This window comes from Neoarius graeffei, chromosome 10 (genome assembly GCF_027579695.1).
Source record: "Neoarius graeffei isolate fNeoGra1 chromosome 10, fNeoGra1.pri, whole genome shotgun sequence".
NCBI lineage: Eukaryota > Metazoa > Chordata > Actinopteri > Siluriformes > Ariidae > Neoarius > Neoarius graeffei.
In genome coordinates this window covers 1,760,680-1,823,237 of record NC_083578.1, presented here as the reverse complement: position 1 = coordinate 1,823,237, position 62,558 = coordinate 1,760,680, and the positions used below count along the sequence as shown (strand labels likewise).

The 62,558-nt window shown below is 44.2% G+C and overlaps 3 protein-coding genes across 6 annotated transcripts in view; 2 read left to right on the top strand and 1 right to left on the bottom strand.

Moving 5' to 3' along the window:
* Positions 1-2,050: 2,050 nt before the first annotated feature.
* Positions 2,051-4,763, top strand: LOC132892681 (uncharacterized). The gene is made up of 2 exons (XM_060930994.1): positions 2,051-2,987; positions 3,682-4,763. Exons 1-2 carry the CDS (start codon positions 2,051-2,053, stop codon positions 4,761-4,763), a joined length of 2,019 nt encoding a protein of 672 aa, XP_060786977.1.
* A 1,299-nt stretch (positions 4,764-6,062) lies between these two features.
* On the top strand, positions 6,063-45,526 carry ggt5a (gamma-glutamyltransferase 5a). Its single transcript, XM_060931072.1, has 12 exons — positions 6,063-6,281; positions 18,284-18,411; positions 23,375-23,458; positions 24,269-24,452; positions 24,675-24,832; positions 24,928-25,074; positions 31,266-31,396; positions 31,628-31,812; positions 36,850-36,941; positions 37,130-37,242; positions 37,751-37,861; positions 44,361-45,526. Exons 1-12 carry the CDS (start codon positions 6,067-6,069, stop codon positions 44,508-44,510), a joined length of 1,698 nt encoding a protein of 565 aa, XP_060787055.1. The 5' UTR covers positions 6,063-6,066; the 3' UTR covers positions 44,511-45,526.
* Positions 45,527-50,780: 5,254 nt separating this feature from the next.
* ggt1a (gamma-glutamyltransferase 1a) overlaps positions 50,781-62,558 on the bottom strand; it is a 13,281-nt gene continuing 1,503 nt past the window's right edge. For 3 of the 4 annotated variants that reach the window (XM_060931068.1, XM_060931069.1, XM_060931070.1), the window contains exons 2-13: positions 62,204-62,359; positions 61,088-61,218; positions 59,126-59,215; positions 58,538-58,730; positions 58,116-58,276; positions 57,750-57,899; positions 56,870-57,006; positions 55,870-56,057; positions 55,660-55,787; positions 55,218-55,330; positions 52,337-52,450; positions 50,781-52,061 (exon numbers count right to left, since the gene is read on the bottom strand). In XM_060931068.1, coding sequence (XP_060787051.1) covers positions 51,918-52,061; positions 52,337-52,450; positions 55,218-55,330; positions 55,660-55,787; positions 55,870-56,057; positions 56,870-57,006; positions 57,750-57,899; positions 58,116-58,276; positions 58,538-58,730; positions 59,126-59,215; positions 61,088-61,218; positions 62,204-62,359 — 1,705 coding nt within the window. In that variant the 3' untranslated portion in view covers positions 50,781-51,917. Of the gene's footprint in view, positions 52,062-52,336; positions 52,451-55,217; positions 55,331-55,659; positions 55,788-55,869; positions 56,058-56,869; positions 57,007-57,749; positions 57,900-58,115; positions 58,277-58,537; positions 58,731-59,125; positions 59,216-61,087; positions 61,219-62,203; positions 62,360-62,447; positions 62,459-62,558 lie in introns of those variants that run through there. The other variant, XM_060931071.1, reaches the window with a different exon arrangement.

Here is a 62,558-nt window from a genome sequence, read left to right as displayed (position 1 = left end):
GTCACCAGTTAACCTAACCTGCATGTCTTTGGACTGTGGGGGAAACCGGAGCACCCGGAGGAAACCCATGCGGACACGGGGAGAACATGCAAACTCCGCACAGAAGGGCCCTCGCCGGCCCCGGGGCTCGAACCCAGGACCTTCTTGCTGTGAGGCGACAGTGCTAACCACTACACCACCGTGCCGCCATATATATATATATATATATATATATAATTTATGTATATATGTGTATATATACAGATTCTACCTGTAATGTGCAATTTTTCTGAGCCTCTCAATAAGGCAATTTTTCTATACTTTTTCATGGTAGATAATGCAAATAGCCCTCTGTATTTAATCCTTTGTTTGTCTAATTTTTATTTCAGTTTTATTTGTCCAGGTTCGAGCCCCGTGGCCGGCGAGGGCCTTTCTGTGCGGAGTTTGCATGTTCTCCCCGTGTCCGCGTGGGTTTCCTCCGGGTGCTCCGGTTTCCCCCACAGTCCAAAGACATGCAGGTTAGGTTAACTGGTGACTCTAAATTGAGCGTAGGTGTGAATGTGAGTGTGAATGGTTGTCTGTGTCTATGTGTCAGCCCTGTGATGACCTGGCGACTTGTCCAGGGTGAACCCCGCCTTTCACCCGTAGTCAGCTGGGATAGGATCCAGCTCACCTGCGACCCTGTAGAACAGGATAAAGCGGCTACAGATAATGAGATGAGATGAGATGAGTTTTATTTGTTATCTGTTTGACATTTTCTTGTTACTGTAACACGTGAATTTCCCCGATGTGGGATGAATAAAGTGAATCTAATCTAATCTAATCTAATCTAATCTAATCTAATCTAATCTAATCTAATCTAATCTAATCTAACACTCATACCATCTACAATCCTATTAATCTATCTGTATTAGTTAATATTTATAATGTACATTAGCTATTTCACTGCACCCACCTCAGCACAATGTTGCACATACAACTGCACCTATCTGCACTTTATTTCTCATACACACTCACCGGCCACTTTAATAGGAACTTGTTGTTGATTCTAAGATCCCTGTTCTTGTCTGCAGGAAGAAGAAAAAGAAGAAGAACTTTATTCATCAAATGCTTGTGAAATTCCTCTCTGCGTTTAACCCATCTGAAGCAGTGAACACACACATGCCCACACATACCCAGAGCAGTGGGCAGCCATGCTAACAGCGCCCGGGGAGCAGTGAGTGGAACCCAATGTGTTCTTCTGCTGTTGCATGCTGAGATGCTTTTCTGCTCACCACAGTTGTAAAGAGTGATTATATGAGTTACTATATCCTTCCTGGCAGCTCGAACCAATCTGTCCATTTCCCTCTGACCCTCTCTCATCAACAAGGCGTTTGTTTCCACCCACAGAACTGTCGCTCACTCACTCAGTGTTTTTTGTTTTCTGCACCATTCTGTGTAAACTCTAGAGACTGTTGTGTGTGAAAACCCCAGGAGATCAGCAGCTTCTGAAATACTCAAACCAGTCCATCTGGATCAAACCAACACCCATACCACAGTGAGAGAAAGAAAGTCACACTGTGAGATCACAATGTTTCCCGTTCTGATGTTTGAACATTGTGAACATTAACTGAAGCTCTTGATTTGTATCTGCGAGATTTGATGCGTCGTGCTGCTGTCGAGGGATCGGCTGATTACAGAACCGCAGAAAACAGCAGGTGGCTGGGTGTTCCTAATAAAGTGGCTGGTGAGTGTAGTTCATACCAGGGTTATCATCGTTAACGAAAACTAACGAAAAAACGAAAACTATTATGGAAAAAAACTTTTCGTTAACGGAAACTAACTGAAACGATCATTAAAATAAAAAAACTATAACTAACTAAAACTAAAATGCGTGTGAACAAAACTAATTGAAACTAACTGAATTTGGAGATAAACTGCCATTCGTTTTAGTCTTTGTATGAAAAAAAAAAACCCACTGTAGCGCGTTTACCACCATTGACAATTCCGGTTCCTTGGGGCTATTGTTTACAGCTGGCTCAAGGGCGCGCCCGCACCTTTCAATCAGGCGGAGCCAGTAGGCTATCAGAGCATGGCGAAACTTAAGAGGAGGAACGCCAGCCCTATATGGGATTTCTTTGAATATTCATGCGAGACGGACAAGAGCGTGTGTATGGTGGTGGAGAATGGAAATGTATGTGGAGCTGCGCTGAAAGGAAAAAATCCCACAAATTTAAAAGTCCACCTGAGAAGTTTCCACAAGGACGCTAACAGTTGCTATATGGCTCAATTAGCTGCTAGCCCTCCTGAAGCACGAGCAGAGACAGACAAACTGAGCACACGGAGTGGGGAAACTCCAAAAATATTCGACTTCCTCAAAGGTCGCCAAGACAGCTGGTCAGTAAATACACATGAACACTGTAAGAGGGAGGAAGCTCTGGTGAATTTGTTTATCCATACAGGAATGTCTACCCGACTCTGTGAGACACCGGCTTTCAAACAATATAGCTATGCACTCGAGCCGAAGTTCAAGGTTCCAGGGGCTGCTCGAGTGAACAACCTGATTGCAGGGCGGATGGGAAATGCCAAAATGAAGTTGAAAGACATACTGAAGGATGCCAGGAAGATAACCCTATGTGTAGATGGATGGACTAAGAAGGGGTTGACTGCATCATTCCTAGGTGTGTCAGCGTGTTTCTATCATCCACCTGGGGGACGGGTATACCACACGCTACTAAGCTTGCATCGTTTGGCCCATCCTCACACTGGGGAATGCATTGCTCGCTGTATTGATGAGACCATGGTGGCATGGGATATTGTTGGAGACAAAGTTCTGCTCGTTGTGACGGACAATGGCTCGAACATCGTAAAAGCAGTGCGGCTGCTTAGTGCAAGACGTCCTGATCAAAGTGAGCAGTCAACACACAGTGCACGGCTTCAACCTGGAGATGGCCTGGATGACGTGATGTGGGATGAACCAGAGTCTGACGAGGAGAATGTGGAGGATCTCAGCGAGAGTGGAGACATTGGTGAGTACAGTTATAGCCTATTTAAAAGTTTTGTGGCATGCTCTAAAATGGCTTGACGTGTGTGTGTGTGTGCGCGCGCGCTACAATCGAAAATTCTCCCTCTGAATACGATGCCATTTCTCTGATGTGACCACTTAGTACTGAACAGTATGCCACGCTACTCCTGGTCACGTTTTTATTGGTTGTTCTTGGCTATAGACGCTTGCTGCCAAAGGGTGGTGGCACGTAGGGTTTTGATAACAAATGTTTAAACAAAGTAGGGAGAGGTTTTTATTTTATTTTTAAAGATGTTTTTATTAGGCATGTCTCTTATCTTGTGTGTGTGTGCGCGCGGGGGCGTGTGTGTTGTTGTTGAGCTGTGTATCACTGAGCATATCTGGAGTCTGGCGAAACACAATTTCAAATCTATGTATGTAAATTATGTAGTAGGTTTCGTTTAAGTATGTACACAGTTTAAGTATGTACACAGGATTCACACAACATTGTTAACTAATGTGTCAAGGAGATAGCATGTAGAAGGTTTTCCATCTGAACTCTTCAATTATACAAATAAAATATTAAATGTATTTAATGTGGAACTCTACTCAGCTCCTGTGAAACAAAACTCTAAAACCACATAAAGGATTCGGATTGATGAAAATGTATTGAAATTTTAATGTTTCAATGTGCTGTCTGTTCTTATGTCTTGGCTTAGAACTTGATCTGCCAGATGACTGCAAATTCCAGAGGATGCCATGCCTGGCCCATACCCTTCAGCTCAGCCTGAAAGATGCCATGAAGCACCCAAGCACAGATCTGCTTTTAACAAGAGCAAGAAAGCTGGTACACTCAGTGAGGAAATCATCGTTGGCAAACGAAGCACTGATCAAAAAGTGTGGTAAAACTCTGGTCCGAGATTGCAGCACACGTTGGAACAGCACTTTCGACATGTTGAGAAGGCTGCTGGAGATCAGAACGGAACTGAACCAGGTACTGGAGGAGCTGGGCATGGACACACTTCTCACAAGTGATTGGTCCAAGATGGAGAACCTGGTCATGTTGCTTGAGCCCTTTGCCGTTCACACAGACCAACTTCAGAGTGACAGCCAGTCACTGTCACAAGTAGTGCCATGCTTGCTCAACCTTGAGGCTCACCTGCAGACCACTACTGTTGCTGCGAAGCCGTTGGCACAAACGCTACTTAAGTCCTTAAGAGAGCGCTTTGCTGGCATTCTGAGCCCTGCTTCCCTACAATTTGATGCAACACCAGCAGCCGCTTGCCTGCTCGATCCAAATGTGTCAGTAATTCTTCAGACACCAGACATGGTGCCACTCAAAATGGCCGCACAGTCTTTCATTCAGAACATGGCAGCTCAGTACAACCAGTACAACCCACCAACAACTCCTCAGGAGGACGTTGGCAATGAAACTGAAACACCTTCGGCTCGTGCTGTCTTCCAGAAGTATCGCTTTCTTGCCACTCGTATGGAAGTCAATGAACTTTTCCAAAATGGCCCCGAGTATGGATCTCTGATGGCAGAACTAAGGAGGTATGAGGATGACGTCAAAAGGGGTGTGTCTGATGAGAAGCCACTGAAATTCTGGCAGTCCAGAGAGGCGGTGTACCCAAAGCTTGCCCCTCTGGCACTAGATCTTGTCAGTGCCCCTGCCTCACAGGCCTTTGTTGAGAGAATCTTCTCAGTGTGTGGACTGTTGTCCTCTGGTCTGAGGAATAGAGCGACTACATCTCTGGAGCAGCGAGTTTTCCTGAAGATAAACAAGGACTTACTCAAGTAAACTCATCTCTCTGACACTTGCATACAGTACGCAATAACACTGGTTCACACATGGTCACACGCACATGCAAGCACATCATGCACACGCAAGCACACACACCCATGCGCATACGAACACACACACACGAGATGGACACAAGACAAAGACAGGTGGATAGATGCACATAAATCAACATTATCTCACACACATACAATACACTGACATGAACACAAACTAACTTTTTTCCTTTTGTTTTACATTCAAAATGAGTGGTTTGTTGTTTACTCATGAATGCCTCTGGTTGAAGACGTTAGGTCTTGATGGCTGTTGGCTCTTAGGATGCTATGTTTCATTGCATCACAGTTTGACAAAGTAAATGTCACAGACATAAACGCATATAATACAGGCCAAAATGTAGCTTCTTTTTGGAATGTCTTTCAGTCGTGTGTTGCAGAAGTACAGTGTGTTTTTTGTTTTTTTTAAACAACTGAGGTTGGTATTTTGATTACGTGTAGCCACAGGTTCTGGTTGTTCTGGAGAAATGGGGAAATTCTTCTGTCCTACATTATTATCCATGGTCTGTATTAAATAAAGCCTTTTAATTTTCATACTTGATCATTTGAATCTTGTACTACACAAATTCACAAGATATGGGAAAACTAAAACGAATACTAAAACTAATAAAAACTAAACTAAAACTAAACATTTTGGACAAAACTAAAACTAACTAAGACTAAAGTAGTTGCTCAAAAAATAACTAAAACTAACTAAAACTAATGAGCTACAAGGCAAAACTAACTAAAACGAAACTATACTGAAAAATCCAAAACTATTATAACCCTGGTTCATACATCTTCTGCCATCTATCTTTTATATGATTCTGTATATGTATAAATTTTTTTCTCCTGCTATGCTCAATAAAGTAAATTGTGTTTGATGTAAATCCTGATTTTTTTTGTCACCAAACCATTATAAAAAGCATTTTACTGCATGTTGTACTGTGTACAGTTGTGTGTTGATATACCTTCTGTCACAGGAAGGATGTAGAGAAACTGATCAGAGATAGATAGATAGATAGATAGATAGATAGATAGATAGATAGATAGATAGATAGATAGATAGATAGAGAGAGAGACGGGGTGTGTGTGGGTGTGCATGTGCGTGTATGGTTTCAGTGTGATGTGGGTGATCAATATCATATGCAAAACACAACAAACAAAAAAAAAAGTTGTTCTACTTGTTCTTGCTCATTTGCATAATCATACAGAAGAGGGTGTGGCTTATTCCCCCTCCCCCAGGGTGCACTTCTGAGCAGCTATGTGGCATGTATGTAAGTGTGTGTCAGATTGCAGGCATGTCTCGCAGGAGGAAGGATCGTCTGCGAAAGACTGTGTGTTTCTCTGTGATCTTCATCTTCCTCATCCTCATCCTTATCCTCATCTGCACAGTCAGGCTCCTGAAGCAGGATGAGTGTGAGGCTGGGATGTTCAGGAAAGCAGCTGTGGCTACAGACTCGCTAACATGCTCCACCATCGGCCGGTGAGTGTGCGTGTGTTTGGGCATGTAGGCAAGGAAGAATGTGTTCAACTTATCTAAAGTGTGTGTGTGGGTGGGTGTGTGTGTGGGTGGGTGGGTGGGGATTTGTGTTTGGGCATATACAGTGCCTTGCAAAAGTATTCATACCCCTTGAACTTTTTCATATTTTTCCACCTTACAACCACGAACTTAAAAGTTTTTTATTGAGATTTTATGTGATAGACCAACACAGAGTAGCGCATAATTGTGAAGTGAAACGAAAATGATAAATGGTCTTCAAAATTTGAAACAAATAAAAATCTGAAAAATGTGGTGTGCATTAGTATTCAGCCCCCTGTACTCTGATACCTCTAAATACAATCCAGTGCAATCAACTGCCTTCAGAAGTCGTCTAATTAGTTAATAGAGTCCTACTGCGTGTAATTTACTCTCAGCATAAATACACTTGTTCTGTGAAGGCCTCAGTGGTTTGTTAGAGAACACTGAAGAACAAACAGCATCATGAAGACCAAAGAACTCACCAGACAGGTCAGGGATAAAGTTCTGGAGAAGTTTAAAGCAGGGTTAGGTTATAAAAAAATATCCCAAGCTCTGAACATCTCAAGAAGCACTGTTCAATCCATCATTCAAAAATGGAAAAAGTATGGCACAACTGCAAACCTACCGAGACATGGCCGTCCACCTAAACTGACAGAGCGAGCAAGGAGAGCACTGGTCAGAGAAGCAGCCAAGAGGCCCATGATCACTCTGGAGGAGCTGCAGAAATCCACAGCTCAGGTGGGAGAATCTGTGCACAGGACAACTATAAGTCGTACACTCCACAAATCTGGCCTTTTTGGAAGAGTGGCAAGAAGAAAGCCATTGTTGAAAGACAGGCATAAGAAGCCATGTAGGGGACACAGCAAACATGTGGAAGAAGGTGCTTTGGTCAGATGAGACCAAAGTTGAACTTTTTGGCCTAAATGCAAAGCGCTATGTGTGGCGGAAAACTAACACTGCTCATCACCCTGCACACACCATCCCCACTGTGAAACATGGTGGTGGCAGCATCATGCTATGGGGATGCTTTTCTTCAGCAGGGACAGGGAAGCTGGTCAGAGTTGATGGGAAGATGGATGGAGCTAAATACAGGGCAATCCTGGAAGAAAACCTGTTGGAGGCTGCAAAAGACTTGAGACTGGGAAGGAGATTCACCTTCCAGCAAGACAATGACCCTAAACATACAGCCAGAGCTACAATGGAACGGTTTAGATCAAAGAATATTCATGTGTTAGAATGGCCCAGTCAAAGTCCAGACCTAAATCCCATTGTGGTGGCAAGACTTGAAAATTGCTGTTCACAGACGCTCTCCATCCAATCTGGCTGAGCTTGAGCTATTTTGCAAAGAAGAATGGGCAAAAATTTCAGTGTCTAGATGTGCAAAGCTGGTAGAGACATACCACAAAAGACTTGCAGCTGTAATTGCAGCAAAAGGTGGCTCTACAAAGTATTGACGCAGGGGGGCTGAATACGAAAGCACATCACATTTTTCAGATTTTTATTTGTTTAAAATTTTGAAGACCATTTATCATTTTTGTTTCACTTCACAATTATGTGCTACTCTGTGTTGGTCTATCACATAAAATCTCAATAAAAACTTTTAAGTTCATGGTTGTAAGGTGGGAAAAATGTGAAAAAGTTCAAGGCGTATGAATACTTTTTCAAGGCACTGTATCTGCAAGGATAATGCATTAGATCTTGTATTGATTGAATGGAGTTCCTTTGTATAACTGAAACCTTGGGCCAAAAAATTTGGGGCAGAACCATTTAGAATTTTGAAAACAAGATTAAGCTTCAAACTGGGCAATGCGCATACTCACTGGTAACATATTGGCCTGCTTAAATTCCTCAGCACCAATATGACTTCTGGCTGGTGCATTCAAAATATACCAAATTAATTTATTCTGGGATATATGTAGTCTATTTTGGAACTTTTTCGATAACCCAGAATACCATGAAGTACTGGCACAGTCATAGTGACTTTGAATAAGGGTCGATACGAGCAATTTCTTTGTTTCTCGGGTCACATGATTTACTTGCCGATAGAGAAATTTTAGTTTAGCATTGGATTTTTTAACTATATTATCCACAATGCTTTCTCCATTCAGATTGGTCTAAAGTTAAGCTCAGATACTTGACATGTGAGCAGCATGCAAGTTTGTTGCCAGTACATTGCACCTGAATGGAATTTATTTTGTCGAGTTTTCTCTTTGAAGCAAAGAGAATTGTCTCGGTTTTGCCAAGATGTAGGGAGAGCCTATTGTCAATCAGCCATTCTCTGATTGATTCTGTTTCCCTTGAGAGTCTATGTTGGATAGCCTCTGGACTCTTGTCTGCCACAATAAGGGCTGAGTCATCTGCATATAGGAGCAATTTACATGTAGCAGCTGAGGCAATATCATTTACATAGACTAAGAACAGCAGCGGACCAAGAAGATATCCTTGGGGTACACCACAGGTAATATTTGCTGGTTCAGATAATGTGTTCCCCAGTTCAACATGTTGCTGTCTGTTCTGTAAGTATGAGGCAAACCAGTCTATAGCTGATTTGTGAAGCCCTATTGCTTCCAGTTTCATAAGTAGAATACTGTGGTCCACGATATCAAAGGCTTTCTGGAGGTCCAGCAATACTATCCCTATGTAATTGCCTTTGTCTTTTTCCAATCTTATATAAGGTAGACCAAGCAGGTTTTGGTTGAGAAAGATGATCGAAAACCTGACTGAAACTCATATAGGAGTTTCTGATTAGAGAGATAATGGTACAGTTGGTCATACACCACTCTCTCAAATAATTTGGAAATGTTGGAGAGGATTGACACAGGTTGATAGTTACCAGGATCCGTTTTACTGTTTTTCTTATGTAGTGGAATAACTCTTGCCATCTTTAAATCTTCCGGGATTTGACCTGAAGAAAGAGATCAATTTAGAATATGGGCAAGGGGTTCAGAGATGAGCTTGGCACCATCTTTAACAAATTTGGGAGATAACTGGTCCAAACTGGTAGCCTTGCTCGAATTTAGATTAGACAAGATCTTGCAAACATTCTCTGTAGATACCTGGGAAAGACAAAAACCATTTACCACATTGTTAATATATAGATTTAGACACTGCCTAAAAGCGGAGCTCCCATCTGTTTCTGGGTTGTAGAATTTTCTTATATCATAGCCAGTCTCTTTTGTTTTATTTCTTTACTGGCTAACACTGGCCACGAGGTGGTGTGTATGACTGGTAATTACTAACACTGACCACTAGGCGGTGTGTCTCATCTCATCTCATCATCTCTAGCCGCTTTATCCTTCTACAGGGTCGCAGGCAAGCTGGAGCCTATCCCAGCTGACTATGGGCGAAAAGCGGGGTACACCCTGGACAAGTCGCCAGGTCATCACAGGGCTGACACATAGACACAGACAACCATTCACACTCACATTCACACCTACGCTCAATTTAGAGTCACCAGTTAGCCTAACCTGCATGTCTTTGGACTGTGGGGGAAACCGGAGCACCCGGAGGAAACCCACGCGGACACGGGGAGAACATACAAACTCTGCACAGAAAGGCCCTCGACAGCCACGGGGCTCGAACCCGGACCTTCTTGCTGTGAGGCGGCAGTGCTAACCACTACACCACCGTGCCGCCCATTAGGCGGTGTGTATGACTGGTAATTACGAACACTGGCCACTAGGTGGTGCGTGACTGGTAATTACTAACACTGGCCACTAGGCGGTGTGAGACTGGTAATTACTAACAGTGACCACTAGGCGGTGTGTATGACTGGTAATTACTAACACTGGCCACTAGGCGGTGTGTATGACTGGTAATTACTAACACTGACCACTAGGCGGTGTTTATGACTGGTCATTACTAACACTGGCCACTAGGTGGTGTGTATGAGTGGTAATTACTAACACTGGCCACTAGGCGGTGTGTGTGACTGGTAATTACTAACAGTGACCACTAGGCGGTGTGTATGACTGGTAATTACTAACACTGACCACTAGGCGGTGTTTATGACTGGTAATTACTAACAGTGACCACTAGGCGGTGTTTATGACTGGTAATTACTAACAGTGACCACTAGGCGGTGTTTATGACTGGTCATTACTAACACTGGTCACTAGGTGGTGTGTATGAGTGGTGGTACATGGACACGGACAAAACACAAAAAATCGACTGGATGGGTTCACCATTTTTTCTTAGGTATGGTGCTCCACTCGCGCGGGCCAAAGCTCCTATAAAATTGCTGAACATGAGTTCTACCATATTTACCAGTGCTTTTAGGCAGTTTACAGACTAGACATGATGCAACAGTTGTAAAAAAACCTCATTGAACTTGTTACATACTCTTACATGATCAAAGGTTTGAGGATCTCAACTGAATACATGTTTTAGTCTTTACATTTCTGTGGTCAAGTTTTTGGCAGATATGCAGAAGGAAGTGTTGTAATGTCCTGCACTGAAAGTGTCCAATGATGCTGTGTGTGTATTTCACTCAGTGGTAAACATGAAACAGTCAGGACATGTGAACGTCCTCCAAAACAGGAGATGAAGAAGAGATGAAGATCAGCATAGTGCAAATAAACACCACCTTCCTGTTTTAACCAGCGTTACACTTGCCACCAACACCGAACACGAAAACACCTTGACTGGAAAATAAAGTCTGAACAAAAGCAACTAAATATTAAATCAAGGACTGAACAGAAACACTGTGATTATAGTTTATATCTAAGATTGTATAAAAATCAATTCAACACAAACAAAAGGCTGAATAATTGTGAAATAAATCCATCTGTGTGAAAATATAGATGTTTGTTGCGTTACTACAATAACCTGGTGTTGATGGTGATAATGGTGTTAGTAGTGAATAAACTGAATTTGATTGAGAGTTCATGGCTAATTGGAGCTGGTATGTCATGTTGTAGAACACACTGTGACTGTACTGATGTAGATCTTCATCCTCTTTAGTGTTTATCTAACCCAGATACTCTTTCAAGGGATCCTCCAGCAGATTGATTTTTAAATTTATTTCATGTAAAATTAGTCCTGGATTTCAAAAATCAAACTTTCATTTTCGGAGACCAAATAGTTGTCAAGAAAAATAAAATGTTTTTAGAATACCAGATGGGCTCCCTGCGGTGGTGACGTATCCGATGATGTGAGGTAGTGGTCACTTGGAGCAGCTCAGCTGTTTATATTCTCTATTTGCATTGTAGCTTTGCTAGTTTTACAAGTATTTTTATTGAATTTATCAGTTTTTAATTAAGTATGCCTCATTGTGTAGGATATAAATGCCACAATGATGCTAAAAAGAAAGCACGAGTTGGAACTAGACTGCATTTCCACAGAGAAAATGCAACACGTGCTTGATCAGCTGTGGCAGAGTGTCACAGACAGAAACTGGATCAGACATGAGATTTGCGCTGCAAAATCTTTTTCTCACATGATCTACAGAAAGTGTGTATGGCAGTGTGTGTGTGTGTGTGTGTGTGTGTGGCTGCACGCTCTAAAATCTCGGTTTAAAATTGCTCAACTCGCAGCGAGACATGACTCTTCATGATCTAAATTCTTTTTTTTTTTACATGATCTACTTCTGGTGCTGGATAGATTAACAAAGGGAGCGTTTAGCATGGTTTAAAATGGAGATTTTAGATATCTTGTCATATTACCTCATAGAACTGAAATTGAGATTTTACGTCATGAATCTGTACATGACCCAGAATTCATCTCATCTCTCATCTCATTTTCTTCTGCTTATCCGGGGCCGGGTCGCACAGGCAGCAGTCTGAGCATGAAAGCCCAAACTTCCCTTTCCCCAGACACCTTGGCCAGCTCCTCGGGAAGAACACCGAGGCGTTCCCAGGCCAGCCGAGAGACATAGTCCCTCCAGCGTGTCCTGGGTCTTCCCCGGGGCCTCCTCCCGGGGGGACATGCCTGGAACACCTCCCCAGGGAGGTGTCCAGGAGGCATCCAAAAGAGATGCCCAAGCCACCTCAGCTGATTCCTCTCGATGACCCAGAATTCTATTTACAAATAAAAATGTAAATATTGTGATTACAATTAAAGTGTCCCATTAACACAATATACACACACCTGTTCCTGGAATGCAGAACAGAGAATGTAGAACCCAGAGTGTGTTAGAGGAGATCACTAAACATACGGCATCATGAACACAAAGGAGTGATCAAAACAAGTCCAGGACAAAGTTCTGGAAAAGTATCAATCAGAATTTGGTTATAAAAAAATCATAAACATTGAACATCCCACAATCCATTCATTACATCACAACTGTGACTGAGTCCAAATGAGTGACTGCCCATTTTCATATCATTTTATATCAAAGATGCCTTATAACATCTATTTCCAATGGATGTAGCCTTGGCCTGGATGAGAAGTCATCAGGCAGTACTCAACCTTCATTTAGTGTTTTGACCCTTAACCACAACACTCTCCAGTTGGTGGGTCAGCAGTGGTGGCCAGGTCACTGCTCCTCTCCTCCAGGCTTCCAGTTAGTATCTTCCTGCTTACATATGCCAGAGCCAACAGGAGGCTCTCTGCCACTTCTTCCAACCTTGGCACAGCAGTTTTCCTCTTCCGCTCTCCAGCAGCGCGGGAAGACATTGTCGGCAGGGGGTGCTGTGACGTGACCTGGGACATTTTTTTGAAGGGGGGTCTGGGGGTCCTCCCCCAGAAAATTTTGTATTTCTTAGATGCAATTTCCTGCATTTTAACCAATCAGGCGTCCGAAATCCTTTTAAGCTTGCAATTGCAATATTTTGTTAAACTGCCTACTACTTATAGGCCTAATCCGTAAAAACGACGTTTTTTTTTTTTTTTGAGTGATGACGGAAGAATCTGAAGCCTGTCTGTCAATGACAATTCTCAGTTAACACGATTACGAAGGACAGGTTATTTTAGAAGCAGAAGCGCACAGCTGTGGTTTAACAGTCGCAGGTTTTACATCTGCTCTAGATAAACTGAAGGAGACGCGGATTCCACCCGATTACAGCCTTACATACCCAGATCCAGTCAAGCGAGTGTGCATTTCAAATACAGTAGTTAGTCGCACGCACACACACACACACACACACACACACACACATGAAACAGAACAACACTCTCGCTGGAACAACACAAACACCATGGTTCTCTCAATCAACAGACCGAAATCCATGAACCCACTCATCCTACTACTATGGGTTAGTGACACTAACTTAGTGTTCTATTGCAAAAATCACCCATAAAAGTGATGCAGCGGTATTTCACACTCTCCATTAAGAAAAGTAAAAGTAAAACATGATGAGCATGGACACACCGTTTTAAACGAAAATTTTTTAAGACTGTAGTTACATCTGAGTCAACTTCAAAGCACGATGCTAGCAACACCTGCACTTGTTCAAGGCATACCAAATAGGCTCAAGTGAACACGACACAGCGGGCAAAATTAATAACCAAATGGCCTTACCTTAAAACGCTGTCTTGATAATATGACTTCTCGCAATTATTCCACTTAAATCCACACGGTTCTCTTCTGAGACATAGTAACTATTAAGTACTAACTAACTAACTAACTAACTAACTAACTAACTAACTAACTAACTAACTAACTCTTACTCTTCTCTACAGACGGTCGACTCGTACTCGCTTCCTGTTGTAATTTCGCGCGCTGAAAAGCTGAACGTCAACGTCACGACAAAAAAAATTCTGATGGTCCACTAGGCTACATATTAAGTTATAAGTTTTAATTAAATCCTTTTTTAAATAACTAAAATGTAGCCCTCATCATCCTACATCTAAAACATGACATATAAAATCAGCAGAGCCAAATGAAAACAAATAAATAAACAAATATATTTTCACATAAGTTTTGTTTTATGTTCATGTCAGTTTTGAGGGTCCACCACCAGGGGGTGCTGCCGCACCCCCCGCACCCCCGGTTCCCGCGCCGGTGCCGCTCTCTGACTTTTGACAGCAGATTTCAGACTGAATGAGCTGGAAATCCTTAGCACCCCACCTTTACTGTAAACAGCCATGTCTTCCATCCTTTGCCCTGACAGTCCTGGACCAGCTGTTGGTACTTGGCTTTTCTTCTTTCTGCTGCTTCCTCACAGCCTTCCTCCCACAGGATTGATAGTTCCACTAGGATAACGTTTTTTTCTTCCTGCAAGCACATGACAATATCTGGTCTCAGAGTTGTAGATATTATCTTGTAGTATGAGAGCGGGTGGGTGGAGCACAGAAGTACGGCAGGCCAGAACTGAGTTCCAGAAAAACTCTTTATTTTCCACTTTTCAGTGTAAAGTTATTCTCCCAGCCACACACGCGCACACACACACACACACACACACACACACACACACACACACACACACACACACACACACACACACAAGTCGTCTGGTTGGGGAGAGAGCTCCCTTCCTCTGCTCTCTCTCTCTCCTTATATAGGGCGCGGTCACTGGGGAAGACACACAAACACAGATTAACAGACATCAGGTGCAGTGATTCTGCCACTTACCTTCCCTGACTCCACCATCCGGTCACAGACCGACGCTTGACCACGCCCCCGCTGCCACATATCTCCTTTGGGAATTGAAGTTGCCTCCCAAGGTCTGCCTTCATTTTCCATCCCTGGGTAGACTGCAGAAGGCTTTGTTTTGCACTGCTTGGGATGGTGGGCTTCTGGCCCTCCTTTACAAAGATGACAGTACTCAGCAGTGTTTTTATTTTGGCAGGGTGTTTTTTTCTCCTTTCCTGCACGAAGATGTCAGCGAGCATTGCCGGCACTTTATCATGACACCACCTGTATCTGCCCTGGGTCAGAGCAGTTTTACATCTTGATAGAATGTGTGTTGTGGTTTCTCTCATCCCATCCAGCCCACACAAGGGGTCTTCTCACATTGCCCCCGCCCTTTGTAAGTTTACTGCAGTTGGGAAGGTGTCATACACTGCTCTGAGCAGAGAGGAAATGTAAAATGGCTCCATCTGCCACATTTCAGCCCATGTGATTGTTCTTTTAGGCAGTTCCCTACCAAGCTCCATGGCTTTAGCTCTTCTGCCTTCCTCCTCTAGATTTCAGACTTCATCCTGGATCAATGTTTTCTTTTCCCTAGGCATGGACTTGGACCACTGCTGGGAACATGATGCTCCTAGGCCTTGTCTTTTGATGCAAGGATTGCCTACGATGTCTCTAGTTTTAAGGGAACATTCTGCCTGGCCAATTGCAGTTTCGATGGCCCACTTCCACCCGGACCTTGTCCTTATTCCTGCTTCATGGATGAGTTGGTCTTGAGAGTCTTAGTAAGTGAAAGAGAATCTACACTTGGCAACTTTGTACTCCTCCACAATAGAGGAAAAGGGAAGCTCAAGCTGTCCAGATCTTATATATAGCCTGACAGATATAAAACTCAGGGGTATTCTCAGCCATCTATGAAGGTGCTTGATTCTTCATTCTAGTTCTTCCACAGATGTTACAGGCACTTTGTACAACCCTGATTCCAAAAAAGTTGGGACAAAGTACAAATTGTAAATAAAAATGGAATGCAATAATTTACAAATCTCAAAAACTGATATTGTATTCACAATATAACATAGACAACATATCAAATGTCAAAAGTGAGACGTTTTGAAATTTCATGCCAAATATTGGCTCATTTGAAATTTCATGACAGCAACACATCTCAAAAAAGTTGGGACAGGGGCAATAAGAGGCTGGAAAAGTTAAAGGTACAAAAAAGGAACAACTGGAGGACCAAATTGCAACTCATTAGGTCAATTGGCAATAGGTCATTAACATGACTGGATATAAAAAGGGCATCTTGGAGTGGCAGCGGCTCTCAGAAGTAAAGATGGGAAAAGGATCACCAATCCCCCTAATTCTGCACCGACAAATAGTGGAGCAATATCAGAAAGGAGTTCGACAGTGTAAAATTGCAAAGAGTTTGAACATATCATCATCTACAGTGCATAATATCATCAAAAGATTCAGAGAATCTGGAAGAATCTCTGTGTGTAAGGGTCAAGGCCGGAAAACCATACTGGGTGCCCGTGATCTTCGGGCCCTTAGACGGCACTGCATCACATACAGGCATGCTTCTGTATTGGAAATCACAAAATGGGCTCAGGAATATTTCCAGAGAACATTATCTGTGAACACAATTCACCGTGCCATCCGCCGCTGCCAGCTAAAACTCTATAGTTCAAAGAAGAAGCCGTATCTAAACACGATCCAGAAGCGCAGACGTCTTCTCTGGGCCAAGGCTCATTTAAAATGGACTGTGGCAAAGTGGAAAACTGTTCTGTGGTCAGACGAATCAAAATTTGAAGTTCTTTATGGAAATCAGGGACGCCGTGTCATTCGGACTAAAGAGAAGAAGGACAACCCGAGTTGTTATCAGCGCTCAGTTCAGAAGCCTGCATCTCTGATGGTATGGGGTTGCATTAGTGCGTGTGGCATGGGCAGCTTACACATCTGGAAAGACACCATCAATGCTGAAAGGTATATCCAGGTTTTAGAGCAGCATATGCTCCCATCCAGACGACGTCTCTTTCAGGGAAGACCTTGCATTTTCCAACATGACAATGCCAAACCACATACTGCATCAATTACAGCATCATGGCTGCGTAGAAGAAGGGTCCAGGTACTGAACTGGCCAGCCTGCAGTCCAGATCTTTCACCCATAGAAAACATTTGACGCATCATTAAACAGAAGATACAACAAAAAAGACCTAAGACAGTTGAACAACTAGAATCCTACATTAGACAAGAATGGGTTAACATTCCTCTCCCTAAACTTGAGCAACTTGTCTCCTCAGTCCCCAGACGTTTACAGACTGTTGTAAAGAGAAAAGGGGATGTCTCACAGTGGGAAACATGGCCCTGTCCCAACTTTTTTGAGATGTGTTGTCATAAAATTTAAAATCACCTAATTTTTCTCTTTAAATGATACATTTTCTCAGTTTAAACATTTGATATGTCATCTATGTTCTATTCTGAATAAAATATGGAATTTTGAAACTTCCACATCATTGCATTCCATTTTTATTTATAATTTGTACTTTGTCCCAACTTTTTTGGAATTGGGGTTGTACACCGTCAGAAGCCACATAAGCCTTGGAAGCAGGATATGCTGGTATATCCAGCACTTGTATTTCCTGCAAAGGCCAGATCTGTCGATTTTTCCTGAGCCACTCATCAACTTGCTGTTCTGTGCTGGAGATGTTCTTATCTGACAGGGTATTGTCATATCATTTTCCGAGGCACTTAATTGGGTTTCCTTGTATGCTTGGGATCACTCTCTTGAACAAATAGCTTAAACTTTTTGGAGGGTTTCCCCCTTTGAATCATCAGACACCTTGATTTCTTGGCCTTGAAGGTCATCTTTGCCCAAGTTGTCATGCGATCCAGTTCCACTAGGATCTGGATCATGCTTGGACATAAGTTGGTATTATTACAGTAAGGTCATCCATAAAACCACTGATTGCTGGCAATTTCCTCCCTGTGGCAGTCATTGGCCCTTTTGTCTTTCTGCTGGCCATGGAAATGATCAGGTTTGTTCCCATAACGAACAAGATGGGGGAGATGGTGCATCCTGTTACAATCCCTTTCTCAAAAGGATGGAACTTCATTGTGAAGCTGGAGGATTGGAATCACATTTTGATATCTGCCAAGTAGCTGGTGATCATGCCCTGAATGTGACTTGGGATGTGGTAGTGGTTCATGGCAACTTTGATCAAACTGTGAGGGATGGATCACATTCAATCACTGGTTTGTTCCCCTGACAGTGTTGTGTCCATTATCTGGCCTCTTACATCCATAGAGAATTTGTGACTCATACATGCCTCTGTAATTGCTTACACACACACACACACACACACACACACCTCTCTGTTTAAACATTCAGACCCTTATGTTATTCTGTTTTTTCCTTTTATCCTGTACATCATTCTGTTTTCTTGTTTTTCTCTCTCAGTGATATCCTGCACTCTGGAGGTTCAACTGTAGATGCTGCTATAGCTGCTTTAATATGTACATCAGTTATAAATCCACAGAGTATGGGCCTTGGTGGAGGAGTGATATTCACCATCAGGGAGAAAAATGGTAAGAAAAAATGAAAATGTTATGCTGTATCAGTACAGTTGTGTCAAACATCTCAGGATATTACAGAGCCCAGCTCATGGCACAAAAAGAAAAAAAAATACTCTCACACACACACACAATATATATATATATATATATATATATATATATATATATATATATATATATATATATATATATATGTGTGTGTGTGTGTGTGTGTGTGTGTGTGTGTGTGTGTGTGCACATGACTCGATACATGAGTGAGGCCCAGAAAGGAATTGGTAGGAACACCAGAGGAGCAGTGCAGTAGCTCGAGACTGCAGAACCAGACATACCAATCTGTGGACTGCCTGGATTGACTACAAGAAAGCCTATGAATTTATGCCCCACACATAAATCGTGGAATGCTTGAATTTGTACAACATCTCAAAACCTTCTTTAAGAGCTCAGTGAGGCTGTAGAAAACAACCCTAGAGGCCAACTTCAAGCCAGTAACACAGGTCACCATCAAGTGCAGCATATACCAAGGAGATGCCCTGTCCCCACTGCTGTTCTGCATAGGACTGAACCCCCTCAGCCAGATCATCACCAAGAGTGGCTATGGGGATAGCAGTCAAAACTGAGGGGGTGGTGCTACCAGACTGCATAATAGGAGATGTGGAAGACAGCTAGCTACAATACCTTGGAATCCTGCAGACAAATGGCTACCATGAAGAGGAAAGCAGGAACAGCCAAATACCTACGGAGGGTAAGGCAGTTCTTGAGAAGTCAGCTGAATGGGAAGAACAAAGTCCAGGCCATCAACACCTATGCCCTGCTGGTCATTAGATAGCCTGCTGGCATAATAAGCTGGCCAAAGGAGGAAATAGAGGCCATCAACATCAGGACAAGAAAACTCCTGACAATAGACTGAGGGTTTTACCTCAAGTCTGGCATCCTGAGACTGTATGCTAAAAGGAATGAAGGAGGCCAAGGACTAGTGAGCATCAGAGCCACTATCCAGAATGAAAAAACAAAGATCCACAAGTACATCAGGGAGATGGCCCCAAATGATGAAGTGCTTAGTAAATACCTCAGGCAGCAGAAACCCGAGAAGGAAATGTAAGAGGAAGCATCATAGAAAGACAAACCACTGGGTAAAGCTGGACTGGTAGATGGCACAGAGGCACTAATCGTAGCTGCACAGGAACAGGCCCTTAGCACAAAATCGATAGAGGCCAGGGTCTACCACACAAGGCAGGACCCCAGGTACAGACTGTGCAAAGATGCCCCTAAGACAATCCAGCACTTAACAGCAGGGTCTAAGATGCTAGCAGGAAGAGCGTACATGGAACGCCATAACCAAGTGGCTGGCATAGTGTACAGAAACATCTGTGTCGAGTATGGACTGGAAGTCCCAAGGTCAAAGTGGAACACACCTCTGAAGGTGGTTGAGAATGACCAAGCTAAGATTCTGTGGGACTTCCAGATACAGATGGACAACCTGGTAATGGCTAACCAACTGGACATGGTGATGGTAGACAAACAGGAGAACAAGGCTGTGGTGATAGATGTGGCAATACCATATGAAAATAACATCAGGAAAAAGGAACTTGAGAAGCTTGAGAAGTATCAAGGGCTGAAAGAAGACCTAGAAAAGATGTGGAAGATGAAGGCAACAGTGGTCCCTGTGGTGGTAGGAGCCCTCAGTGCAGTGACCCCCAAACTGGGAGATTGGCTCCAAAAGATCCCAGGAATAACATCCAAGATCTCTGTCCAGAAAAGTGCAGTCCTAGGAGTAGCTAAGATACTATGCAGGAATCTTCAAACTCCCAGGTCTCTGGTAGAGGACCTGAGCTTGAGGGAGAAAAAAGACCGCCTGAAAGGAGGGGTGAGTGGGGAATTTATATGTATATTTCTCCAAAAGGCAGAAATGTTAAAACAATTCCTGATACATTTATACACTGCTACAGCAACCGGGTTCACTCCAGACAGCGGTCTTCTCTCTGTTTCCTCGGGGATTCTTCTTTTTCAGTTACTCGGAGACTCCAGCTGAATCACTGGCGGCTCGTTAATAGGGGCGATTTGAGTGACGCACTCCCAAACAGGGAGGGAGATTTTTTTTTTATCTACTCCTACTACCACGGCAACAGTAATGTCATTGTCCAATCAGGCTAAGGTCGCGCCTGGTGTAGCCACGCCCTTTTGGGGCGATTTCTGTCAGGTTCAGATTTGCCCCAAAATCTCCCATTGACACTAATGCTACGTACGTTTTTTTCGAAAATCCTGCTCCCAATGCATTTTCTATTAGGTTTTATGTGCTCGCACAAGCAGTGTGCTTACGTCATATGCCTGTTGCGCCGCGCAAGTGTTGCCAGATTGGTTTTAAGTGCATTTTGGCGGGTTTTGAACATAATTTTGGGCTGGAAAACGCAACTTGCGTGGGAAATGTGTGAACATTCTATGAAGATGGCGGCGAGTGTTGAGTGCAACAATATGATAGCGTCTCTGAAAGAAGTTCCCTTTAGTCGTCGTACCAATGAGGAGAAAATGGCAATCAAACAGCTAGGACCTCCTAGACCGAATTTAAACATCAAGCAAGTGTCTACGAAGGGGGAGAAGACCTACTCAAGAGGTTTTAACAAGAACTGGTACCACCGGAAAACTTGGCTAGCTGGCTGTGATGTAGTCAATGCTCTTTTTTGCTACCCTTGCGTTCTCTTCCACCCTGGAAGTAGCACAGCAGACGGTACAGTGATATCTGATATTTGATTTTACTAGGCAAAAGTTGTTTTTTGTGTGTGTTTGTGTGTGTTACCAATGGCAGTTTAACATTGCCATGTTTTTGTTTTACCAATGGCAGTTTAACATTGCCATGTTTTTGTTTTACCAATGGCAGTTTAACATTGCCATGCTTGGAATATTTCAGTAGCCTCAAGTTCTCTGTGACTTGGTGTAAATTAAGCATATTTTCAGTTTTTATATATTGTACAGTATATGTGTTCATTGGAGCCAGCAGCACCTTACCTTTTTTCCAACTTGTTAAGCCAAGTTGCACTGACTACAAAACCTTGTGTAACCTTGTGTGTATATAGCTAAATAACTAAAGCCTTTTGTGTTCATTGACATGCTTGTAATACTTTAAATTTCCTTTTAAGGCATGGCTTTCTGGAGGAATTCTTGGGAAAAAAAACTGCAGAATATATTTAGAATTATTTGTTGTTAAAATGGTGCAATTCCATATTTAAAAAACCCACATAATTAAGCTGCACATGTTTGTTTGATGGTTATGCTTTTCTTCATCTTTTTCAAAACTTAAATAAACACCTGTTTTGGATTTATATCCTGCCACTTTAATTGCATTCTTTAGAATTGAAGAAATTAGAATATGTTTATAATTAAGAATTTGTGTCTACTTATTATAGAATACTGGAATAATATGAGAAAATAAATGAGTAATGTACTATTAATTGATTGTGATGCCAAATGTTTTGCTTTGAAGGCTTCACAGTGAATCTTCCTTAGTTTTAGCCTGGCAAGCCAGACTAAATGTGAATATTTGCCACTCGTAGGCAAAAATATTTTTGGCTGCTAGGCGGGTGGGTCTAGTTTACTAGGCTACCTTAGTTTGCCACCTTTAACTTGTTTAGTGTTGCCAACTAGTGGAGAGAAGAGATATTGTCTATATTGATATCTGAATTTACCAGGCAAAAACAAGTTCGGCCAATTGATTTGCTACCTAGGTCAATTTACTTCAGTCCTGTGGACATTTACAGTCCGTGTAGACATCTCATCTCATCTCATCTCATCTCATCTCATCTCATTATCTCTAGCCGCTTTATCCTTCTACAGGGTCGCAGGCAAGCTGGAGCCTATCCCAGCTGACTACGGGCGAAAGGCGGGGTACACCCTGGACAAGTCGCCAGGTCATCACAGGGCCGACACATAGACACAGACAACCATTCACACTCACATTCACACCTACGCTCAATTTAGAGTCACCAGTTAACCTAACCTGCATGTCTTTGGACTGTGGGGGAAACCGGAGCACCCGGAGGAAACCCACGCGGACACGGGGAGAACATGCAAACTCCGCACAGAAAGGCCCTCGCCGGCCCCGGGGCTCGAACCCAGGACCTTCTTGCTGTGAGGCGACAGCGCTAACCACTACACCACCGTGCCGCCCCCGTGTAGACATAACGGGGGAAAATTGCCCCCCTGAAAAAAATTCAGGAGCCGCCACTGAGCTGAATTATGGGATGGTGTAGTGTCCCATAGTGTGGTAGATTAGATTAGATGAGATAGGACTTTATTGATCCCTTTGGGAGGGTTCCCTCAGGGAAATTAAAATTCCAGTAGCATCACTACAGGAGAACAGAAAAAAAGGTACGTTTGTATACTACAGATGTAGGAGATCATCCAGGTACTGTTCCACTGCTATTAATCACCTAGTGAGGATTCGGACACAATACATCCTGCTGTTTGTGTACTAATGGTATGGAAGTCTGAGTATTCGGATGCAGTATTATTATATGAGCAGTTCTGCTTTGACTGGAGGGGCAAGAGCTAATTCATGGGCAAGAAAATTAAAAATAGAAGCCAGTAAAGATTAAATTAGGAGATCCGGTGTAGAGCACAGTTTTACAGTTTCTTGTTGTAACGTACAATTGTTAGAGGTTCAGAAACACTTTAAACATTACAAACTGTACAGCACTGAACTCCGGCAACACGGATGGAGTAAACTAAACCACACCACTAGGGGATGCTAAAGAGACAGTACAAACAGACATGACTGTAATAAAGATGTAGATGTATTTTTCTGATTGAGTCAGTCCATTTAATATCTACACTGGTTTAAAAGTGTGAGTGATGTTTTATTTGATGACATCAGTTACTCTCTTACTCTCTTAATACTCTGTAATTCTATACTTAAATATTAATGTTATTGACTGCTCTGAACTAAAATGGCCAACTTTATTAACCTAATCCTATCTATTATCAGGTACAGTGAAGATCATTAACGCAAGGGAAACCACGCCGAAGAACTTTAAAGCAGATCTGCTCTCCAGGTGCTCTGACACTTCAGGTACCTCACTGAAACACACAACGCATACCATGCATGTTAAAATATTTGCTACATATTCTGCAGTGAAATCCCAGTTTGATAATATTAGCCAGGTACTGTAGATCAGAATAAATATGAATTTACAGTGTATTTTTTACTGATATATGAAAATAACAGAATAAGTTTAGCTCCAACTGAAAGGGCAAAGAAGTAGCTCACTAAAAATGTCATAAGTCCTTCCCAAGCTATGTCATGGTCTTTCCAGGCAGTCTCCCGTCCCAGTACTAATCAGGCCCCTAAGGCACAATGGGCGGCACCAATCTTCATTTCCATAGCCCTTGGCCTCTCGTCTATACAGCTAGGGTTACAGTGGGGGGGCTATTCCTCTGGTAACTGCGAGAGTTTGACTCCCCACTCACATGTGTATTGCAGTGTACCCTGCTAGACGGCAGTAGGTACCATTTTTATGATAGTCTTTGGTATGACCTGACCATGAGTAGAACTCGTGATGTCCTGACTGAGAGGCGGACACACTAACCACTAGGCCAGCTCGTGGTAGCTAAAAATGTAGCAGCTAGTTATTAGCGAGATAAGTTATGCAGCTAATGTTAATTTGCTAGCTAGCATTGTTAATTCATTGGACTTGTTTAAAACAGATGGCTAATCTAATAAATAGGCAGTTCATTTAAATAATTCTCGTCTGACTTTTTCCTCTTCATTATGACATGGTATGGCCTGTTGTAGGGTGTTTGAAACATTTTTGTCCTGATGTTATTCAGAGGTCTGGTGGTTTAGATTACTGTCTCAGGTTTCGACATCCCCCGTCTGTAGGTGTGCACTGGGTTGGGGTTCCTGGAGAACTGCGTGGTTATGAGTACGCTCATCGTCTGTACGGTCGTTTGTCCTGGAAACGTTTGTTTGAGCCGACGATTCGTCTGGCCAGAGACGGGGTTAAGCTCTCTACCCTCCTCAGTCAATACCTGTCTGTCTTTAAGGGGCACCATACAGCACTGAGGTACCATACACACACACACACACACACACACACACACGCACACATCATGTGGGCCCAGATGTTTCCAAGCACAGGAAAGTCTTCAGGACAGAGGAGTTAACACTTTCTGCTTTCTCTGTAAAATGACTAGAGGCAGAGAGATCACGATGCTGCTGAGGGAACGACTGTTTATAACAGCTGTAACTGTGGGCTCTGTGCGCTCTCTCTCTCTCTCTCTCTCAGTTTGTTTATGCACCCAGACGGAACGTTGTTGAAGGAGGGCGACACAGTGAAGTTTGAGAAACTCGCTAACACGCTGGAGAAGATTGCTAATCGTGGAGCTGAAGAGTTTTACAGTGGAGATGTTGCTCAGGCTCTCGTCAGAGACATTCAGGCAGCAGGTGATGATGCGAGCAGATTATAACACATACTCAACTGCATATGGAGTTCACTCACTGTGTGTGTGTGTGTGTGTGTGTGTGTGTGTGTGTGTCAGGTGGAACTCTCACACTGGAGGACCTGAAGTCGTTTAAGGTCACTGAATCAGTAGCCTGGAATGTTTCCTTAAACGAATATAAGATGTTCTTTCCTCCTCCACCAGCAGGAGGCGCCATACTCAGTTTCATCCTCAACATCATGCAGGGTGAGACGCAGCAGTTCTGTTTACACCAGGGGTTCTCAATCTTTTCTGCAATAAGGCCAACCTATTCATACTTATAACTTATAAGTCGGGGCCCATTAAAAAAGATCCCCAATTATTTTGGCTCATCTATTCTATTAGAATCTAATAATCTATTGTAAAGTGTATTAATGCAATGCAACATCACTCCCTGTCACAGTTGGGAGCCCAGGAATTAAATAAATTCAATAAAAACAAATTTTTAAATTGTAGGTATTGTATTTAAAACTGTATGGATGTGCCAGAAGCCAACATAAAACCATGCATGCAGGTCATTCTCAGTCAAAAGGGATTAATGATCCAACAGTTTTCCTCTTCCACTCTCTTACTCTGACTTTTGACAGCAGATTTCAGACTGAATGAGCTGGAAATCCTTAGCACCCTACTTTCACTGTAAACAGCCATGTCTTCCATCCTTTGCCCTGACAGTCCTGGATCAGCTGTTGGTACTTGGCTTTTCTTCTTTCTGCTGCTTCCTCACAGCCCTCCTCCCATGGGGTTGATAGTTCCACCAGGATAACTTTCTTTTCCTCCTGCAAGCACATAATAGCGGGCACCCCAAATAAGCCAAAAGGGAGTGTGACAAATTGGTGTAATCCAACTGGTGTGGAAAAGGCCGTTTTCTCTCGGGATAGAGGAGTCAAGGGGATCTGCCAATATCCCTTTGTTAGATCCAGTGTCGAATAAAAGCGAGCAGCGCCTAACCGCTCAAGCAACTCATCAATGCAAAGCATTGGGTATACATCAAAATTAGACGCCGCGTTGACTTTTCTATAGTCCACACAGAACCGGACCGACTCGTCGGTCTTGGGAACGAGGACCACTGGGCTGCTCCAGTCACTGTGGGACTCCTCAATTATGCCCATCTCATGCATGGCCTTGAGTTCATCCTGAACCACCTTTTCTTGTGTTCGGGCAGGTGGTAAAGGTGGCTACGCACCACCACCCCCGGGGGCATCTCAATGTGGTGTTCTATGAGATGTGTGCGGCCGGGTAGGGGCGAGAACACATCAGAAAATTCCTCCTGCAACTTGGCTACCTCTGTGAGTTGGGTTGGTGAGAGGTGGTCTCCACAAGGGACCGGAGTGTTTTGAGATGTTACCTTTTTTACCTCCGACCCAAGCTCCACCTTCTCTGGAACTACCTACGCCACAGGGACCCCCTCATTCCAGCATTTTAAAAGGTTGAGGTGGCAGATTTGCAATGCCCCGCCCCATCCATTCACCTCACCTCATAGTCGACATCCCCAACTCGCTGTGTGACCTAGAAGGGCCCTTGACACTTGGCGACTAATTTAGAGCTTGACATGGGCAATAATACAAGTACTTTGTCTTCCAGCGTGAACTCTCTCAGGCGCGTGCCCCTGTCATACAGCCGGATTTAATGTTCTTGTGCCTGCCGTAAATTCTCCTGGGTTAAGTGCGTGAGGGTGTGGAGTTTTGCACGCAAGTCAAGAACGTACTGAATTTCGTTTTTGCTTGGTGAAGGTCCCTCCTTCCAGTTTTATTGTGGCACATCCAAAGTGCCATGCGGCTTACGCCCATATAATAATTCAAATGGAGAAAACCCCATGGAGGCTTGCAGGATCTCTCGTACTGCAAATAACAGGGGCTCGAGCCACTTATCCCAATTATGTGCATCCTCATTTACAAATTTCTGAATTTTGTTTTTGAGTGTCCGATTAAACTGTTCCACTAAGCCATCCATTTGTGGGTGATAGACGCTGGTGTGGATAGACTTAATTCCCAGTAACCCATACAATTTGTGCAGTGTGTGTAACATAAATGTAGTGCCTTGCTCTGTCAGGATTTCTTTTGGAATCCCGACCCGGGAGATAATACTGAAGAGTGCTTCTGCTATACTGCGTGCTGAGATATTGCGGAGAGGCACCGCTTCCGGATATCACGTTGCATAGTCCACCAGAACTAAAATAAAGTGATATCCCCATGCTGACCGATCTAATGGCCTGACGAGATCCATCCCAATTCACTCAAATGGGGTCTTGGTTAAAGGGAGAGGGCGCAAAGGCGCATTTGGAGTGGCCATGGGATTTACTAGTTGGCATTCGCGGCATGCCACACACCACCGACGGACATCCCCACAAATCCCTGGCCAATAGAACTGGGCCATTATTTGGGCTTGTGTTTTATCCTGCCCTAAGTGTCTGGCCATGGGATTAAAGTGAACTGCATGGAATATGAGTTCCCTATGGCTCTTTAGAATTAATAATTGGGTTATTTGTTCACCAGTTTGAGTGTCCTGTGTCACTTGGTACAACCTATCTTTAATAATAGCAAAATAAGGGAAGGCCGGTGTTGCACTTGGCTGCAGAGTTTGACCATCGATTACTCTCACTTGGTCAAACACATGCCGCAGAGTCTCATCTCGTGACTGCTCTAATGGGAAATCCTCAAGGAAATCCCCGAGAGAGGGAGGAGGAGCAGGCTACTCCTCACTCTTCGTGTTGCTCTGATGCGGTGCTGATGTAGACAGCTCTGACAGCTTCTCCAGTCAACGCCACACCGGGATCTTCTCATGACATACTAGTGCAGGACCCACTACGTGTTAAATGTTCCATCAGCTTTTTAAACCCTGGCCAATCCATCCCCAAAATCAACGAGTGGGTGAGACGAGGATTAACCGCCGCCTTTATTCTATAATTTGGCCCTGGAATTGAATACGGACAGACACTAAGGGATAATTGTGAACATCCCCGTGCACACACAATATTTTCACTGCTTGTGCTCTCCCCAGTGCCTCACCTTGCACCAGGCATTGGTGAATTGAGGTCTGATTACAACCGGAATCCACCAACGCGTGATATGTATCCCCTTGAACACTTACCGGTATGCGATACGTTCCGGCCCGATCGGGGATGGTCTCTGGCGCATTGGGGATCTGGATCACAGCTTCCACCTCCCTTGCAGAGCCCTGACTCTGGAGATGCTCCAGCTCCCTGCCGTGCCAGCATACCGGCCCAGGCTTTCCCTCTGCACTGGTGTTATGGGCATCACTCACCTGAGGGGGGAGGACACAGACATGCAAGAGGGAGACAGGAGGACACCACAGGTGTGACGGGTCAGCTGGGGAGGAGCCGGACGCGGTGGGGGAATGGGGCGAGAACGAGAGAGGGAAGAGAGAGAGAGAAGAGACATGAGGAGAGGCGCCTTTGCCTCGTCTGCCTGCTGTTGCAACCGCCACCAGATGGTCCTGCACCAACTCAATGGCTCATTGGAGTGACGCCGGGCGATGACACTGGACCAATTCTGTCATTCCTTCCGGAAGCTGAGAGATGAACTGTTCCAGTGCCATCAGGTGGATGATCCGTCAGCGTCGCAGTCTTCCGCCCTCAGCCACCGCTGGCAGGCGTCCTGGAGTTGTTGGCTGAATGCAAACGGCTGACCGACCTCCTCCAGTGTCAGCTTCCGGAACCACTGGCGATGTTGTTCCAGGGAGCGGCCGACCCGTTGCAAGATGGCTCTCTTGAGGTTGGTGTAGATGAGCTGGCTGTTGGCAGGGACCTGCTGCACCGTGAGCTGCACCTCGCCAGTCAGGAGCGGGAGGAGGTGTGCCGTGCGCTGCTCAAGTGGCCACCCCCAAGTTTGGCCCGCTTGCTCAAAGAGAGCAATGAAGGCTTTGGGCTCGTCATGCGGGCCCATCTTCATGAGAGTGACATGAGGGGAGTCCATGGTGGTGATGCTGGATGCCCCTGCCGACACAAGTAGATGCTGGAACGCCTGGCAATCTTCCTGCTGGGCCAGCATTAAGTCTTCAAAGCATTGCTCTTGCTCATTTTGGAGGGTGGTCAGTGCTTGATGCTGGTTCTGCTGGGCAGCAGCGAGGGCATGGACAAGCTCCGTTAATGGGGAGGACTCCATGGGGTGGTTCCCTTCTGTACTCAACATCCCGGGTTTTGGCACAACTGTGGTAAATCCCTGATGTGGGTGGAGTACAGAAGCATGGCAGGCAGGAACTGAAATTCTTACAAACTTTGTCTTTTGCTTTTCAGCTTCACTTATGTGCTGCTCACAGACCCCCACCCCACCCCACCCCACCACACACACACACATGTTCTGGTCGGGAGAGAGCTCTTCTCTGCTCTCTCCCTCCTTTTGTGCTCCATCCCTACAACAAACACACACACACACATTAATTGACACCAGGTGTAATGACTTAGGCCCTGTCCACACGGCAACGGATTCAGGTGACTCCGATACAATTGCTTATCGTTTAGGCCTGGCGTCCACACGGCGCCGGCGTTTTGGGTGCCCAAAACGCAATCTTTTTGAGAACGGGTTCCAGAGTGGAAAGATCTGGCAACGTTGCCGTTGTGAAGTCGTCTGGATGAGTAAAACGGATTTGTTTACGATGACGTCACAACCACATGACTGAATGCTTCACGCCGGGTAGAAGTGTAACGAATATCACCAGGATAAAGCCTTACAGAGCACTAGTGAGAGTGAAACACGAGCTTGGATATTATTATTATTATTATTATTATGTTCAGTGTTAGTTCACAGTAGTAATGCAAGAAGCAGAATAGTGACAGTAATAGTGAAGCAAAAACATGCAATTGTACAAACACTGCAGCTCTACAGCAAAATATTCATTTATAAAATGGTCTGATTCTTAACACCAGTAGTGCCAATGATCTCATTGCGATGCGATGCGAGTTGTCAAGAAATCCTATAACTTGGTTCATGAAACGCGCTTACAAAATATTTTCACTGTGAATATTTATTGTGTAATGCCTGGTGCAAAGTGAGAGAGAGAGAGAATAGCCCTTAGGGCAGAGTCAATCCCGCCAGCAAAAATAAGGGGAAAAAAGGAGCGATCTCACCTCTTCAGATGATGGTTTAAGTCCTACAGTACATTCCTCAAAAAAGGGCGTAGAAAAGCAAATTAATCCATCAACGTGTATCATTCAATTTATTCCGGACAATTAAAGACGCCGCCTTCCGCGTACGTCATCCTCGCCGCCATATTGGAAAGGTCAAAGCGGAGAATAAAGATTAGCTGCGTTTAACTGTACCAACAGGTTTACCGTCCAAACGAGATCACATGGGATTACCTTTCACAGGTGAGACTGGAAAAATACTTTTCATTGTATTTGGTCATTATAATGTAATTTTACGAACAGATTTTCCTGACTTTGTGGCTAATATGAAGTCTCGCGCATAATAGTTTATGCGCATGCGTCCTTACTTCTATTCCCATACGAAAAAGAACAGTAAAGAACTTATAAGAGTTTACCACTGTCTTAGTAGTAAATCCTTATAAATACAAGGATAAATCCTTATAAGGATTTATAAATAAATATATATGCCATGTATGATTTACTCCTGAAAGTGGCCCATTTTGCATTTTCCTCATACAAATTTTTTATGAAAATCTAGTATGTATGAAGTGAACATTGTGCATGGTTTTTACAGATAATGTGTATGATGAATTACACCGTCTTTGTATGCTTCATGTAATGTTTGTAGTTTTAAATTATATTTTACAGTTTAAAATGTATATGCCTTTTATATGTAAATCCACATATGTTTGTGTTGGATTTACATATAAAAGGCATGTACATTTTAAACTGTAAAATATAATTTAAAACTACAAACATTACATGAAGCATACAAAGACGGTGTAATTCATCATACACATTATCTGTAAAAACCATGCACAATGTTCACTTCATACATACTAGATTTTCATAAAAAATTTGTATGAGGAAAATGCAAAATGGGCCACTTTCAGGAGTAAATCATACATGGCATATATATTTATTTATAAGGATTTACTACTAAGACAGTGGTAAACTCTTAAGTTCTTTACTGTTCTTTTTCGTATGGGTTGTTCTGGTGTGTCCGAAGGGACCGTCTTACAGCGCCCCTAGAGGTGTGGCATGTGTATTGCATCGTTTTCAGCAAGCGTTGCGTTGCCATATGGACCTGATTTCTACTGATCGTTGCCCATTTGGAGGCGATATTTTTTTTAAATAACATCACGTTGCCGTTGTCGTGTGGATGTGGCCTTAGCCACTTACCTTCCCTGACCCCGCCCTCCATTCACAAACTGCAGCTTGGCCATGCCCCCGTTGCCACAGTAATGCTCCTCATTAGTGAACTCGTCCATTACTCTGAGTTCCTGTGTGTTTTCAGGTTATAAAATGAACCCTAGTTCTATACATGATGACACGAGGGTGCTAGCATACCATCGCTACGTCGAGGCATGTAAATTCGCTAATGGAGTGAAGCAGTTTATCAAAGACCCAAAGTTCTCTTCAGATAAGGTGTGCACTCTGATGATTTACTCACAAACGTGTCCTAATCATTTTTAATGATTTTGAGCTCTCGGTCTCTGACTAACTAGTTAAGTTTTACATTCTTCTTGTGCACTTATTTCATTTTTTGAGATTTATCACTTTTATTTAAACAGTGAAATAATTGTTTGTTTAGTTCAGTGGTGTTTAAAGTGTATAGTTTTGAAACTTTTGTCTTATTGCATTAATGTTGGTGAACAGGAAGCACTTGCTTTGATTAAGATGGAGTTTGCTGACCGTGTCAGGGCGATGATCAGCAATAATATTACCCATGATACTGAGTACTACAGCGTCACACCACAGACTGACACACAGGGAACCACACACATCTCTGTGCTGGATGAATATGGGAACGCCGTCTCTGTTACCAGCACCATCAACAGCATGTGAGTACAAATATTTACCCAAACACACTGTGAGGAATTTCAGCGAGTCCCCCTGCTGGCCAATGCTGGAACTAAGAAATGTTCCAACTGTGTGATAATAGTCACTAAATAAGTCAATAATGGAGTCTTGAATAATAATAATAATAATAATAATAATAATAATAATAATAATAATAAATGTAGCCTGCAGAATTTATACTACACAGGACACAAGCTATTTGGGGTCTTTGTCTTTATTTCCCAATCAATGTGCAATAAAGAAAAATAATGAGAGTCTTGGGCTGCAAGTCTCAATTACAGCTCATAGGAAGAATGCATGGCAAAACATCTCGTTTTAAAATTTTACACGAAAAAGTACGGCAGTCGGCTTATGGCTTTCATTGATTTCATGCTACCAGTCTACACAGTAAACATGGACCGAACAATCCTTAAACATCATAGCTATATCTCATCTTATCTCATTATCTGTAGCCGCTTTATCCTGTTCTACAGGGTCGCAGGCAAGCTGGAGCCTATCCCAGCTGACTACGGGTGAAAGGCGGGGTACACCCTGGACAAGTCACCAGGTCATCACAGGGCCATAGCTCTATCACCAGAAAATATTCAAATAGTGGACAACACTTGAACATGTCCCTTCCAGTGAAACCATATCAGGCAATATGACAGATCAAACCCTCTGACAGAAAATGACTGACTAATCATGGCAATGTGCTTGCATTGTCGGACAACTGGGTAATTATTGCCCCCTACTGGGTAAACAAATGACTCTATAGACACTCGTCTTGCTTATTTCAGATTAACACATTACTTAAAATTTTAATCCAGACCCATAGAAAATAATGACATTAAAAGTTTTTTGTGTACTTGGTTTATTTACCTTTGGTCTTAGAATAAAGAAAAACATTAAAATAAAAACAAATGACTGAAATATCATATGACAAAATACTGTAACCATAAATGTCTGTTAATCTTTTTTTTTACCACATTTACATTCTTCCCTGCACATGTCAGTGCCCTCGATGACTAATTATCCTGCAAAGAACTCATCACTCCTTGTCGTGCTTTCTCAAATAAAACTGTGCCAAGACTTGATAGAACTTGAGACCATCTCTGGGCTCACTGCTACTGCATTACCCACTGACTTTGGAAGGTTAAAAGGGCTTGTATGTATCCCCCGCAATAGTTCTTGAACTCTGCCTTGGAGGAAGTAAGCTGGTTCCCAGATGTGGGACACTGGATCTCTCTACCCCTGTTTCCACAGACTCACCCCCCCTATCATTATCAGTCACAGGTAAAGGCTCATTGTTAGGTACTGGCTCCGGTACAAGAACATTATCTGTAATGTCATTGCAGTGCTTGGGCACATCGGAGCTATGGGGGTCAGTAACCTCTTCAAGTACAACAAAATCAGGTTCATTAAATTTATCAGAGGTGTGCATCTCCACGACTGTAGGCATGTTAACATCAGGGGGACTCACCATCTCAGTTCTTGGCCTCAATTCTGTTCTGTGTACCGTCCTTGTAGGACCTCCCTCTAAAGGCTCAATAGTATGTGTAGTGCCCTGGATATCCACTCCCTTATACACAACTGGACTCCAAGCATCTTGAATCTTGTTTCTTCCTAAAGGCCTATGACAAAGGTAGACAGTTTGACCTAGACTGACCTTGGGACAAAAGACTCTCATTTAGCATAGAGATTCTTTCATTGGTCTTTTGCTCCGATTACTCTCTAGCTCGTTCATGGGCTTGCTTAGTCTGTCCTGATGTTGTTGTTGGCGTCCTTATGTCTTGGGAGACAGTGGTTGCACCTTGGTTGATTTAAACTTGCTGAGAGCAGTGTCTGATGTGGCTCAGTAGTCCAATCCTCGCATGGCAGTCTCTGCCAAGTGTTGCAGACGAAGTCGGATGGCTGACTGGTGGTTAGTTCTGCTGTCTCTGCTTCCACAGCTCTCTCTCCATCTGCAGCTGTAGATTTCTCTTCTCCTCACCCCTCCTGATGCCCTGTCTCACAGTGTGATGCCAGCAGCTGCGGTCAGCTGCAAACTGCTCCCACCTATCTGGGTTGATGTCTGTCAGCTTCATGTTGCACTTGCAGACGTCCTTGAACCATAGCATGGGACAGCCAGTTGGATGGCATCCCATGGCCAGCTCCCCATACAGTAGGTCCTCAGGAATTCGGCCGTCCTCCATGCAGTGCACGTGTTCCAGCCATCGCAGGCGACACTGACCGAGCAGGAGGTGTATGCTAAGGGAGCCTGCTTTCTCCAGAACTGCTGTGTTGGATAGCTTGTCCTACCATTTAATGCCCAGGATATTTTGAAGGCAACGCAGGTGGAAACTCTCCAAGCGGTGCTCCTGTCTAACATAAGTGGTCCAAGATTCACTGCCATAAAGCAGGGTGCTGAGGACACACACCTGGTACACCATAAGTTTGGTGTTCACGGACAGCTGGCTGTTAGCCCACACTCTCTTGCTCAGCTTGGACATGATGGCAGCAGCTTTGGCAATGCACTTTGAAATTTTGATATTAAGGGACAGGTTGTTGGTAACTGTGGACCCCAAATAGGTGAATTGGTCTGTGACCTCCAGAACCTCGTTATTGATGCTGATTGATAGTGTTGATGGAATGTCCTGGCCCATGATGTAGGTCTTCTTTATGCTAATTGTCAACCTCTGGAGGAATACCATCATCACTTGGTACTTTGCCACTTGACAGAGCATTGATGGCCTTGATCAGATCTTCCATGGTGGGAACGGAGTCCAGTTCCTCCAGGACAGGCAGGTCCTCAATGGCATCAAGTGCTTCCCAGGAGACTGAGTTTTCCATGGAGTAGAGCTCGAGGTAGTGTTAGACCCATCTTGCCAGCTGCTTTTCCTTGTTTGTAATGATCATCCCCATCTTAGATTTCAGGGGTGGAGATTTCTTTGTCGGTTTACCTGTTGCCTGCTTGATGCCCTCATACATGGCTCTGATGTTTCCGGTATCATCCCAGCTTGCTATCCGAAGAGCTGGAGTCTTCGTTTTCTCCTTTTGTTGTTTGCCTGGTGCATAGTTGACGATCTGCTTGTCGGAATTTACCCTAATTTTCAGGCACCCACTGAAGCAGGCAGACCATGGTGGATCAGCACCTTACTGGCTGGGGGCTGCCTGGCATGGGGCAGGTGGTAGCTGAACAATGGGACTTTGATGGCCCCTCCCACCATTGAAGACAATCTGTAGCATCCAACTCTACACCAATTGAGCAAGGACTTATCACTCGTGACTGCTGTCTTCTGTGTTGTGCTCTCACCAGATGGTGAGACTGCACTGTCATCTCCAGGGCACAAGCCTGGGTAAAGTGTATGGAGACCTTGTGCTACCCAGACATCAGGGTCTCCCTCTCGGCCACTTCGACGTGATCCAAAGGAATGCAGAGCATTATGTTTGGAGCTGAATTGTCTGCAGGAGCTGCCGGAAGGTAGTTGAAGGTGACGATCCAACTGCCTCGGGGACTCCACTCCTTATTTTTCCTTAGGGTTGACTCCCAAAGCCTTTCCCGTGGGTGGGTATGCCATAAGGCAGTGGAGGTTTGAAATCAGGGTTTTCCTTCCCCTAGATGAACTGCCTTCCTAGGCTGATGAGCCCCATCTACCCAAAATATCTGGTTTTAAGGTGCCAGAGGTCCGCCTTTGCCCCTTCTCCTGTCAGTAAAAGCAGTTCCGCCGGGCTTAGAAGCTAAGCCACACATGCAGGCCAGGAGTTGGACTTGGTTGCCAGAGGCTATTGGAGACACATGCCATATGAGAGCATTTTATAGGTAGTGGGAATTTATCCCCCTTACCACCACTGGCTACAACAACCTTTGGAACCTTTGGTCCTGATGTACAGACAGCCAATCTACATGCCCGGATCACCACACAGGCTTCATATGGCTTCAGCCTAGGGGCCCCCACACCCCCAGCCTCGCAGGGGGGGCCCCCAATTGGTCAAAAGAAAAAAAAAAACCCTTCATATTCATTGGCTCAAAATGAATATTTAAATAAACGGACGCTGATTGGGTGAGGCAAATCCGCCTTCCATATATAAATGTTAGACGTCACGCACGACGTCACTCCACAGTTGAACAGTGAACATGTGTGACAGAAAATATGAGAGCGGTGCTCAAAAGTGCAAGGCGCAACGGCAAAAAGCCCAATGTGACAAAGCTCTATTGAGCAATATACCAAAACTAACAGGGTTTTTTAAACCTAATGAAACCCAACTGGCAAGTGCAAGTCATCATGACACTAGCGTAGCAAACGTTATGTTAGCTGCAGCCAGTAGTACTACTAGCTCTGGTGAGGGTGAAGGACCATCCCTTTCAGACCCCGTCCCATTTGTGGATGAATGTGCCACTGCCACTAGTTTCACAAACGTGCACACACACACACACACACTCACTCCGATGACATTGACATGCAGTTGTTGTCAATCTAAACCTTATAGTTTTTGGTGTTCTGCTTTTGCTGGCCCAGCTGTACAAAGTTTAATAATGAAAAAAAAAAAAAACTTTAAAATGTAGAAAATAGACAGTTCTTGTAGATGGGATAAGATGGTGGTGGCCGGGGGGGGGGGGGGGGGGGGGCTACAGCAACTTGTAGCCTAGGGGCCCTGACCATGTTAATCCAGCCCTGCCAATCTACCCTCCTGTCACCCGAAGCAGTGTCCTGACTGAACAAGGCATCTAACAAGTAATCTTGGCTGGACCCCAAACAGCAAAAAGTGAGGCGAATACCCTGTAGTGGAGTGAGGGGTGACGTTATATTCCTAAATCTTTTATTACATATTTTGTTGCTTTTTTTTGTATTTTGGGGGTTTTGTTTTCGATCAGAGTTTTTATTTTGTCCTCTGTTGGTTCTGTAACATGCTCCGTCATCTTGTTTTTCTCTACTCATGGTATATGAGCTGATATCCTAGTAGTAGAAGAGCCAATCAGCATGCACGATTGCTCATATCCAGTGAATGTGGATAGAATAATAAATGTTTATCCTCAGTGTGTGTGATTTTTCTCTTTGTAGATTTGGATCGGGAGTTTTATCTTCTAGCACAGGAATCATCCTGAACAATGAGCTTGCTGACTTCTGTGGCAGAACGAAACGCATTCACCCAGGTGAGCTCACTTCTATGCCAACCCGAACACCTAACCTTTAACCCCTAAACCATAATTTCTAACTTATAACCCTGACTTATTAATGAACTCCTAATTTCTAACACCTCACCTTAAACTCCTGTGTGTGTGTGTGTGTGTGTGTGTGTGTGCGTGCGCGTGTGTGTGTGCATGCGTGCATGCAAGCGTAGGAGAGCAGCCTCCCTCCTCCATGGCTCCAGTCATCCTCTACTCCCAGTCTAACAAGCACACTCTTGTAATCGGAGCTTCAGGAGGCAGTATGATCACCACGGGCATGGCCATGGTCAGATTCAGCTCCTCTCAACACCTTATGAAAACACCAGTTAAACATCTGAGCACCTCGTACCTCGATTGCTGCACCTGTACAGAACTATAGACCTGTGAAACACTAGAGAACAAGTACTAAAAACCATCGAAGGGACGTGTGTTACTCCACAAAATTAGTTCTGAAACTATGAACTACAATCAACTACTAAACACCAGAAGGGAATAAGTGTAAGGAAAATAAATTAGCTATGCAGCTGCTGAACACCAGGGAACAAAAAATATAACCAGTAGAGAAATCAGGAACCATGGGATGCTGTAGAACTAGAGAACAACAACGAGAAACATGGAGAACCAATGAACACTGTGTCACTGATACAAAAAACAAAAACCATCAGGGAACTAGGAAACAAGAAATCTGGTGAACTGACATCACCACTGAGTTCCTGTAGAGGAATGAAAACATGTGACTGTTTTTTTGAAGTGTATATTTTACATAATGAATGTGAACTGGTCCTCACTTGCAGGCGCTGATTAATTACCTGTGGCTGGGGAAAACTCTGAACGAGTCCATCGCCTCACCTGTTGTATACGTGAATGGAAAAAACGAACTCCAGTTTGAGAAGAAATTTGATGAGGTAATAAAACCAATCATAATCCACACAGTGGTGGGGTTCCTGAAAAATACATCAGCTGTATACTCAGTCTGAGTATATCTCCTGGTCACACTGATATGTCTGCTGTTAACACTTAGAGATCAGATATTAATGCTCACATATTGGCTGTTAAAGCTCTGCTATTGTCTGTTACCACTCAGATATCAGCTGTTAACACTCAGATGTCATAAGCTCTTGATGCTCATATATTCACTATTGGTTATTAGCCGTTGACACTTACAACCCCAAATCAGAAGAAGTTTGTTGAAAATGAAATGAAAATTGAAAACAGTGATTTGTAAAGAACCTTTGACCTGTATTTCACTCAAAATAATACAACAGAACATTATCTGATCATAGTGTGATTCTTGTAACAGTTTTTAAAAAAAAGTTGGGACAGTAAAACATTTACCACTTTATAATGTTTCCATTCTTTTTCACAACATTTAAACAATGTTTAAGATCTTTGTTTGAGGAACATTGTTTTAAAACATTTCAATAATTTTCTCCTGCGATGACCTGGCAACTTGTCCAGGGTGTACCCCGCCTCTCGCCCATAGTCAGCTGGCATAGGCTCCAGCTCGCCCACGACCCTGCACAGAATAAGTGGTTACAGATTATGGATGGATGAATAATTTTCTCATGCGTTTCTTGACAATATGGAGATCCTTGGCCCATCTTTACTCCTCAAAGACTCGGCCTTTCCTGGATACTGATTTTGTCCCAAATCATGATTACAGTCAGCTGTTGACATCACCTGTTTCAAATCACATCATTATTTAATTGTTTTACCTCATTATTCGCCCTAAACTGACCAGCCCAACTTCTCATCTCATCTCATTATCCCTAGCTGCTTTATCCTGTTCTACAGGGTCGCAGGCGAGCTGGATCCTATCCCAGCTGACTACGGGCGAAAGGCGGGGTACACCCTGGACAAGTCGCCAGGTCATCACAGGGCTGACACATAGACACAGACAACCATTCACACTCACATTCACACCTACACTCAATTTAGAGTCACCAGTTAACCTAACCTGCATGTCTTTGGACTGTGGGGGAAACCGGAGCACCCGGAGGAAACCCACGCGGACACGGGGAGAACATGCAAACTCCGCACAGAAAGGCCCTCGCCGGCCACGGGGCTCGAACCCGGACCTTCTTGCTGTGAGGCAACAGCGCTAACCACTACACCACCGTGCCGCCCACCGGCCCAACTTTTTTTGGAATATGTTGCAGGTCTGAAACACAGGAATGGATGTACATTAACAAATAAAATGAATGAAACTGTAACAGTTCCTGATGTGGGTGGAGCACAGAAGAACGGCAGGCGAGAGTTGATGTTCACATACACGCTTTTTATTTTCCTTATTTTAGCTTTTCAGCTTCCTTCCATCATTCATTCATTCAGACACACGCAAGCGTTGTGGTCAGGGAGCCACTCTTCTCTGCTCTCCCCCTCCTTTTATACTCCATCCCTGCAACAAACACACACACTAACTGACACCAGGCATAATGACTTAGCCACTTACCTTCCCCGACCCCACCTTCCATTCACAAACTGCTGCTTGGCCACATACCCCCACTGCCCGACTCAGGCCGGGGAGCTGTCCGGCCTGAAGCAGACTCCCCCCGATGGGACAGGAAGTCCGCAACCACCATCTGTGCTCCCGGCCTATGGACCACCTCGAACTTAAATGGCTGGAGGGCGAGATACCAACGGGTGATCCGCACATTGGCATCCTTCATGCGGTGGAGCCACTGGAGGGGCGTGTGGTCCAAACAGAGGGTGAAAGGGTGCCCCAGCAGGAGGGCGAGGACCGCCCACTTGATGGCAAGGCATTCTTTTTCAATTGTGCTGTACTTGCTTTCACGCATCGAGAGTTTACGGCTGATGTACAGCATGGGGCGCTCCTCGCCCTCCACCTTCTGGGACAAAATGGCCCCCAGCCATCTGTCCGATGCATCAGTCTGTAAAATAAAGGGGAGAGAGAGAAGTCAGGGGAGTGCAAAAGTGGCCCCCCGCACAGTGCAGCTTTTACCTTAGAGAACGCCTGTTGGCACTGCTCTGTCTACTGGACCGGATCTGGAGCCCCCTTTTTAGTGAGATCGGTTAAAGGGCTGGTGACATCCAAATAATTAGGTATAAACCTATGATAATAGCCAGCTAGCCCCAGGAACTGTCTCACCCCCTTTCTGGTCTTGGGCCTCGGGCAGGCTGCAATCGCTGCAGCCTTGTTAATTTGGGGACACACCTGCCCATGACCCAAGTGCAACCCCAGATACCGTACTTCCACCCGCCCAGTTGCACACTTTTTCAGGTTAGCTGTGAGGCCCGCACGCCTCAGCGACTTTAGAACGGCCCTCAGATGTTCTAAGTGCTGTGGCCAATCATGAATGTAGATTATTATATCATCGAGATATGCAGCCGCGTAGGCAGCGTGAAGGCAGAGGACCCTGTCCATGAGCTGTTGGAACATAGCGGGTGCCCCAAATAACCCAAAAGGGAGTGTGACAAATTGGTGTAATCCAAACGGTGTGGAAAAGGCCATTTTCTTTTGGGAGAGAGGAGTCAAGGGGATCTGCCAACATCCCTTTTTTAGATCCAGTGTCGAATAAAAGCGAGCCGCGCCTAACCGATCGAGCAACTCATCAATGCGAGGCATTGGGTATGCGTCAAATTTAGACACCACGTTGACCTTTCTATAGTCCACGCAGAACTGAACTGACCCGTCGGTCTTGGGAAACAGGACCACTGGGCTGCTCCAGTCACTGTGGGACTCCTCGATTATGCCCATCTCGAGCATGGCCTTGAGTTCATCCTAGACCACTTCTTTTTTTTTTGTGTGTGTGTGTGTGTGTGTGTGTGTGTGTGTGTGTGTGTTGGGGTAGGCGGTAAGGGTGGCTACACACCACCACCCCTGGGGGCGTCTCAATGTGGTGTTCTATGAGGTGGGTGCGGCCGGGTAGGGGCGAGAACATGTCGGAAAATTCCTCCTGCAACTTGGCTACCTCTGTAAGTTGGGTCGGTGAGAGGTGGTCTCCACAGGCGACCGGAGTGTTTTGAGATGTTACCTTTCTTACCTCCGGCCCCAGCTCCGCCTTCTCTGAAACTACCAACTCCACAGGGACCCCCTCATTCCAGCATTTTAAAAGGTTGAGGTGGTAGATTTGCAATGCCCCGCCCCATCCGCTCACCTCACCTCATAGTCGACATCCCCGACTCGCTGTGTGACCTCGAAGGGCCCTTGCCACTTGGTGATTAATTTAGAGCTCGACATGGGCAATAATACAAGCACTTTGTCTCCTGGCATGAACTCTCTAAGGCGCGTCCAACCGTCATACAGCTGGATTTGATGTTCTTGTGCCTGCCGCAAATTCTCCTGGGTTAAGTGCGTGAGTGTGTGGAGTTTTGCACACAGGTCAAGAATGTACTGAATTTCATTCTTGCTAGGCGAAGGGCCTTCCTCCCAATTTTCTTGTAGCGCATCCAAAATGCCACAGGGCTTACGCCCATATAATAATTCGAAGGGAGAAAACCCCATGGAGGCTTGTGGGACCTCTCATACTGCAAATAACAGGGGCTCGAGCCACTTATCCCAATTATGTGTGTCCTCACGTCTGAATTTCTGAATTATGTTCTTGAGTGTTTGGTTAAAACGCTCCACTAAGCCATCCATTTGTGGGTGATAGACACTGGTGCGGATAGACTTAATTCCCAGTAACCCATACAGATCGTGCAGTATGCGTGACATAAATGAAGTGCCTTGGTCTGTCAGGATTTCTTTTGGAATCCCGACCCAGGAGATAATACGGAAGAGCGCTTCTGCAATACTGCGTGCGGAGATATTGCGGAGAGGCACTGCTTCCGGATATCGCTTTGCATAGCCCACCAGAACTAAAATAAAGTGGTATCCCCATGCTGACCGATCTAATGGCCCAACAGGATCCATCCCAATTCTTTCAAAAGGGGTCTTGATTAGAGGGAGAGGGCACAAAGGCGCTTTTGGAGTGGCCATGGGATTTACTTATTGACATTCATGGCACGCCGCACGCCACCAACGGACATCCCCGTGAATCCCTGGCCAATAGAACCTGGCCATTATTCGGGCGAGTGTTTTATCTTGCCCTAAGTGTCCAGCCATGGGATTAAAGTGAGCCGCATGGAATACATGTTCCCTATGGCTCTTTGGGATCAACAATTGAGTTATCTGTTCTCCAGTTTGAGTGTCTGGTGTCACTCGGTATAACCTGTCCTTAATAATAGCAAAATAAGGGAAGGCTGGTGTCACGCTCGGCTGGAGAGTTTGACCATCGATTACTCTCACTTGGTCAAACACATGCTGCAGAGTCTCATCTTGCAACTGCTCTAATGGGAAATCCTCAAGGGAATCCCCGAGAGAGGGAGGAGGGGTGGGGTGCTCCTCGCTCCTCGTATCGCCCTGACACGGTGCTGACGTAGACGGCTCTGTGACAGCTTCCCCAGTCAATGCCACACCGGGAGCTTCCCGTGACGTATTTATGCAGGACCCACCTCTCATTATGTGTTCCATCAATTCTTTAAACCCTGGCCAATCAGTTCCCAAAATTAACGAGTGGGTGGGACGAGGGTTAACCACCGCCTTAATTCTATGCATTTGGCCCCAGAATAGAATATGGATGGATACTAGAGAGTAATTGTGAACATCCCTGTCCACACATAACACCTTCACCACTTGCGCTCTCCCCAGTGCCTCACCTTGCACCAGGCGTTGGTGAATTGAGGTCTGGTTACAACCGGAATCCACCAACGTGTGATATGTATCCCCTTGAACACTTACTGGTATGTGATACGTTCCCGCCCAATTGGGGGTGGTCTCTGGCATGTCGGGGATCCGGATCACAGCTCCCACCTCCCTTACGGAGCTCCGACTCTGGAGATGCTCCGACTCCCCGCCACGCCAGCTCACCAGCCCAGGCTTTCCCTCTGCACCAGCATTATGGGAGTCACTCCTGTGAGGAGGAGACAACATGGAAGAGGGAGATGGGAGGACACCACGGGTGCGATGGGCCGGCTGGGGAGGAGTTGGCCGCCGCCTCCGTGGTAGGGGAACGGGGTGGGGAGGGGAAAGAGAGACATGGGGGAGTAGAGAGCGCAAGAGGAGAAGCAAGGAGAGATGCCTCATCTGCCTGCCATCCGAGCTGCCTCCAGATGGTCCTCCGCCAGCTTGATGGCTCATTCTAGTGACGCCGGGTGAGGATATTGGACCCATTCTACTGTTCCTTCCAAAAGTCGAGAGATGAACTGTTCCAGTGCCACCAGATCGATGATCTCATCAGCATCGCAATCTTCCACCCTCAGCCACCACCGGCAGGCTTCCCGGAGTTGCTGGCCGAATGCAAACGGCCGGCTGACCTCCTCCAATGCCAGTGTTTGGAAGTGCTGGCAATGTTTTTCCGGGGAGCGGCCAACCCGCTGCAGGATGGCTTTCTTCAGGTCAGCATACACCAGTCGGCTGTCAGCAGGGAGCTACTGCACTGTGAGCTGCGCCTTGCCAGTCAGGAGCGGGAGGAGGCGCACCGCGTGCTGCTACAGCGGCCACCCCCACGTCTCGGCTGCTTGTTCGAAGAGGGTGAGGAACGCTTCCGGATCGTCCTGCGGGCCCATCTTCATGAGGGTGCTGGCTGCGGTGATGGTCAATGCCCCTGCTGATGCGAGCAGATGCCGGAACACCTGGCGATCTTCCTGCTGGGCCACCATCAAGGTTTCAAAAAGCGTTGCTCTTGTTCCTTTCGGAGGGCGATCAGCGCTTGATGCTGGTTCTGCTGGGTGGTAGCAAGGGCAAGGATGAGGAGGACTTCAAATGAGGAGGACTCCATGAGGTGGTTCCCTTCTGTGCATCCTGCGTTTTGGCACCACTGTAACAGTTCCTGATGTGGGTGGAGCATAGAAACATGGCAGGCGAGAGTTGATGTTCACATACAGACTTTTTATTTTCCTTATTTTAGCTTTTCAGCTAGCTAGCTAGCTAGCTAGCTAGCTAGCTAGCTTGCTTGCTTGCTTCCTTCCTTCCTTCATTCAGAGACACACATGCATTGTGATCGGGGAGCCACTCTGCTCTCCCCCTCCTTTTATACTCCATCCCTGCAACAAACACACACACACACACACACATTAATTGACACCAGGTGTAATGACTTAGCCACTTACCTTCCCCGACCCCGCCCTCCATTCACAAACTGCCACTTGGCCACGCCCCCGTTGCCACAGAAACCATGAAATATCTTGGGTTCATTCTGTCTGCAATGAAATACAAGTCAAAGTACATTTAGAAATCACTGCTTTCTTTTTTATTTGCATTTTCCACACCGTGCCAACTTTTTCTGATTTGGGGTTGTATTTATTATCCACTGACACTTAAATGTCACATACTGTTTTGAGTGTTTAGCCACTGATTTCAGTGTTGGACTGTGTGTGTGTGTGTGTGTGTGTGTGTGTTTTCAGCATGTGATTGAAGCTCTTCGGGCACTTGGTCACACCGACACACTAAGAGATTATTTCTTCAACGCAGTTAATGCTGTATCCAAGCACGAGGGCGAGTGTGTTAATGCAGTTTCCGATGACCGCAAAATGGGTGAACCTGCAGGATACTGAGCACCACACACACCTTAAACACCCAATGCTAAACAGCACACACACATTAAAAACCACATACACTGAACACTGTTCACATGTTCATTAAACACCACACTCTTAACCCCACACACTGAAGAATGCGCACACACACACACACACACACACACACAATTATAGACCCAATCAGTCCCACACTTAACCTCACAATTACAAGCAGATGTTAAAATAACATTGAATATAAGAATAATCACTGATATTTTATATCTGATTTATCTATACATAGCTCTTTGACATCTAGAATTAAATAGACTTTAATATCTTCTGATTTATACATTTATTTTTTTATGCAAGTTATGATGAATACTTTGTTTGAAATTTCTTAACCTGACATACTCTCACCCTGGCGTCTTTACCCTCACATTCTCTCACCCTGGCGTCTTTACCCTCACATTCTCTCACCCTGGCGTCTTTACCCTGACCTTCTCAACCCAATCATGACCTGATTAACCCTTTCAGAACTTCCCTTAATAACACACAGCATTGTTTCCTGTTTTATTTAAAATCCAAAGTATGTATGTTACTGTGTAGGCTGTGTTTACAAAACTGTTGGATTGGCCGTCATTAAGAATTGCGTCTCTCTAAAGGTGATCATTATAGAGAAATAAAGGACCAAAGGGCTGTGTCCTAAATGCTCACACTGGACAGAAGCATTCTTACTAGAATTAATTCTATTGCGTAAACATGGATTTGTGCTCAATCTGCTGTACACTGATATGCACTGCATTATGGGTAATACACACTCTGCCATCTCCAACATCAGGAGGTCTGGTTCGAACAGAGCCTGTGTTCTCGGGTTCAGTACAGAGCTTTACAATGACTGACGTTCTCAGAAGAACATTAAGTAGAATTCAACTGTAACGTGGGGAAAAAGCCAGACTTGACTTCAGAATATAATAATGTTTGTGTTTAACCTACCTCTGTTGAGCTTGCATTTTATTTCATTTTTAAATAAAAATTTGCAAACACAGACATTATCCATGAACTCTGAAAAGCCTGTGTCCATGTCATGGTTTCACATTTTTAATACTTTTAGCATTTAAGATTTTATTTGATTCTTAAAACTTAAAATTATGTTTTGAGGGAAAAAAAACAAAGAATATTCCTATCTAGCCCAAATATTCTCAACCAGCCAAGACATGTTTCATTCCATAATCACATTCCACATTATTTACATTTAATTAAAAGGAAAAACAGACAGTTCAGTCAGTTAATTAGCCGCTGACGTTTATGTTCTTTTAAACAAACAAAAAAATGTCTTTGGTCTCCATGTGTATTATTTCTCTTATATTCACTTATTTGCAACAAACAATACATGAAATGAACTAAAATGAAAAATACAGCATTCAGAAGGAACGTAAGGAGCAGTGATAGTGATACAGATGACCTGGCCACAGAACAAGGAATAAAAGAAGCAACACCATCCGTCTTTGTATCCCAAAGTGCTGCTTGTATAAAGCAAGTTAAAATTTTAATATGTCTTCCATCAAATAGTTAAAATGTATGAAAGACAAACAGTATATGGAGGAAGATTGTCTGTGGGTATTGAAAACTTTGTAATGATTTGTATGATTAATTTCAATTTGTGTGAATTTCATCAAAGCTATACAGATAAAAGTTGATTATTGTTAAAGCTTGTTTCAGTTGGATGAAGTGGTTGAAAGTATACCAAAAAAGGAAAGAGTGGCGGTGGTGTAGTGGTTAGTGCTGTCGCCTCACAGCAAGAAGGTCCAAGTTCGAGCCCCGGGGCCGGCGAGGGCCTTTCTGTGCGGAGTTTGCATGTTCTCCCCGTGTCCGCGTGGGTTTCCTCCGGGTGCTCCGGTTTCCCCCACAGTCCAAAGACATGCAGGTTAGGTTAACTGGTGACTCTAAATTGAGCGTAGGTGTGAATGTGAGTGTGAATGGTTGTGTGTCTCTGTGTGTCAGTCCTGTGATGATCTGGCGACTTAGCCAGGGTGAACCCCGCCTTTCACCCATAGTCAGCTGGGATAGGATCCAGGTTGCCTGCGACCCTGTACAGGATAAGTGGCTACAGATAATGGATGGATGGAAAGAGTGGCAATTGGAGCAGACCTAAATGGGCATGTTGGAGAAGGGAACAGAGGTGATGAGGAGGCGATGGGTAGGTATGGAGTGAAGTAGAGAAATGTGGAAAGGCAGATGGTGGTGGATTTCGTAAAGAGAATGGAAATGGCTGTGTTGTATGCATACTTTAAGAAGAAAGAAGACCATAAAGTAATGAGTGGAGGAGGGTGTTCTCAGGTGGACTATATTTTATGTCAGAGATGCAACCTGAAGATGATCGCAGACTGCAAAGTGATATCAGGGGTGAATGTAGCTAAGAAGCATTGGATGGTGGTGGGGAGGATGATCTTAGAGGTTAAAAAAAGATGATGAAAGAGAAAGCTCATCTCATCTCATTATCTCTAGCCGCTTTATCCTTCTACAGGGTCGCAGGCAAGCTGGAGCCTATCCCAGCTGACTACAGGCGAAAGGCGGGGCACACCCTGGACAAGTCGCCAGGTCATCACAGGGCTTGAAAGAGAAAGCTCCCCCCCAAAAAAAAAAAAAAAATCAGATGGTGTAAGTTGAAGGAGGAAGATTGTACGTCAGAATTTAGGGATAATCTGAGACAGACATTGGGTGTAAAGGCATTAGATGATTGGACAACTATGGCAGAAGTGGTGAGGGTGACAGCTAGGAATATACAGGGAGTGACATCAGGCCAAAGAAAGGAAGAACAGGAGACTTGATGGTGGAATGAGGAAGTCCAGTAGAGTATAAGGAGGAAGAAGATGGCAAAGCAAAACTGGGATAAAAAGGAGATGGAGAGCAGACATGAAGGAAAGCAAAGAGAGCAGTGGCAAATGGTGAAGTCAAAGGTGTATGATGAACTATATGAATGGTTAGAAACTAAGGATGGAGAAAAGTACCTGTACCGATTTGCAAGACAATGAGATCGAGCTGGGAAAGATGTCCAGCAGGTTAGGCTGATAAAGGATGCAGATGAAATGTGCTGACAAGTGAAGAGGGTGTGTTGAAGGTGGATGGAGCCCTTTGAGAAGCTGATGAATGAAGAAAATGAGAGAGAGAGAAGGTTGGCCAATGTGGAGATAGTGAATCAGGAATTACAGCAGACTAGCAAGGAGGAAGCAAGAAGAGCTATGAGGAGAATGAAAAGTGGAAAGGCAGTCGGCCCAGATAATATACCAGTGGAGGCATGGAGATGCTCAGGAGAGATGGCAATTGACTTTTTGACTAGATTGTTTAAAAAGACCTTGGAAAGCGAGAGGATACCTGAAGAATGTAGACGTAGTATACTGGTATCAATATTCAAGAACCAAGGTGATGTCCAGTGCTGCAGTAACTATAGAGGTATAAAGTTGACCAGCCACAGCATGAAGTTAAGGTAAAGAGTGGTGGAAGCTAGGCTAAGAGGAGAGGTGGAGATATGTGAGCAGCAATATGGTTTAATGCCAGGAAACAGTACTACATACAGTGTCTTGCAAAAGTATTCATCCCCCTTGGTGTTTGTCCTGTTTTGTTGCATTACAAGCTGGAATTAAAATGGATTGTTGGGGGGATGGCATCATTTGATTTCCACAACATGCCTACCACTTTAAAGGTGAAAATTGTTATTTTATTGTGACAAAAACAATAATTAAGATGAAAAAACAGATCTGGAGTGTGCATAGGTATTCACCCCCTTTCATATGAAACCCCTAAATAAGAGCTGGTCCAACCAATTCACTTTGTAAGTCACATAATTAGTTGATTAAGATCCACCTGTGTGCAATCAAAGTGTCACATGAGCTGTCACATAATGTCTGTATAAATCAACCTGTTCTGGAAGGACCCTGACTCTGCAACACTACTAAGCAAGCAACATGAGAACCAAGGAGCCTCCAAACAGGTCAAAGTTGTGGAGAAGTATAGATCAGGGTTGGGTTATAAAAAATATCCCAAACTTTGAATATCCCACAGAGCTCCATTAAATCCATTATAGCAAAGTGGAAAGAATATGGCACCACTACAAACCTGACAAGAGAAGGCCCCACCAACCAAAACTCTCAGACAGGGCAAGGAGGGCATTAATCAGAGACGCAACAAAAACACCAAAGATAACACTGAAGGAGCTGCAAAGGTCCACAGCGGAGATGGGAGTATCTGTGCATAGGACCACTTTAAGCCGTACACTAGAGTTATGACTGTGAAAGTGTTTTCAAAATTTCTACTTTCCTGATGTTGCATTTGGTGAACTTTTACTCATATATTACTTATTTGAAGTTATTTTTATTGGGTCATGCAAAAACCTCCCGCACCCAACATCACCTCACTTTTGATAAATACATGTATATTAAATAAATAAATCATGATTATAAAATAAATTCATTGAAAGATGTGTAAAGTAATTTTATATAACAATAAATTGCTTAACAATTGTTGTAATAATAATTATAATTGCAATTATATACATGTATTTATCAAAAGTGAGGTGATGTTGGGTGCGGGAGGTTTTTGCATGACCCAATAAAAACTAGACAGGGACACTCTAACGAGTGCAAACCCCGCCTTTTCCCTATTAAAATACATTGGGCGAAAATTTCGAAGTTCTGCCATGACCTTGACCTTTGACCTTTGACCTCCAAAATTTAATGGTTTCCTTCCTGGGTGATTGGCAACACGTACAAAATTTGGTCCAAATCGATCCATTGGTTCTTGAGATATCTTGCAGACACACAGACAGACAGACAGACAGACAGACAGATACACACACACACAGACTGACGCAGGTGAAAATAATAACCCCTCCGACTACTGTCGGCGGGGTTAATAACTTCAAAAAAGTAATATATGAGTAAAAGTTCACCAAATGCAACATCAGGAAAGTAGAAATTTTGAAAACACTTTCACAGTCATAACCCTACTGTACACTCCACAGAGTGGGCGGGGCTTTATGGAAGCATGGCCAGAAAAAAGCCATTGCTTAAGAAAAAAAAACATCTGGAGTTTGCCCAACAGCATGTGGCAGACTCCCCAAACACATGGAAGAAAATTCTCTAGTCAAACGAGACTAAAATTGATCTTTTTGGCCATCATGGGAAACGCCATGTGTGTCACAAACCCAACACCCTGAGAACACCATTCCTACAGTGAAGCATGATGATGGCAGCATCATACTGTGGGGATGTTTTTTTTAATCTGCAGGGACAGGAAAGCTGGTCAGGACTGAAGGAAAGATGGATGGCACTAAATACAGGGCAATTCTGGAGGAAAACCTGTTTGAGTCGGCCAGAGGTTTGAGACTGGGACGAAGGTTCACCTTTCAGCAGGACAATGACCCTAAACATCCTGCTAAAGCTACACTGAAGTGGTTTAAAAAGAAACATTTAAATGTCTTGGAATGGCCTAATCAAAGCCCAGACCTCAATCCAATTGAAAATCTGTGGCATAACTTGAAGATTACTGTACACCAACGCAACCCATCTAACTTGAAGGAGTTGGAGCAGTTTTGCCTTGAGGAATGGGCAAAAATCCCAGTGGCTAGATGTGCTAAGCTAATAGAGACACACCCGAAGAGACTTGCAGCTGGAATTGCACTAAAAGGTGACTCTACAAAGTATTGACTTTTTTTGGGTGGGGGGGAGATACCTATGCGCACACTACATTTTTGTTCCCCCCCCAACTTATTGTTTGTGACACAATAAAACAAATTTTCACCTTTAAAGTAGTGCACGGCGGCACGGTGGTGTAGTGGTTAGCGCTGTCGCCTCACAGCAAGAAGGTCCGGGTTCGAGCCCCGAGGCCAGCGAGGGCCTTTCTGTGTGGAGTTTGCATGTTCTCCCCGTGTCCGCGTGGGTTTCCTCCGGGTGCTCCGGTTTCCCCCACAGTCCAAAGACATGCAGGTTAGGTTAACTGGTGACTCTAAATTGAGCGTAGGTGTGAATGTGAGTGTGAATGGTTGTCTGTGTCTATGTGTCAGCCCTGTGATGACCTGGCGACTTGTCCAGGGTGAACCCCGCCTTTCACCCGTAGTCAGCTGGGATCGGCTCCAGCTCGCCTGCGACCCTGTAGAACAGGATAAAGCGGCTAGAGATAATGAGATGAGATGAGAAGTAGTGCACGTTGTATAAATCAAATGGTGCCAACCCCCCAAAAATCCATTTTAATTCTCGATTGTAATGCAACAAAACAGGACAAACACCAAGGGAGATGAATACTTTTGCAAGACACTGTATGCAATATTTGCTTTGAGAATGTTGAAGAAGTATAGAGAAGGCCAGAAGCAGCTGCATTTTGTGTTTGTGGATTTAGAGAAGGCATATGACCGGGTGCCAAGAGAGGAATTGTGGTACTGCATAAGGAAATTAGGATTGGCAGAGAAGTATGTGAGATTGGTGCAGGATATGTATGACAGTGTGACAGCAGTGAGATGTGCAGTGGGAATGATGAAGGCATTTAAGGTGGATGTTGGATTGCACCAGGGCTTGGCCCTAAACCCTTTCTTGTTTGCAATGGTAACGGACAGGTTGACAGACGACATCAGGCACGAGGCCCCATGGACAATGTTTGCAGAGGATATTGTGATCTGTAGTGAGAACAGGGGGCACGTGGAAGAAAATGTAGAGACCTGGAGGTATGCACTAGAAAGAAAGGGAATGAAAGTCAGTCAGAGCAAGATGGAGTACGTGTGTGAATGAGAGTGAGGATAGTGGAATGGTACAGCTACAAGGAATAGAGGTGGTCAGAGCAGAGGAGTTCAAATATCTTGGGCCAACTGGACAAAATAATGGTGAGTGCAGAAGAGAAGTGAAGAAGAGAGTGCAAGCAGGTTGGAGTGGATGGAGCAGAGTGTTAGGAGTGATTTGTGACAGAAGGTTGCCAGCAAGAGTGAAAGGGAAAATGTACAAGACAGTAGTAAGAGCAGCAGTGTTGTATGGTTTGGAGAAAGTGGCACTGAAAATGACAGGAGGCTGAACTGGAGGTAGTAGGAGTTGAAGATGTGGAGATTTTCATTGGGAGTGACAAAGTTGGAGAGGATTAGAAACAAGTGTATTAGAGGGACAGCATATATAGGATGGCTTGGAGGCAAAGTCAGAGAGGTGAGACTGAGATTGTTTGGACACGTACAGAGAAGAGATTCCGGGTATATTGGGAAAAGAATGCTGGAGATGGAGCTGCATGTAGAAGGAAAAGAGGAAGAGCAAAGATGAGATTTATGGATGTGGTAAAGGAAGACATGAGGACGGTTGGTGTGACAGAAGATACGGAGGACAGGAGGAATTTGAGGGACATTATCCAATGTGGCAACCCCTAATGGGAACAGCCAAAAGAAGAACAACAAGAAGGTGATTGTTAAAGTTTATTTCAGTAGCCAGCAGGATGTCCTCCTTTTCTCTGGTCCGATGCAGCACAGACCCGATCATCCTGCCTCACCACAGCCTGAACCACTGCATAGGAATCCTGCAACTGGGTCACATGGTTCTTCTGTGCTAGTCCATCTTTCACACTCTGTAAATTAAATACAGACTGAATTATTAATAATAATAATAATAATAATAATAATAATGTGTGCACAAGAGAAGAAAAGAGTCAGGAGTTTGCTGTACTCATGCTGATAATGATATTCCTATAGAAGAAATGAAAGGTGAGCAGTTGATTTTTAACCAAATACTATTATTTGAACTGTTGTCATGGATGGCATCAGGGAATACATTTAAATGAAGATAATGTACAGTTGAATCCAAACTCAATTTGATTCATTTAAACATGCATTCCGGTCATACCTTCTGGAAGTCCTCTTCCACCTCGGTGTAGTTGGGGTTGAGCTGGTTGTGGACTCTGGGTTCCATTACAGCTCTCTTCAAATCGTAATTAAAAAACAGATTGTTCAGGATCACCTGTGACCGAGAGGAAAGGATTCACTGGCAATCTCCATGTGGCCTGTGTCCATAAACCTTTACAAGAACACCTAATACTGTGCAAATTAGCAGCACTGCTTGGTTTTTCTTTTTTTTTAACATTTTGTTATAGCGGAGAAAAGTTCCATACTTAAGAGAACATGGTAATGCGTCGATCTGATTTTTGATGGCTTTTGACTGTACGATGTGAAATTGTACGTACAAGGCAATGCATTTAATAAAACATCTGACTACTGGACAATAAAATTTGTCTCCTTATTTACACAAGATAGATGGGTTTTTAATTTAGTGCTTGTTTTTAATTTGCTTTTAAAAAATCGTTATTAAAGTTATTTCATCAAATAAACTTTATACTCATCAGGAGCTCTGTTTTAGGCAGTATCTAAATCTCAATATTATACTTAGTGTCTATCAGACTGAATTCTCAGTTTTTCTAGAAAGCGAATGCAGGGATAAGATATGTAAGGCTCAATCAGTGGGTGGATGATTATATTCCATCAATTAACATGTGGATGGATGGACAGACAGATTGTTGCATTTATACACTAGGAGTGGGCAGCTAGTTACCCAACAGGTCACTCACCAACAAACGACCAAGAGAAATAAGAGAACCTGAAGGCCTCAGAGATGCCAGGTAAAAGATGAGCCTAACTAGACAGAACATGGAAATGAGAGGAATGAATACTGACAGTGAGACAAGAATCCTTTAGAGCTATGGAGGGGGAAAGGTGACCACATATGAATCCACCAAGAAAGAGCAAAGTGTGGAGTAGAAAGGCCAACAGCAAACATGTACAACAGTCGCACATCTCACAAGTGGGCAGGAAGTCAGTGGCCAGAGAAAGCCAGGCATTGCAGAATAACCCTCTGGCATATGAACATGGAGTAGACACACCTAGCAGTCTCCCAATCGAGTCAGGCCAACAAATAGCAAAGGAAAAACTGGGCAGGAGAAATGAGATCAAGTTTCCAAATGGAAGTGGAGTGTCAGTGTGGCAGAAGTTGGACAGGGACCTCAGCAACATTCTGAAGCACTTGCTATGTAGCAGGGTGGAAACCAAACTCCATGCACTTGGGGACATCCTGTATGAAGAGTGCAGGGACTGGTTCAGTGAGATTAGCCACAAGTGCAGCATAGCCCCAAGAGGAAAATAAAGGGGGAAGAAGGAGCCAGCTTCTTCATAGGCTCCTTCAAACATACCTGAAATTTGTTGGAAGATCAGAGTGGAAAGCTGAAAACCACCAAGGAAGAGCTTGAGCAGTATGTCAGAGGCCACTATAGTGACGAATGAATGAGTCAACCCCACTAGGATCAACAAGGTATGTACCACCTCCTGTTCCTTCACCATACCCATTTAAGCTCAGGCTCTGCCACTTGAAGATCATGCAAAAGGCAAGGCAGCCTCAGCCACAAATGGAATCTCATACAAGCAAACAGAGAGGCGAACAGGACTACACTACAAGATCAAAGTGGGGTCACAGAGCTACCAGGGGACTGGATAACAGACCATTACATTACATTTAGCAGACAGACACTCTTATCCAGAGCAATGCACAACGTACTCAGAACAGCCTGGGGAGCAGTTGGGAGTTAGGTGCTCAAGGACACTTCAGCCGTTCCTGCTGGTCGAAAGAATCAAACCAGCAGCCTTTTGGTCCCAAAGCAGCTTCTCTAACCATTAAGCCATGGACACCCACTCTCATGGTCTGATCTCATGGTTTGATCTGTGGAAGATACTGCAGACCAGGCTCACGTTCCTAATTAGGGAAGAATATGACACCTTGTTGTACTCCAAACCCTCCACCAGTGGTTCAATAATGAAGAAAGTTGTCCTTTCTGCAATGCCACCACTCCATGCTTCCAGCACATGCTGTCATTTTGTGACATAGCACTTTCCCAAGAGCACTACAGATAGTGGCATGACCAAGTCCTGAAAAAGTTGGCCGAGGTGCTTGAGACCTGTAGGCAGGGCACATACAGCAGCCATCCTCCCGCAGCAAAGCACCTGATCAGACCAGGACCAAGTGTTAAGACCCCCCCCATCAAGAGATCTCCACCAAGACTCCTCTCACCTGGAAAGGAATAGACCATGATGGTTAACATCAGCAGGTAGTTTCAGTTCCTGAGGGACATCATGTCACTCTGCCCAGAAGTGGTGCCAAAACCTTACTGCACGTTGAGCTCACTGGCCCATGGAGAGGAGGGGGTAGAGGCTACCCATTAACATAAGCAGCTCAAGTCTGAGAGGAGGAGGAGCTCTGTTTGCGTTGTGGAGGTGGGATGCCAGATCTTTGAGTGTAAGAGTGCCATGAAAGAGCTGGTCAATGGGGCAGCTTCTGGCTGTGACCAAAGAAGGTGGTTAAGAACTGAGGAACCAACCAATCTAAGACAGCAGCAGCAGGGATGGCAGAGAGATTATTCTGTAGATGTCAGGTGATGTCATGGCCCAGCAGGTTCAACACCAATATTGCCACTACACTATAAATGGACTGATGAATAGAGGAATTGTTGGATAAACAGATTTTTTTTTAATGGACCAACAGATGAATAGATGGATATACAGATGAAAGGCTGGATGAATAGAGTGATTGATGGATAGATAAATGTACATATGGATGGGTTGTTAGATATAAAATGCATTATGTTACAAAAATGATGCTAAAACATAAAGGCAATGTTTCTGTAATTAGTGTGTTAATGAACTACACTAAGAAAATGTGTGGTGGTTAAAGCTGTGTGCGTTACCAGAGCTACTGCTGTCGTGATCTTCGTCCCACCTGAAGCTCCAACAACCATTTTAATTTTGTTGTGTTTGTCACAGATGATGGTGGGGCACATTGACGTGAGCGGCCTTTTACCTGCAAACAGTGGACGTGTTCTCGTGTTACTGTTTCACGGCACAATCACTGACAAGTCTTTTATCAATAAATATTACAATATTATCACAATATCAGAAAAAGAACTACATGTAAGAATGTGTAGCTAAATGAGCACCCAATGAGGTAACCCTGTAGCTTTAGATTACATCACTGGCACTAACTATAGATTAAACTGTGAAAAGAACAATGTTACATGTGATACACATATTGTAATTTATTGGACAATATATTACAGTTTATTTGCATATTGCAGTTTATTTGTTCTGTGGTTCTGGAATGAACATGATTAATTAGATAAACTCTGTTACCTGGTTGGATGAAGTTATTAGGAGAAGGAGGAACACCGAAAGCGTTTGTGATGTACGGAGAACTGAAGTCATCCATAATATCATTAAAGATGATTCCAGTGGAACGTGACATCACTTTAGAACCAAAACTGCACATAAAACACCATCAGGACGGTTTATACGCTCTGTTTTGGGTCGAGCAGTACAGCATGTTCAGTGTTTTGGTCTTACTACTGGTTGATGGTGCTGGTCACAGCCACGCCGCTCCCATCCTCAGCAATGATGGACAGATGAGCCGTCCCATGATTCTCAGGTTTGAAGTATTCTGGCTCATAGTAACGCTCTGGATGTGTGGTGTCATCTGAGATCTTACTGCGAATGCTATCAGCAAAATAGTCTGAGGTCATGTTGTGGATGAGCTGAAGAGGGACAGAGGGAATGACAAAGTTGGTAAAGCAACAAATCTACAGGATTGGCTCAAATGGTTCGTCAGACCAATTGTGTACCGTGTGTGGTTTTGTTCCTGTTTGATGTAAATAAATAAATAAATTACTTAATTAATTTAAAAAAAGGAATGTGGTTTCAGTTTATCCGGTCATGCATGACTTTTCAAGCGTAGCCCCTTCCAAAAGTATTGGAACAGCAAAGCTAATTGTTTTGTTTTTGTTGTCACTGAAGTGGTCTGGGGGCGGCGTAGTGGTTAGCACTGTCACCTCACAGCAAGAAGGTCCTGGGTTCGAGCCCAGTGGCCGACGGGGGCCTTTCTGTGTGGAGTTTGCATGTTCTCCCTGTGTGGGTTTCCTCCGGGTGCTCCGGTTTCCCCCACAGTCCAAAAGACATGCAGGTTAGGATAATTGGTGGATCTAAATTGACCATAGGTGTGAATGTGTGTCTCTATGTGTCAGCCCTGTGATGACCTGGCAACTTGTCCAGGGTGTACCCCGCCTCTCACCCGTAGTCAGCTGGGATAGGCTCCAGCTTGGCTGCAACCCTGTAGAACAGGATAAAGCGGCTACAGATAATGAGATGAGATGAGAGCTGAATGTCAATATTTTAAAAATCCTGGACAGGCCACCCCCCCAAAAAAAAAAAACCCACAGTAGTCGATGTGACACACCCACAAGAGAAACTAACCAACATGAGTCAAACTAACCAACATGAGCAACCTGCTAGTGTGAACATCATGTTACTTCTGAAGAACAACCACATGTGGGACTAAACATGGCCTCACATCAGTCACGTTGACGTAACGAGGATCTCCCAGCATGCTCCTCTTAGCGAAGGCAAACCGGAAAGCCTCAATGATGCGGTGATAAGTGAGAGTCTTCTCCTCTATAGTAGATATACTGCTGGATGAGAAATTATAACCTGCACAGAGACAGTTTCACACTTTTAGACCATCACACACTAGCTATAAGCTTTCATGTAAGCGTCATGCAATGACATAGCGAGTGCTAAAGAGCTTTCACAACACTGGGAAATGTCAATCATAACTCACAAACTTCAAGAGGGAGCTATTCATGCGGAATTTTCACATTCAACTGTAGAGCTAGTTCTCACGTTTGCTATGTATCCAGCACGAGAAAATCTCCATCATGCACTCGGCACGGAGAATTCTAATCGCTAGACTGCTGACAAATTTGGCGTGTATTTGATTACACAAAACAATAATGTACCTCATACTAGCTAGTTTGTCTAATTAATACGAGACAGTTACTGCTTCAGCTGCAAAGTTAACATTAGAGTTAGCACAATATTGCTTTGTATGTGAACTACCCAAAATATTTTCTAATGAAAACCACAAGTTTATGCTAAGCAGTACAATAAGGCTAGCGGTTATGTCACATCATCAAATTTGCAATTGGTTTATCAACTTTAACTTATGCTACATGGTTTTTGATCCAAAGAGTCAACGTCCAGCTTCATTTATCCCTCTAAGACATTCGGAAGCTCGTGTCTCAGGTCTCTAATTCCCCCAGCTAGTATTGCTAATAACAGATGAGTGGCTATCAGTGAGTTAGCATAATTGTTGAGTAAACCTAAGTGGCTAATACAGATGTATTAGACACTTCTAATGTCAATTTTTCCTACACAACGGAACACACACTCACCATCCACAATGTTGAGGATTAGCGCTAGCACAGGGCCACTAGATGGAGCATCTGGGAAGTGCATCGTGTACTCTCCAACATTTATCTTCAGTGGACTTTCATTCAGCTCTGGTGTATACCCTGACAGGTCCTCAAGTGTAATAATGCCACCTGGATCATCCCAAGACACCATGAACAGATTAGCATACAACATGAGGTGATTACTCCTGAGTATTAGCCTCTTAGTGTCAGTGAAAGTCTGGATTAGCATCAGTACTGTAGTGAGTATTAGCAGGTGTCTCTGTATTGCAGAGTATGTTAGCGTTATGCTACTAATTACAAAGATGGTAGCATGTTGTAGACTTTAATAGTTGAGCACTGATGGACCTGCAGCCTTGATGTCATTGACTATCGTTTTAGCCATGGAGCCATTATAAAAAGCATCCGCTCCTTCCTCAGCGATCTTTTCGTAGGTGTCTGCTAGCCGTGGAAATCTGATAGTGTCATTTTCCTTCAGGATGATTTTGTTGGCATCACAAAATACTTCACTGCGTCAGAGAATAAAGTCAAAAACACAATTAAAATAAATACATTTTCCTGATAATAAAGTATTCATCAATCAATCAGGTAAATCAAAGTCCACGTTTTGCCCTGATTCTGTCATGTTTGCTTATATGGTCATAGCTTCTCTTTCCTGCTAACACTGATTCTTCTGGGTGCTTTTCCATTTTAACAAAAAATAAACTTCCAAAGACATCACATAGGTGCTGATATTTTGATGTGTCCATGATAGTGATATTGCCCTTCACCACAACACAGGATCAGCCTGAATGGTCTCCTGGGTTTTCTGCATGGCTTTGGCGAGAGCACTGCTGACTCGGATGCCATCGCGTGCTAGCTGGATGCTCGGCTCAAACAGCTCCTTCCACGGCAGGCGGCCATGACGCCGATGTGCCAGTTCATAGCCACGAAGCTCTCCAGGGACTGCAATGGACAGGCCTCCTGTTTACTCATGAAACACAATGGACAACATCTTTATAAACCCTTTCTGGTCTATAATGTTCACATTTATTTAGTTATTTGTTTGAAGGCACACAGATACCATTTGTAAGTAAAATCATTTGTTTCAGGTTTTTAAATCCCTTCATGTTGTAAATCTTTAAAGTTTAGGCCCCAGCTTTCACATCAGGTTACGCAATCCTCCACAGGGCTTCAGAGAGGCTTCATCTTTCTGATTGTGAACCAAAATTGAATTAAGCTCCATCAAATTACATAGAATAAGGTTTATTTATCTCCGAGCATGCAGCTGGTTGCCACTCGACCTCATACACAACATAGAAAAGATAAAAAGGGATTCCGAATAAATCGAGTCAGAAGCTTTTCAGGATGTTCAGAACCTTGTTGTGCGAGCTGTGTGTTATTGCCGAACATGTCACGTGTGGCGTTTAGGGGCGCCGTTTCCCTCGCATTGATCGTCTCCACCTTTCCTGAGAAAGAAAAACAGAAATAATGCTCCTTCAGCAAGTAAACACTCAGTTAAATTATATTGATTAAAACAAATCTGTAGCTCATTTGTATATTTTGTGTGTTAGATCTGAAACTACACATCTCTGTCCTGGAAGAAACTTCAGTCTCTGTGAGGCAGGATGGATAAACTGCCAGATAAAAATGAATGGATTGTTGTGGATGAGTGGAAAGATAGATGTTTAGACAGATGATACACTCACTGGCCACTTTATTAGGAACCCCCCTACATCCACCTGCTGTTCTCTGCAGTTCTGTAATCAGCCGATCCCTCGACAGCAGCACGATGCATCAAATCACGCAGATACAAATAAAGAGCTTCAGTTAATGTTCACAATGTTCAAACATCAGAACGGGAAAAACTGTGATCTCACAGTGTGACTTTCTGTCACTGTGGTATGGGTGTTGGTTTGAGCCAGATGGACTGGTTTGAGTATTTCAGAAGCTGCTGATCTCCTGGGGTTTTCACACACAACAGTCTCTAGAGTTTACACAGAATGGTGCAGAAAACAAAAAACACTGAGTGAGTGAGCGACAGTTCTGTGGGTGGAAACAAACGCCTTGTTGATAAGAGAGGGGGTGTGAATGTGAGTGTGAATGGTTGTCTGTGTCTATGTGTCAGCCCTGTGATGACCTGGCGACTTGTCCAGGGTGAACCCCGCCTTTCGCCTGTAGTCAGCTGGGATAGGCTCCAGCTCGCCTGCGACCCTGTAGAACAGGATAAAGTGGCTACAGATAATGAGATGAGATAAGAGAGGGTCAGAGGGAAATGGACAGATTGGCTCAGGCTATTTTCTGCCAGGAAGGCTCTAGGAACTCATATAATCACTCTTTACAACTGTGGTGAGCAGAAAAGCATCTCAGCATGCAACAGCAGAACAGAACACGTTGGGTTCCACTCCTGCAGCCAAGAACACGGATCTTAGGCTATGTTTACATTAGACCGTATCTGTCTCGTTTTCTTCGCGGATGCACTGTCCGTTTACATTAAACCGCCTGGAAACGCCGGGAAACAGGAATCCGCCAGGGTCCACGTATTCAATCCAGATCGTGTCAGCTCCGGTGCTGTGTAAACATTGAGAATACGTGGATACGCTGTGCTGAGCTTTAGCTGGCGTCTCATTGGACAACGTCACTGTGACATCCACCTTCCTGATTCGCTGGCGTTGGTCATGTGACGCGACTGCTGAAAAACGGCGCGGACTTCCGCCTTGTATCACCTTTCATTAAAGAGTATAAAAGTATGAAAATACTGCAAATACTGATGCAAATACTGCCCATTGTGTAGTTATGATTGTCTTTAGGCTTGCCATCCTTCCACTTGCAAGTGGTAAGTGATCTGCGCTGGGATCACACACACAGCGGCTCAGTCCCGAATCGTGGCTTGTTCACTTCACTCGCGCGCTGTGTGAGCTGCGCAGGGCCGGAGTGCGCACCCTCCAGAGGGCACTCGCTGTTCAGGGCGGAGTGATTTGGAGCGCAGGATGCCTGCGGAGCCGAGTGTATCCGTGTATTGGCGTTGCTGTGTGCACGCAAATCGTGTATTGGCGTTGCTGTGTGCACACTAATCGTTTTAAAAACGTTAATCTGATGATCCGCTGATACGGTCTAATGTAAACATGGGCTTAGAATCAACAACACGTTCCTAATAAAGTGGCTGGTGAGTGTACACAAATGATGGATGGAAGAATGAATGGGACGATGGATGGTTGATTTGATGGATTGTTGAATGAATGGATGATTTGTGAGATTGGTAGACAAATTGTCAGATGGATAGATTCAATTTCAACTGATGGACAGACTGATGGGTGAATGGATGGATAGATGGAGGTCACCTGTAATGCCGTTATAGATGATGAAGTAATGTCCTCCTCCCATGCCCATGCTGTGAGCGTTAAACAGTCCGACACACAGCAGCGTTGCGATGGCCGTGTCCACTGCGGAGCCACCACGCTGTAACATGTCCCTGAGACAAAAACACACCACAACCACATGACCGTTACCACCACGCTGTTATTCTCGCCGTCAACTCAGGCTCAGTTTGGGTCTTGTTTTTAATGTGGAGTTATATTTATTTTCTCCAGGACTTTTTTGGAAATCCTCCAGATAAAACATGTGTATTGATCTTATAACTAAACTATTGATGTTTTTATTTATAATGGACAGTTTTAACACTAATACTGTATTCTGTCCCTTTAATGTTATAATATAGCCGTGTGGATGAGGTCACCAAAAGAGTTTTAAAATTCCTACAGCAGATTTTCAAGGAGTTAAAGAGGTATAAATAATTAAAAGTATTTTTTCTTTAAGGACAATTTAAGATCAGTCCAGGTCTTTATTATTGTACACATGGGAGAAATTCGGTTGCAGCTCAGTACGACAACGAGACGACTTATTACAAAAACAAACAATACTGCAAAAAATATAAAATTACATTTACAGTATTTTCCTGCAGTCACTATTCCCTCAAGGCAGAGTGGAGTTCTGTGCGTGTAGTGATGATTTAATATTTATTATTCAGCTCTCAGATGTAAATGCAGACTTAAACACAGTCCTGGAGGTATGCGAGGGAGGGTCGTGTTCAGAGTCAACAAAAGTTACGTCATACTGACATGAGGAAAGTTCCTGGCGTTCAGAGTCAGTTTCCGCAGCTGCTGAAGTGGATGTTCTGGGCTCCACATGATTACAATCACCTGGGCGGAGTTCACGTCTCTGAGGTTGCCAGATTTTTCTTGAATAGAAGTCTGTGAGACAGGTGTCTCACTAATGTCTCGACCACAAACAGACCAGGAATATTAAATGCCCCTCTGTGAATAACTAAACGCTCCCTGGGTTATATTGGGTTTAATGTAGATCTCTGATGAGGTCCTGAAAATAATACGCTGCAAATAACAGGAGTAATGACTAACAGGAACTTCATCATGTGAGTGAAGGTCGCCGATTTGTCCTACCTGCCGATCTCAGAACATTTCCCAGCGTCGGCTGCTACAGCGGCTTTGGAGTAGCACTGATCTTTACGTTTGAGCCCGAAATGCCGAATGAGGCAAATAATCAGAACCACCATACAGATGAGCACCAGGCACAGAACGCCGTACTTCTTCATGGTCCTTTTCACACACACAGCACAGAAATTAATAGTTATTACATTATTTTTGATCATCATAACACAATTAAAAGAACATTTTAAAATGTTACCTGATTGTGGGGGGTCTGTCTGTCTTAACGTTTAAAACTAAACTAACTCCCAAAGGAACTCCAAGTGGAGGAGGAGGTGTAGATGCTCAGGGTGTGAGACGTGACGATGTG

Bases quoted from the DNA above. Each gene is read 5' to 3' on its own strand.
- LOC132892681 (XM_060930994.1), top strand. From the start codon at position 2,051: ATGGCGAAACTTAAGAGGAGGAACGCCAGCCCTATATGGGATTTCTTT. The intron at 2,988-3,681 runs GTGAGTACAGTT...GTCTTGGCTTAG, and splicing joins CAGCGAGAGTGGAGACATTG to AACTTGATCTGCCAGATGAC.
- ggt5a (XM_060931072.1), top strand. From the start codon at position 6,067: ATGTATGTAAGTGTGTGTCAGATTGCAGGCATGTCTCGCAGGAGGAAG. The intron at 37,243-37,750 runs GTCAGATTCAGC...CCTCACTTGCAG, and splicing joins TCACCACGGGCATGGCCATG to GCGCTGATTAATTACCTGTG. The intron at 37,862-44,360 runs GTAATAAAACCA...GTGTGTTTTCAG, and splicing joins TTGAGAAGAAATTTGATGAG to CATGTGATTGAAGCTCTTCG.